At 43.3% G+C, this 72,089-nt stretch overlaps 2 protein-coding genes across 3 annotated transcripts in view; both read left to right on the plus strand.

Annotated features, from left to right (window-relative positions):
* The first annotated feature begins 309 nt into the window (after window positions 1-309).
* Window positions 310-44,814, plus strand: CUNH3orf33 (chromosome unknown C3orf33 homolog). 2 transcript variants are annotated; one of them, XM_077488112.1, is made up of 5 exons: window positions 310-508; window positions 13,816-13,875; window positions 16,027-16,180; window positions 25,771-25,931; window positions 40,455-44,814. In XM_077488112.1, the coding sequence occupies exons 1-5, from the start codon at window positions 431-433 to the stop codon at window positions 40,734-40,736; spliced, it is 735 nt and encodes a 244-aa protein (XP_077344238.1). In that variant the 5' UTR covers window positions 310-430; the 3' UTR covers window positions 40,737-44,814. The 2 variants fall into 2 exon arrangements, with proteins under 2 accessions (XP_077344238.1, XP_077344239.1); XM_077488113.1 differs by lacking the exon at window positions 310-508 and adding an exon at window positions 703-949.
* Window positions 44,815-67,806: 22,992 nt separating this feature from the next.
* Window positions 67,807-72,089, plus strand: part of PLCH1 (phospholipase C eta 1) — a 400,513-nt gene continuing 396,230 nt past the window's right edge. Inside the window, exon 1 of the mRNA XM_077488115.1 lies at window positions 67,807-67,986. The gene's annotated coding sequence lies outside the window, so the exon portion shown is untranslated. The remainder of the gene's footprint in view (window positions 67,987-72,089) is intronic.

Genomic DNA, 72,089 nt, shown 5'->3' on the forward strand with positions numbered 1-72,089 from the left:
CCAGTGATAATTTACCAATTCAATATACGTCAATTAAAAGAAAACAAATTCTTTCAGTAAGTGAATATGCATATACATACAATAATACATTCATAATCCTCTAAGAATTAAAACATGTTCCATAATTCTTCAAAATACAAATAAACATATGATATCAATGTCTGGTGTCTTTACTGATCATCTCCTGTGCTAAAAGAACATCTTCAGTGTGCTATGGGTTCTCTCCACTAGGGGCACTGCAATCATCCGTGGCGCTCCTCCCACTGCCCATTTGCAGGCAGAAGTTTCCGGAGCATGCGTGGTACGACCGAGAGCGCCGAGGGCGCGCTTTTCCTTCCTGGTCCATCTCTTCCTGTAGTGGCTGTACGTTCGCTGGCTCGGTGCTGCCACCTCCAGGAGACACCAAGGAAGGCAAGCGCGACATGTCAACATGGCTCCGGGTGACCCGGCGGATAACCTCATCTCTAAGGTGTCCCAGCTGGCGGATTCTCATTTATTTTTAGTCCGGGTATGGATTGTGATCCTCGCATGTTTGTAGCACACGTACATATACACACCGGCCATAGAGGTATACAGCCCGGGATATCTTATGTAGTGTAGTCTGGACAGGACACCTTGTGTGTGTGCGCACCCCCCCTCCCCCCATGTGATGGAATATTCCAGACTGTCCCGTCTGCCTAGAGATTCCTAGTAATAAAACCCAGTGCCATGTAGTAATAGATACCCGGATGTGAGGGGACAACTACAGGCATAACTGTTTGCATGTGGATAGAGCTAGTGTAGTACTGCTATCCACACTGATACTAAGTACAAATGCTCTGAAACTAAAAACCATAGCCCTGAGGTCATATATATACGGACTGGATGCCATTCGATGCAAAAAGCTTTCCTATGGAGCCGCTTTACATGTATGCCGGCCGGCCGCAGTGCGATTTTCAGCCCAGTTCAGGTGTGATTCCTAATATGATACTCTTTAACCACTTAAAGACCAGGCCTCTTTCTGAGATTTGTTGTTTACAAGTTAAAAACTGTTTTTTTTTTTACTAGAAAATTACTTAGAACCCCCAAACATTATACATTTTTTTCTAACAACCTAGAGAATAAAATGGCGGTCGTTGCAATACTTTCTGTCACACTGTATTTGCGCAGCGGTCTTACAAGCGAACTTTTTTGGGAAAAAATCGATAAAAAAAAAAAAGACAACATGTCACGCTTAAAAATTGTGCCCGCTCGTGGAATGGCGACAGACTTTGACCCTTAAAAATCTCAATAGGGGGCATTTAAAAAAATCTACAGGTTGTATGTATTGAGTTACAGAGAAAGTCTAGGGCTAGAATTATTGCTCTCGCTCCACCGATCGCGGCGATACCTCATATGTGTGGTTTGAACACCATTTGCATATGTGGGCGCTACTCACATATACGTTCGCTTCTGCATGCAAGCTCAGCGGGACGGGGTGCGTTTACATTTTTTTTTTCTTATTTATTTTACCTTTTATTTTTACAGTGATCTTAAAAGTGACATTTTTTTCTTTTTATTCCTATTAAAAGGAATGTAAATATCCCTTGTAATAGGAATAATAAAAAAAAAGCATGACAGGAACGCTTAAAGTGGTGTTCCACCCTAAAAAAAAAAAAGTGGCATTTTTTTTTTTTTTTTACTCACCTCTTAATGGCTGTTGCTAGGGGGTCCCTCGTAGTCTGCCTCCTTCAGTGCCTGGGCTCTTGATGTCACTTCCCCTGGGAGGTGGAAGGGCTCAGCTCTGCCCCCTCCCTCTTGTCAATCTGGGACACATGACAAGTCCCAGTTTGTTGCACGGCCAATCCAGCGCATACACAGTGGGTGCCCGGCTGTGAAGCCACAGCTACGTGCCCACAGTTACAATGCTGGCGCCGCCGATCGGAGAGGGAGACAAGCGGGGGTTCGTTCCCCCACGCATCGCTGTACACTGGGACAGGTAAGTGTCTGATTATTAAAAGTCAGCAGCTGCAGTATTTGTAGCTGCTGACTTTTAATTATTTTTTTTTTTTTAATGGGAACACCTCTTTAAATATGATATCTGGGGTCTAAAAGACCTCAGATCTAACATTTACACTAAAATGCAATAATAAAAAAAATAAAAATAAAAAATGTTGTCATTTGAAACAAAAAATAAAAAATGTCCCTTTAAGAGCTATGGACGAAAGTGATGTTTTGACGTCGCTTCCGCCCTGCAGTGTTATGGAGATGGGTGGAGGCCATCTTCCCCTCACTCATCTCCATGCTTAGCAGGAAGAAGGATCCGATCGCCTCCGCCGCTACCAACTGCTCCAGTAAGCTTTCGGAGACCACTATTATGGGGAAATCGAACCACCCGCTGAAGAAGAGGATACCGGGGATAATAAAGATATCTCTCTTCAAACAGCCAACGTATATCGGCGTGCGGCAGTCCACAAGTAGTTAACAAATCACACCTGAACAAAGTCGCATCGGATGGGGCTTGAAATTGCACCGCAAACCGGCCTGCACATATGTAAGCAGTTACTGATACTAAAAACAGGTATCGGTGAGTATTTGAGAAAAAGTGTCAGTGCTCGTCCTTTGTCTTATGCTGGTCATACACTATACGAAAAAAACCTCCAAAATTCGGTCATTTGGCCAGTTCGTTTGTTTTTTGGCCAGTTAATGGGCACGAAATCGATAATCGGGGGGCGTTTTTGAGCCGAAAAAGCGAAGGAAAAGTTTGGAAATTTTCTGCCAAATGAACGATAAATTGAAAGGTTAATGTGTTTCCCCTCCGAACGGTTTGCATTAGGTATATGTAAAAAGCCGAACAAAAAATTGATTCATTTATGTCCACTGAATGATTTATCGGTCATTACATGATGGCACTATCGTTTGCTCTCACTGTGGTTTTTTGAAAATGGGTTCAGCCGATTTTTCATACAGTGTATGACCAGCATTAGTGTGAGGTCCACACTAGTACGAATTGGATGAGGGTTTCTCCGCATAGCAGGAGATTGTGCCTGGCTCTCTTTCAAGCTGGTTCACACATCTCCGGTGTAAACTGCACAGGAGCCCTGTGTGTCTTTTCGTCCATTTCAGGTCTGAATTCAGCCAAACATTCGGGCTGAAATCCAACCTGAAATGGTGAATGGGGAAGCACTGGACTCCTGCTGTGAGCTGCAACGTGCACCCAGCCTAAAAAATTGGTATCGGTGCATCTCTAGTTATAACCCCTGGCTGTATATTTTTTCATCTGTATATCACTGGAGAGATTTCCTTTCACTTCCTGTCCCATAGCCAAAACAGGAAATCCCTGGAAATTAAGGGCATTTCTTGGGCCCCCCCCCCCAGAACTAGCGTCCCCATTAAAAGATTTCCCCTCTTACTTTTCTGGGGACAACCTGAAATTTTGGATTTTCTTTTACTTTCACTTTCAGTGATATTGTTAACCACTTCAATACCAGGCACTTTCCCCCGTTCCTGCCCAAGCCAATTTTCAGCTGAAGTTTGGCACCATTCCATGGGTGTGTGCAATTTTAAAGTGTGACATGGAAGGTATCTATTTACCTGGTGTAACATCATCTTTTATATTTTATCAATACATTTCATTAAAGTGCATTTTTTCCAAATAATTGCGTTTGAAAAATTGCTGCGCAAATACCATGTGACATAAAAATATGAAACACCGACCATTTTAGTCTCTAGAGCCTCTGCTTTTATATATATATATATATATATATATATATATATATATATATATAATAATGTTTGAGGGTTATAAGTAGGGGTGCAACGGATCAAAAAACTCACGGATCGGATTGTATCTCGGGATCAGAGTCACGGATCAGATCATTTTTCGGATCAGCAAATAATAATTGAATTTGCAAAGACCTGTGAAAATTCCACCACCATATAGTCCCCACTGTAATCTACATCTCCCCCGCTGTAATATTGGCTGGGTACGGCTGGGTATTGCTGAGTATAGCAGAAAATTGGCAGGGTATTGCAGATTATTGGCAGGGTATGGTATTGCAGAGTATTGGCAGGGTATTGAAAGAGTATGGAGGGATGGCTGTGACTGCACTTGTCACAGAGCAGCGCTGTGGGCTCTACAGATGCAGCCCACAGCGCTGCTGCCATCCAATCTCTCCCTTCCACTGTACACAGAGGGGAGAGAGGAACCGGCATCATCATGACTCCGGTTTGTTTACAATTGATCGCTCCGTCATTTGCACCAAGATGGCCGCCGCTTTCGAACTAGGCCGAAGCCGTGGCCTTTGCTAAGGCCGAGATCGCGGCGTGACGGTGACGATCTGTTGCACCCCTAGTTATAAGTAATTTTCTAGTGAAAAAATTATGATTTTTACATGTAGGAGAGAAATGTCAGAATTGTCCTGGGTGAAGAGTGTAAGAAGTGTAACTATAGGCAAAACATTTTTTTTTTTTTTTACTTTGGATAGAGTAAGGGAGTGTTATAACCTCCTTCAATTTTGGGTTGTGTTTTTTTGATTTTTTTGCCATCGGTGTTGAGATTGCAGAGATTTCACTTCACTTCCTGTCTTGTAGCCAAATCAGGAAGTGAGGAAATCCCTCCATTGTAAAGAGAATCCATTGAAGTCACAAGAACTAGTGCCTTCGCTGGAAGATTTCCCCTCTATTATTGTCATGGTGACAACCGAAAATTTGGATTTTCTTTTACTCTTGGTGGTAGGGGTCACCAGGATAAATAGAAATGATGGCTTCTCCCTAATGGGGACACAGACAGAAAAAAATATTGGGTGTTATAATTCCTCTTAACTCCATGTAAAAAGATAAAGGCTTTGGCTACAGTTGCCCTTTAAATGTGAACATACATGTTATACTATATACTTCTGTAAGCCCAGTATTAGTGTTGGAGAATGTACATGTCTATAAAAGGTAAAAGGTTGTAAAGGAAGAAGGTTTTTTTTCTCTTAATACATTATATGCATTAATATAAAAAGCCTTCTGTAAGCAGCAGCTCCAGCACCCCCTAATACTTATCTGAGCCCCATCTCTGTCCAGTGATGTCCACAAGTCCCTCGGCCATCCACATGTCCTCTCCCTCCTGATTGGCTGAGACACAGCAGCGGCGCCATTGGCTTCCACTGTTGTCAAAGTCCTTCTCCACTGCCAAGGGCTCCGGTAAGCGGCGGAGGGCACCGGATTGCGGCAGGAGGGGGGGGCCCTCTCCCGCCACTGATAAAGGGGATCTCGCGGCGATACCGCCGCAGAGACCACTTTTATCTTGTAGCCGACCACCGGATGAACATGAGGATATCAGGGTTATGGCAGCTGGCCGCTGCCATAACAATGATATCTATCCTCAAAGTAGGGACGTCGGCAAGTGGTTAAAAAAAAACACGAATTTACAATCACTTTAACCAGGGCTCGACAAACCCCACGCGCCAGGTCACCAATGCGACCAGAAATCGCAACCTGCCGCCTAAGCTGCCACCAGCCCACTCACTATTGATGCCCCAGACATGCAGCAGCATTAACACTGACGGCTGTCCTCCTCCCTCCTCCACACTCTGCGGCGCCGCTCTAAGTGTGTGAAACTGACAAGCAAGGGAGAGAGAAGGATCTGTCAGATTTCAGCTTGATGTCGGGGTGGGCGGGACCCGGCCGTGGTGGGCGGGACCCAGCAGCTATCAAACACCAGCTCAAATCTGACATATCCACCTCTCTGTCACTTGTCAGTTTCACACCCGGGCTGGGTCCCACCCATTCCAACATTAAGCTCAATTCTGACAGCTCCTCTGTTACATTACAGAGTGGCAAAAGAAAAATCTGCGCTAGAACTTATAAAGTGCCAGAATCATAATGTGACATAATATATCCTGGTTACAAAAAATTTATGAAAACTGCAAAATAGTGCAAAAATTAATATAAAGTTAGTTTAAAAAACATAAACAGTCCAAAAAAAAGGGGGAGAAAGACAGGATGACGAATTACAGTCCACTCCAGTGACTTCATAAAACACCCTTCAGGTATATAGCAGGTGCACCCAGAGAGAAGAGGTTCATCCACCACCAGATTCAGTGAGGCTTACCAGCTGCCAAGATCTCTTTTTAGGGAGATCGTACAAGCTTACAACTAGGACAATCACTCCTGGTCCCTTTAATAGGCTCTGCTGGTGTCTCCAACTCCTGTACCCCCTTCTTTAAAGCGTCTCCCGTTCCACCATAGTCATTTAGCGAGATAAAAGAGAAAGGCTCCCATAGCGTAACTCCATATAAAACCAATCTCTCTGAAAATTTCTCCTTCAACTTATCTGTCTCTGGCTGCAGCTCTATGTGTCAGGGTGAGGAGGAGCATCACCCATTTTCTAGTAGCTCGGTAGCTTGGGTTGCGGCAAGAATTTATTACCGTTATTATTATCATTTAATAATTAATAAGACTTTTGTCTTAATAGCACTGGATTTTTTGAGTACTTTTTGGACAGCGCTGTTTTTCAACATTTTTTTACATTACAGAGTGCTCCGTGTGAAACCTGCCAGTGCCACCGCCAATCAGTGCCACCTGCCAGTGTCAGTGCCACCACCAATCAGTGCCACCTGCTAGTGCCAACCAGTGCCACCGCCAATCAATACCACCTGCAACCACCAACCAGTGCCACCTGCCACCAACCAGTGCCACCTCCAATCAGTGCCACCTGCCAGTGACAATTAGTGCCACCTGCCAGTGCCAACCAGTGCCACCTGCCAGTGCCACCGTCACTGCCACCTGCCACTGCCAATCAGTGCCACCGCCAACCAGTGTCACCTGCCAGTGCCACCTGCCACCACCTGCCAGTGCCACCGCCAATCAGTGTCAACTAGTGCCACCGCCAACCAGTGCCACCTGCCAACACCAACCAGTGCCACCGCCAATCAGTGCCATCTGCCAATGACTAGTGCCACCGCAAACCAGTGCCACCTGCCATTCAGGGCCACCTGCCAGTGCCAAACCAGTGTCATCTGCCAATGCCAACCAGTGTCACCTGCCAATGCCATCTGGCAGTTCCACGTGCCTGCCACCACCAGCCAGTGCCACCTGCCACCGCCAATCAGTGCCACCTGCCACTACCAATCAGTGCCACCTGCCACTACCAATCAGTGCCAACTAGTGCCACCGCCAACCAGTGCCACCGCCAATCGGTGACAGGACAGATCTGATCATTGGAGGAGAGCTGGCTGAGTTCCCAGCAGAGCTAGAGAACTGACCACAATGTGTTCTCCTGCTTAGTGTGGTCAGTCTTTAATAGGAAAACAGAGGAACTGGCAGGGATTTCACACAAAGAAAACAATACAAAGAGAACACGATACTTTATCATGCATGTACATTGTACAGCAGACACTATTTTAGGAATATGAATTGTTGGGGTAACAAACGCTGTAAGATGTTATCTTAGTAAGGTTTTGTTCTGTCCTTGATTCTTGTTCACTGTATGCTACTCCTGAGCTTATATATACCTCCCAATTCTATGAAATGGGAATGAGGGACACCTATTAGCAAAAGTATGTAGGCATAGGATACACCCCCTGCCACCCCCCACTTATAGGAGAATTGTACAAAAATAGGGTTGGTTAAACCCACAAGTACTTTCTTTTTTTTTTTACCACTACTATTTGTTTATATTGGCTTTTGGAATTTACGAATGCAGCAATTTAGAAATTAGATGAAACACTTTTTGATAGATAAATAACGGAAAATTTATATCAAATACTTACCGTAATTTTCCTTTCCTGATAGGCTCCATGGCAGCATACGTGTGGGTAGCCCCGCCTCCACGATTACCCAATAGGACCCAACTCCCATAAATCTTTGCTCCTGGCCACTATCAGTGTTCCGTAACTAGCCGACTCCAGACATTTGGGAGGGAACTCCTGCTGCCATGGAGCCTATCAGGAAAGGAAAATTACGGTAAGTATTTGATATAAATTTTCCGTTTTCCTGAAAGGCTCCATGGCAGCATACGTGTGGGAAATAACTCGCCAAACACACCCGGGTGGGCAAAATGTCGAGCAAAGAACAAAAGTTTATTTAGCATTGTCAACCGACAAAACTTGCAAACCAAAATTAACAGAAGACAGAGCCGCTGGCTCTACACAGTAATGAGAAACAAAGGTATTAATAGAAGACCAAGAGGCCGCTCTGCAAATAACTTCAGGCGCCACATGTCGAGAAGCTGCCCACGAAGTTGAAATACTCCGTGTTGAATGAGCCGTTAATGCCTCAGGAGGAGCCAAGCCCTTTGCTCTGTACGCCCTCTGAATGATCTGAACGATCCAGGTAGAGATAGATCTAGCCGAAGCTCGCAATCCTTTATTCTTGCCATGAGGGAGAACAAAAAGAAATTTCGTTTGTCTAAAGGGAGCTGTGACTTCCAAATATTGTTTAAGCGCGTGTCCTACGTCCAGAGGATGAACATCCTGACTCTCTGAGTTTTTGAAAGTGGGAAGCACAACTTCCTGATTCTCATGGAAGACCGAGGTTACTTTGGGATGCGATCCCAACATGGGAATCAATACTGCCCTATCTGGAAAGAAAGTCAGAAAGGGTTCTTCCGAACCTAGATTCCTAATCTCAGAAACTCTCTTGGCTGAGGTTATAGCTACCAAGAAGATGGTCTTGAGAGTGAGATCCCTTATGGACAGAGGCTCCGTAGAATCCTTTCCAAGGTTTGAGAGAAAATCCAGCACTAAAGGGAGGTCCCATTTAGGAAACCTTGGTTTTCTTTGGGGTCTGAGCCTGGTAGCTCCCTTGAAGAATTGTTGTACCAGTGCATGGTTTGCCCAGGAAATACCCGTAAAGGCTGAAATAGCCGATACTTGGACTCTCAATGAACTGATAGCTAGAGGTAAATCAAGGCCTGTTTGAAGAAAGCTTAGTATGTCTTGTATTGTTGGAGAACTGCAAGAATTTTCTCTGGAGGACATATGGGCCGAAAACTTGGACCATATACGCTCATATACCCTATTAGTACTCCCGCGTCTGGAATTGAGAAGGGTTGGGATGACCTCTTCCGGACAACCAAGAGCTTCTAGCCTTTCCCTCTCAAAAACCATACCTTGAGGTTCAGACATGATGGGCATGGATGTAACCTTGTGCCTTGAGATAGCAAATCCGACCTGAGAGGCAGGGGAACTGGCTCTTGATAACTGAGGAGCAGCAGTAGAGGGAACCAAGGTCTGTTGGGCCAGAAAGGAATCACTGCGAGAATCTCCGCCTTCTCTGACCTGAGTCTCCGAAGGAATTGCAGGATCACCGGAACTGGAGGGAAGGCGTAAGCTGTCTGAAACTTCCAATGTTCTGTGAGGGCATCTATCCCATATGCCTGGGGATCCCTGAACCTTGAGTAATATTTCGGAAGCTTCCGATTGCACGGGGAAGCGAACAAGTCGACTTCCAGGGACAATCCTAAGGTCAGGAGCCAATCGAATACTTCCCGGTGTAGAGACCACTCGTTGTTGTCCAACTCGACACGCGATAGGAAGTCCGCCTGAACATTCTGCACCCCTGGGATGTAGACTGCAGAAAGGTTGGACAAATTCTTCTGAGCCCAATTCATTATTGGCTCCGTCTCCTGTAACAGGGACCAGCTGCGAGTTCCCCCTTGCTTCTTTACGTAAGCCACCGCGGTTGTGTTGTCCAACCTTAGCATGACCGAGGCATTCGCTGTCAGATGATGGAATGACCGAAGCGCCTGCAAGGCCGCTCTTAGCTCCAGAACATTGGAGACGACTCTCTGTGATGGAAACGTCCACCTGCCCTGAGCGACCTCCGAAAGGCAGTGAGCGCCCCATCCTCGGTTGCTGGCATCTGAAGTTACCGTGACCCATGAGATGGGAATGATTGAATGGTGGTTGCGCAGGTTCTTCCCCTGTAGCCACCAAAGAAGAGACGTCCTCATGGCTGGAGTGAGGAATATGCGCTGTGTCTGGCTGGATAAGTCCCACTGTTGTAGAAACCCCTTCTGAAAGGGACGAGTGTGCCACTGGGCCCACTTTACCATGAGAATGGTGGCTGACATTGTGCCAATCACCCTCAGACATTGGAGAGCCGAGAGATGGGATGCTGCAAGGGCTGCATGAATCCTGTCTCGTATGACTCCAACCTTCTCTTCTGGAAGGGCGATAGTACCTTCTGCTGTGTTGAACTGCGCCCCTAGGAAAACAAGAGACTGAGTTGGATCTAGGTGACTCTTTTCTAAGTTCAGAAGCCACCCGAACTCCTGTAGAGTGGAGATGACTAGGTCTTTGTGCTCCAAGAGCTGATCTTTGTTCTGGGATAGCAGAAGAAGGTCGTCGAGATAGTGATGGAGACGAACACCTTTGACTGTGAGAAAGGCCACAACTGCCAAAAGAACTTTGGAGAAGACCCGTGGGGACGTTGTTAACCCAAAGGGAAGACATGTAAATTGAAGATGTTGAATGCCTACTGCAAAGCGGAGGTATTGTTGAAACTCCTTTGCCACGGGAACATGGAAGTAAGCGTCCTTCAAATCGACTGATATCATCCAGTCCCCCAGATACACGGACTGCTGGATGGTAAGCAGAGATTCCATCTTGAACTTCTCTTTGCGAATGAAGGAATTGAGATGGGTCAAATCTATTACCGGCCTCCATGTGCCGTTTTTCTTTTGAACCAGAAACAAAGGGGAATACATGCCCTCTCCCCGTTCTTCTGGAACGGGAACGGCTGCGCCTTGATCCAGTAAAGAGTTCACGTAGGTCAATAGGACTTGTTTCTTCTCTTTTGATTCTGGAAGATTTGTGGGAATAAATCTTAGCTTTGGGGTGCTGATAAAACCCCACTTGTGACCTGAGGAAATTGTTTTTACAGTCCAAAAATCCTGAATTGAGGCCGCCCAAACATGCCTGAAGTGGAGAAGACGAGCCCCCACCTGACAAGTTTGAGCGGGCCCAATTTCAAAAGGATTTCGCGGAATCCTGCTTGCCGGACGAACCCCCTTTTGAGGTATTTTTGAAAGAAGATTGCCTGGATCTCCATGACCTTGAGAATTCTCGACCAGGTCTATAGCTCCGCGCCTCCCTGGCACGATCAGGGCCTTGTCTTCTAGGAAATGGACGCCTTTGATTTTGAAGACGTCTGTCCTGGGGAAGAAACCCAGATTTCCCACCTGTAGCCCGGGATATGGCAGTATCCAGCTTGTTACCAAACAAAGATGACCCCTCAAAGGGAATACGGCACCAGGCCTGTTTGGATGCTGGATCCGCCAGCCATGGACGGAGCCATAACGCACGGCGAGCTGAGACTGCTGCTAACATATCCCGAGATATCAGGCGGATAACATCAATAGATGCCTCCCCCAAAAAGGCAGACGCCATCCTGATTTCTTGAATAGGGGAGTCTTTTGCTGATTCAATAGAAATACCCCTCAGGAATTCCTCTACAGAATCAGCCCATGATTCTATGGCCTTGGATACCGCTGCCATTGCAAGCACTGGTTTGAAAGCCATTCCAGAAGTCAGATATATCCTCTTAAGGTCTGAATCGATCCGCCTTTCCAAAGGATCTTTAAAGGATACCGTATCCTCTAAGGGTAGGGTTACATATCTCACCAAACGCATGAGCGCTGCATCCACCAGTGGTGCTGACTCCAGGTGCTTCACATCCTCTTCTTTAAAGGGATATAATTTCAGGATTTTTGACTGCATGGAACCCTTTTTATCCACCTTGCTCCATTCCTCGGTAATAATGTCACCCAACTCTGAAAGGAAGGGAAAAAATTGTCACTCCTTATTGAGCTGTTTAAAGAACTTTCTCTGCTTTGGTGGGGAAGTAATAGGGTCTTCCCACTTCAGAGCCTCTCTCACTGCTTTGACCAATGAAGGCACCAGTCCATAGTCAAAACCTAAACTAGGATCCTCACAGTCAGATTCACTATCTGAGATGGGAGCAGATAGGCGGCTTGACTGAGAGGATTCCCATGTCTCCTGCAATGGGTTCTCTCCAGGTGGAGGAGCCAATAATTCTGACGGGGATTCACACAGCTGTAGAGCATCCCTCTCCTGCAGAGACTCCTTCACAACCCGTCTTACTATTGACTCCAAACGCTGGTCTGCACCATCCCTTTCATCTGCAGCTTTGGAGAAGCAATGATCGCATAAGGATACGTCCGAAGGAACAGGCATCCTGCACCCCCAGCATGATTTTTCCGTACGCTTGCTGGAGTGAGCAGCAGGGGGGTGAGAATAATTCTTATTATGCTGTTCAGATCTTGACCTATGCTGGCTAGATCTTGAGGAGGATTTATGGCGGTGTGATCTTGATGATCCACTGCGTCTAGAAGTGTTAGGTTGTGGATCAGACCCAGAAGGGCTGTAAGGGTAAAACAGACAGAGAGAGAAAAGGATATACAGTCAATCCTACCTATGCCAAACACTCTCTCCAATATATAAAAAGCATAAATACTAAAAGACCTACCTAACATGAGCGGGCTGGCCACTAGGAGGCAGTAAGGCGTCCATATTCACAATAAACCCACAGTTTAAGAAACACTGCAACCAAAGAGAAAAATAAAACACACATTTTTTTTTTTTTTTTTTTTATTTTTTTAAAAAGCATTTCCCCAGCCTAAGGGACACGCTCTTACCTTAAACCGCCGCGCTGACAGCCCCGGGAAGTCGCTGCGACCACTGCAAACATTCCCAGGGTTCTGACAGCTTCCAAAGCCTTTTAAATTTGGCGCCCGTGACGTCATCGCCGACGTCAGACGCGAGGCGCTCGCGCGCATGCGCGGGAACCAAGCCTCGGTCTCATACCGGGTTCGCACATGCGCAGAACGCCTGCATAACCCGGAAGTAGGAGAGAGGTTTGCTGGAACGCGGAAGCGAACGCAAACGGCATGGAGGAGACCGCAAGACAAACAAAAGAAATACACACAAATACAATGCTGCCATGGATAGATAAAAGGCTCACCACTCCACCAACGATCACCTGGCCGAACGGACTGGAACACACACGCCATACCTCCAGCAGATAATGGTCACCCATAACAACGGGACACAGACCGTGCGCACTCAGGTAGGAAATCCTTTCTTCAGCGCTACTCTGCAAATACTCTCCATACCCTGCTTAACAGTCAGAGCCTATCGGAGGAAAATTTCTCAGTCAATCAGCCAATCGATCGTCGTGAAGTTTTATTTCCAGGAAAGAAACCATCTGGTCCTACTGGGGAGGACAAAAAAGGAACACTGATAGTGGCCAGGAGCAAAGATTTATGGGAGTTGGGTCCTATTGGGTAATCGTGGAGGCGGGGCTACCCACACGTATGCTGCCATGGGGCCTTTCAGGAAAGTGCATTTTATATACAACTACATAGATCAGACCAAAACGAGGGACTTTGTTCCAAATCAGGGACAGTTGGGAGCTAGGAGCCCATACAGCCTGTTTAGGGGTTTTGCCATTATGTAGCCTTTTTAAAGGTGACAGTTATATTCCATTCATAAAGAGAAAAAAAAACTACAAATAATCCTATTTTCTAATTTAAGAATTAGGAATGATTCAGGTTTGGAGGGATATCCAATAAATAAAAGAAGGCAGGGCTGACATTGCTCAACAGGCTACCCTTTTAATTGACTGACTGTCATACCTGTCTTTTGTAATTACAGTGTATACTAAGACAATGGATGGTTCATACCTAAAAGTCCCTAGAGACTCACAAGTGGTTTCTTATAAATATAGTTGCTGACTTGATTTATGAAACAAAATATGTTTTGTCTACTATATATGCTGAAAAGAGCCTTTAAATAGGCCAAGTACACAACTGTAAGCATGTACCTATATGTTTTCTTTTAACAGAATATTAGTACGGGTTTGGCAGTTGCTGGAGTCATTTTGTGTGCAAAGAGCATAAAACTGGTAAGTGTTACAACTGGATACAGCCCGGTATGTTTATATATAGGTGTAAGGCTCAGTTCACATATATGAAAATTGGATGCGTTTTTAACATCATCCAATTCGCATAACATGTGGATGTGACCGGATTTTAATGGAGCCAGTTCGCACATGTGCGAGACGGCCGCAGTGCGGTTTTACAAAGGGCCCTGTGTGTTATTTAGTCTGGTTCAGGTGCGATTTCAGGTACAAGTACACCTGAACCGATGAACAGAACCACACCGGACTGCCGCACCGACACCGCATCTACATATGTGTGAACCCAGCCTTAATTTTGCAGTCTCACTAACGATTATAGTTTGCTAGACTTGAACTTATTCTCTACTAATTCATATACTGCCTGCGTCTCAGTTGCAAAAAAGGATCTTCAGACAAGTTAGAAAGCATTCAAGAGATGCTCAGACTGGTTACAAAGTTCAAGCCATGGATTGCCCTGTCACCACCTGGCTTGACAAATCTATGACTGAAAAATCAACAGGGTGGAAGATTATCAGCCAAAGACCCCTTTCACGCGGGCTGTCTGATCAGGTCTGCCTCACCTCTATGGAGTGGCAGATGTCAGCAGTGACATGTCTACTGATGCCCGCTGCAATCCGATCCGATCCTGTCCAGGAAATCCAGACGGATGGAAACCCTATTTTCCATTTGTCTATCGGATCAGATGCAAATCAAATGAAAATGGACAGGTGGCCGTTTTCATCCGATCTTCCCATAGAGGAGAGCAGGGCTCTGACAGGTCCATCTCAGCACAGTAAGTGGAGACGGGCCTGTCATCCGCCTGCTCAGTGGGGATCAACGGATCAATCCCCCGCTGAGCAAAGCGGAGTCTGATGCCAGGCCACCTATGTGAAAGGACCCGAACTGTGTCTCCATCCAATCAGATGCAGTGACTGGATGCTGCAGCTGCTTGAATACAATAAGTGGTGGGGATTCCTTTCCTCCATCCATGCAGTTTAGGAACTTGTCTTGCTTTGGCATCAAATTTTTTTTTTTAATTGAACATGCATATCAAACACCAGAGATCTACTTATAAAAAAAATTCACTGAATGAACGTCACAAGCATTTGTCCAACTGTAATGAATAGCGGCCTTTTTTATAAAATATGATAATTTCCTATGTTCACCAGCTCCATCTAGTGGCCATAAACTGGTATTTTCCTTAGTGAGGATGGCCACTGGATGGGCAAAAGCTTGGAATTTGTCCAGATATGTTTTTTTTAAACCGATCCCTCTAATATAGCCAACACATAGCCACACACCCTCTCCCCCTATTCCTCATCCCCATGCACATGTATGGCCGGATCTGTCATATACAAATGTTTAGTAAATTCTGGCTCATTCTTGAACAATTATAGCATATGCGTGCAAATGGGTTTATCATCATACTCGATTTTCCAGAAGTCTTTAAAGGGCCTGATTTGCCATCCTTACAGTAATCAAGGTCCAGTTAGGGGGAAAATTACAACCAAAGCACCCTAATATGGATAGTTAATAGCCAATATATTTAACATTTCATGCCATTGTATTAATATTTGTAGGCATGCACCGGTATATTGGCTGCTGAAAATAGGGTTTATAATCATTTTGCCGGAAAAAAAAAGTGCTGATAATGGCATGCTGCATCCCATTGACTTCATGCAAAATTGTTTCCCATTGACTTCAATGCAGAATCGCATCCTATTGACTTCAATGCAAAATGCCCCCTATTAACTGCAATGCAAAATCACGTCCCATTGACTTCAATGCAAAATCGCGTCCCATTGACTTCAATGCAAATACGCCCCCTTTGACTGCAATGCAAAATTGCCTCCTATTGACTTCAATGCAAAATCGCTCTTATTGACTTCAATGCAAAATCATGTCCAATTGACTTCAATGCAAAAACGCCCCCTGTTGACTCCAATCCAAAATTGCATCCCATTGACTTCAATGCAAAAATGGCAGCCACATTAATTACATTTAAAAAAAAGTTTTCAACCAAGTGCATCCTGAATTTTTGGTTTTGCCACTGGAATTTTTATTTTGGTGCACCACTAATTTGTTATCTTGTCCTAACATTTTTCCCACAACCAAATTAATTACCTACTTCTTTCCTGTCATTTTTAATACTAACAGGTAACCAAGTTTACAAACGCTAAGGCCATCCCAGATAATTTCATAAAGAAAAATGTGAAGCTCCGTGGTAAAGTCATTAGTGTGAAGGAACAGGCAATAGAAATTGAACACATTCCTATTAGAGTTCCCATTTTGACATCTCTTCTCAAAAAATGTAAGTAACCTCAATTTAATATTATTTGAACCTCTTTTCATGTCATACACTGGGAGTGTAGAGTGTTATCTATGAATGAATGAATGAATGCAATACTTATATAGCGCACAATGCGAACTGAATCGCCTCTAGGCGCTGTGGCGAGCCCTGATCATCTGCTAAAAGAGGAAGGTCTTGAGTTTTTTCCTAAAAGCCAGGTGATTTTCTTCCAGGCGGATGTTGATTGGTAGAGCATTCCATAGCCGAGGCCCTTGGACAGCGAATCTCCGATCACCCTTGGATTTATACTGGGCTTTGGGCACGAGGAGGAGGTTTTTGTTGGCTGATCGAAGACTGCGGTTTGGTGTGTAATGATTTATTTTCTCCATTAGGTATTGCGGAGCTTCTCTATGCACGCATTTGTGGGTGAGGCAAAGGGTCTTGAACGTGATCCGATTTTTTACGGTTAGCCAATGTAAGCTCCTCAGTGAAGGAGAAATGGATTCCCAGGGTTTTTTTCCTGTTATCAGCCTTGCCGCCGTGTTTTGGATCAGTTGTAATCGCGCAAGTTGATATTGTGGTAATCCTATGTAAAGCGAGTTTGCGTAGTCCAGTCGTGAATTAATGATTGTTCCAACTACCACTGCTTTGTCATTCTTTGGGATAAAAGGGATGAGTCTGCGAAGCATTCGCAGCAGATGGTGAGATCGACTGACTACAGATCCTATTTGCGCATCCATTGACATTTGTGCATCTAATATAATCCCGAGACTCTTGGCTTTGGTCTTTGGGGAGATAGTCTGCCCAAAGACGGTTGGTGGAGACCAGGAGGTTTTGGTTGCGGGCTTATGATTTGGGTGTAAGATAAGAAGCTCTGTCTTTGATTGGTTCAGCTGGAGGGAGTTGGTGGTCATCCAGTCCTCTATTGATTTGAGGCAGTTTTCAAGTTGTTGTTGGTGATCTTTTTTTCCATTGATCCGGAAATAAAGTTGCGTGTCGTCAGCGTAAGAGTGGAAGCAGAGATCTGAGCATCTGATGATTTGAAGGAGTGGGCGAATGTAAATGTTGAAGAGAACGGGTGACAACGGAGAGCCTTGAGGGACTCCGCAGGTGACTGCCCGAGTTTTGGAGAGGAATTTTCCTAGTTTCACTGTCTGTGACCGATTTCCTAGGAAGGACGCGAACCATTGGAGATCTATGTCTTGGACTCCGGCTACTTCTGTGAGGCGGACGAGTAGAGTATTGTGATCTACTGTATCAAACGCTGCACTTAGGTCTAGCAGTACGAGGAGACACGGCTCTCCGTCATCTGCTGCTTCGAGGGCGTCATCCCAAATCTTGAGGAGAGCCGTTTCTGTTCCATGACCCGGGCTGAAGCCTGATTGCAGCGGGTCCAGGAGTTTGTGAGTATCCAGGTGAAGTTGTAGCTGATGTACTACAGCTTTCTCCATGATCTTAGAAATGGTGTGGAGGCTTGTAATCGGCCTACGGTTGTTTGGATCCTGAGGGTCCAGGTTTGGTTTCTTGAGTAGAGGTTTGACGATGCCTTGTTTGAGGATGCTGGGAACAATCCCTTCGTGGAATGATCGGTTTATGAGGTGGGTTATGGTTGGAGCCACGATGTCAGAGCATTCTTTCAGTAGTTTTGTGGGGATGATGTCAATAGGTGAGGTACTGTCACGCAGTTTATTAATGATGTTTTTTGCGGCGTCTACGGTAATTGGGGATAGTGAAAATTTTGGCGGTTGCGGTATGTTGGTGCGGACATCCTCTTTATGTATTTGCTGGCTGAGGTTGGATGTTTTCTTCTGACAAATTGTTTCCCTGATGGTTTTGACTTTATCGATGAAAAAATCCGACAGTTTGTCACAGTAATCCTGGGATTCGCTTTCTGGGGGTTCTAGGCACACCGGATTCATTGATTGATTAACCAGTTTAAACAGTTCCTGTGGTTGGTTTGCGGCCGTTGAGATTGTATATGAGAAGTGGTCCTTTTTGGCTTTGAAGATTGCTTTCCGATAATTCTCTGTCAGACCTTTGTAGTTAAATAGGTTTTCCTCGGTGGGATTTCTTCTCCATGTTCTTTCCGCTCTTCTGCGTTCTTGCTTTAGTACGGAGAGGGAGCTATTAAACCATCCAGCATTTTTCTTCCTGTTGAGAGCCCTGCATTTTGGTGCTACCGAGTCTGCTGATTGCAGTAATGCCTTGTTCAGGGAGTTGAGTGTTTCCTCCGTAGAGTGGTTTAAGGTTATTGTAGATATTTTTTTGGACAGAGTGGTTTTGAAGGCTTCGGAGTACAGTTTTTTATGCGATCTGGTCCAGTGCGTTGTTACAGGTTTCCGTTTTGCGTTGGTCATGTTGGTAGTGATTTTGAATTTGATGGCGTGGTGATCCGTCCATGGCAGAGTTATGTTGTCGAGTATGTTGACGTCGATGTTCTGTTTGAAAATGAGGTCCAGGGTGTGTCCTGACCCATGCGTGGGAGTCTTTATCAGTTGCTGTAGACCCAGTTCTTCTAGTTGATTGATGCAGGCAGTTGCGATGGGGTCTTTAGGCTCGTTTGCCCAAAGGTTGAAATCTCCGAGTGCCAGGAAATTTTTGAATTTTAGGGTGTGCATTGCAAAGGATTCCGTGAGGGGTGAAAGAAGATTGGACTTTGGTCCCGGTGGTCTGTAGCACAGTAGAATATGAGTGGTGTCATGGGGTGTTGTTTGAAAATGTAGCGTCAGGGTTTCCATAAAAGACACTGGGTTCTGAGATGATGGTTTAGTGAGATCCAGGTGACCTTTAAAGATCACTGCTAGGCCTCCTCCTTTTTTCCCTATCCGGTGTTCGGTTAGGATCCTGTAGTTTTCCGGCACCAATTCGGTGAGGATGGTGTTGCAGTCATCCTCACCGAATTGGTATATCATTATATCCATTATATCCAGTACTAACAATATAAACAAATATAAACAATATAACAAAGATAGGAGGAGCCCCTATACCTCCATGTAGTGACAAGACTGTCTAATTCAGTGATCCTCAACCAGGGTTCCTCCAGAGGTCTCTAGGGGTTCCTTCAGCATTGGGCCATTTCTGCCTCTCAGATAAGTTCCCACAGACACCATTGATCTTTTCAGCTATCTATAAGGGGGTAATTCTTCCCAATGACCACACATGTAAGGACCTTTCTTACCACTGACCATCACACTAATGTATCATGAGTTATAGATTTCTCATTTTTAGCAGGGGTTCCCTGAGACCAGAGAACTATTTCAAGGGTTTCTCTGTGTTGAGAAAGGCTGCTCTAATTAGTCTGTTTACACAAGCCACCAACATAGAAGGTAGTGCTGGGCTTTTTTTTTCTTGAAAGCCAACATTCTTTTTAAACTGATTATTATGGATGCACCCAGTAATGAATGTGTATTTATATAACCAAAAAAAAGAAATAGAACATAAGTTGTTATATTACAACAGACCCCATATAACATCTGGAGTACCTGAGGACCCTTAGGAACTGGAGAAAGAGAGCACTCCATCCACCCTAAGAAGCCAATTAAATACACTGTATTGCCAAAATTATTGGGATGCCTGCCTTTACACGCACATGAACTTTAATGGCATCCCAGTCTTAGTCCGTAGGGTTCAATATTGAGTTGGCCCACCCTTTGCAGCTATAATAGTTTCAGCTCTTCTGGTAAGACTGTCCGCAAGGTTTAGGAGTGTGTCTGTGGAAATGTTTGACCATTCTTCCAGAAGCGCATTTGTGAGGTCAGGCACTGATGTTGGACGAGAAGGCCTGGCTCGCACTCTTCACTCTAATTCATCCCAAAAGGTGTTCTATGGGGTTGAGATCAGGACTCTGCGCAGGCCAGTCAAGTTCCTCCACCTCAAACTCGCTCATCCATATCTTTATGGACCTTGCTTTGTGCACTGTCATGTTGGAACAGGAAGGGGCCATCTCCAAACTGTTCTCACAAAGTTGGGAGAATGAAATTGTCCAAAATGTCTCAGTAGTACATCTAAAAAGTTCCCTTCACTGGAACTAAGGGGCCAACACAAACCCTGAAAAAAAAACAACCCCACACCATATTCTCCCCTCCCACAAATGATTTGGACCAGTACACAAAGCAAGATCCATAAAGACTTGGATGGGCGAGTTTGGGGTGGAGGAACTTGACTGGCCTGCACAGAGTCCTGACCTCAACCCCCCATAGAACACCTTTGGGATGAATTAGAGTACAGATTGCGAGCCAGGCCTCGTCCACATCAGTGCCTGACCTTTACAAATGTGCTTCTGGAAGAATGGTCAAACACTCCCATAGACACACTCCTAAACCTTGTGGACAGCCTTCCCGGAAGAGTTGAAGCTGTTATAGCTGCAAAGGGTGGGCCAACTTAATATTTAACCCTACGGAGTGAGACTGGGATGGCATTAAAGTTCATGTGGGCGTAAAGGCAGAAGTCTCCATACTTTTGGTAATATAGTGCATCTCTGCTGTCTCTCTCACCTATATTAATGTTCAAAGATGTTTTCACATCTCACCTACTACTTTTCCTTCTTCTTCCATGGGTCTGTTTTTAAAGCTCCACCCAACCCTAAAGACACAGCCATGATCTTTTGGGTTGTAAATATGGTCATCATAAATCTCTGTGATTGGATGAGTTTCATGTTTATGTAGCTTCAAATATGTGTCTTCAATTTACAGGTTATAGCCGGTAATGATATAGCATCAATCATACAGAACATATACAGACTTAAACCTACATAATCCCTGTAACATAAAGGTGGCAGCCTTTACACACACACACAGCGTATAATTACAGTCTTTACATCAGATCATTGAAAAAAAGTGGTTAGGTGAAAATGTGTGTACAATTAATTGCAATTCTGTTTGGCAGAATTGTTTTGTTTTGCACTAAAGTGAAAAAAGAAAAATTACCGGTTAAAAGTGAAAAAAATACAATTGATCAAATGACCAAGAAAGAGCATAGTGAAAATACAATATATTCAATATCAAAGCAAAGTATAGTGTATTTCCAGCTAACATAATTTTAAGTTGCAGGATTAACCTAAAGTTTAAGTTTAGTAAAATAAAAAAAAAAAAGCAAAAGGGAGTGAGAAATGCCATTTGTGCTGGTGGCTGCTCTTAGTTTAAATCTTCTATCCTCTACCACCCCTAACCCCCCAACTCCTGCATGTGCAGCTCAGTTTACAATTGTGTTTTTTTTTTTACTACTACTAATGGCGTTTTTAGCAGGACTACATCGTTGTGGTGGACAGATAGGACACTTTTTTGGGACCACTGACATTTATAGAACGATCAATGCTATAACAATGCACTGATTACTATATAAATGACACTGGCCTTTCTAACTGTGGGGGGAGTTTACTAACTGGAGGAGGAGAGTGATCGCTCTTCCTGATCACTAGCAACAGACGATCACTCTTTACTCCCCTGTGAGAATAGGGATCTGTTTTCTTACATTGACAGATCCCCATTCTGGCTTTGTGGAGCGATTGAGGGTGGCCAGCGGACATCGCAGCCGCTGGCCACACGCATCGGCTCCCACGCTGTGAAAAAAGCAGGCTTACACCTATGGCGATTTGCGGGAATGAGCCAACCTGCTGCAGTATAATGACAGCAGCTAGTCGGCAAGGGGTTAAGATTTGGTAGAAACAAAGAAGAAATGAATGGGACCTTATATGAGGTGTGTGCAGCAACAGATAAGCAGTCAATGTAAAAACCCAATGTTTATTGCTTAGTTATGATTACATAACATGTAAAAAATAATTCATAGATTCCTGTCCATATTGACATGTAACAAACGTATGTAAAACTGGCAACAACAACAAATTGATACTTTGTATAATAAATATATAGACCATAGCATCAAGATAGTACATTGTAGGATAAATATGTAACAGACATCCTAGATGACACAGACTACCTTAGGGACAGAGTATAAAGATAAAATATGTATATATAAAACTGGTTGAACCATCTAATGAAGATGAGATGCATCAAATTATCCCTACGCGTTTTGTGGATTTATTGCACTCTTCAGGGGCAAATACAATAAATATGTGAAAAGACACAAATATAAAAAATAATAGAAAATATTATTGTATAAAAAAAAAAAAGTTTCTCAGGCACCCTTGCTAGATTGTTTTATACAATAATATTTTCTATTATTATTTATTATATTTGTGTCCACGCATGCACCAAATTCAGGTAATTCTAAAATGTGGCACTTGTACATTGTGTCCCACTGAATGTGGCAAATGTAAAAGCGGAGCTAATTAAAGTGGACCTTTAGTCATTTTTTTTTTTTTTTCATTTTCCATCTATTAAATCCTCTGCCCTTGTTGTTTTAACTTTGGATAGTAAAACATTTTTTTTTCTGCCAGTAAATACCTTATACAGCCCACTTCCTGTTTCTTGTCTGGTCATTATCCTAGGCTTATGACATCATGCACAGCTCTCTCTATCACTCTCGTGAGAGTTTGCCTGGAAGGAGGGGGGGGGGGGTGATTCATAAGAGGGCCAATGAGAGCTGCAGAGCTGGAGGAGTGCCTCTTTGTGTCTGTAAACCCAGGAAGTGAACAGGCAGCCGCTTCAGCTGCCCACAGTTAAAATGGCTGCAGCCAGACTTAGTGGAGGGAGATTTCCGCAGCATATTTGGCAACTACAGAATCACAGTATATATAAAATAATGTGCAAAGTGGTTGGAGGGAAGCTTCGGAATGGCAAAGATGGTTTTTATTACAAATTATGTGAGCAGACTGCAGTTCCTCTACAAGACCAACTCTATTTTGCTGTAGAGAGAGAAAACCTGGCTCAGGCAGATGCATCTCTCATGCATTCTAAAAGTAGTGTAGCATGAGCCAAATTCAAGTACATGTTCTGGAAAGGTATATGAATTAGAATTCTTCACCACTTTTAGAAAGCATGAGGGACACTTTTGCAAAATCTGCCTGCGCCAGTCTTTGTGAATTCCAGGGATTGTCGGGAATGCAATAAAACTATAACGACACATTTCTTGTAGTATTTTCCTTACCTGTGCCTAATTCAGGTAAGTAAATGCGCCAGTGTCAATAACATTACAGGTGTTTATTATTAGCCCCACTTTATGAACCTGTTGCTATGCTGGTGACAGATTCTTAAAGAATTACTACCAGTTCTCAGATTAGGAAAATGGCAGCAATTAAAACTAACTCTGAGCTATCAAGCAGAGGTACACCAGTACTTACAGTGGTGCATGTCTGAGCTTTGAAGCTGTCATGTATGTGACAGCTTTCCGCACAATACTGTAACTCCAGCCCCGTTCAGCTGTTAGTGGAGACATTCTGAAAGCTGAATATACACAAAGGGGGTCGTGGATACTGGTGATATCATTACCCGAATACAGCAATGCCTATATTTGAGAATTGACTTGTCACTGGGTAGGTTGGTCCTGATGAGGAACTGTGAGACTAAGTCCCCATCCGGTCTTCCTGGCTGTTTAGTGACAGCACAAGGCAGTGGGCAGTATTGAAAGCCACTGTTGGACTGAATAGCAGCTATGAATTTGCCCACTGCCGTGTGCTGTTAATCAGAAGCAAAGTGGGCCTAATGGGGAACTAGTCTCAATCCTTAGTACTAAACTCCTCAGCCATACACCTGTTATTGTGACGAGCAGTGACCGGGGAGGAAGGAGGGAAGTGCACTGAGGAAGAAGTGTACAGTATGGACACACCAACCTCATGTACCTGTCTCTGAAAGGGTGTTGGGTGCAAACACCAACAATTTTGGAGCTGTGCCCTGACATAATTCTAAACGGTATGTCTACGACACCCTTTATGAATTTCCCAGATTATATTTTGTTATATGTAGAATACTATCATTACAAGTATTTTACAGTTAAGTTCCTTTTTTCAAGTTTTTATATATTTGTCTTCACGTTTGCTGGACAGCTTGGTCTGCATGTAAAAGTGTCAGTTGCAGGAGTTGGGGCATACACAAGGGTGTGTACAATAGTCAGCATGAATTCATATGGCTTTTCTAAAATAAAAAATAGAAAAACAGTTTCGAACATGTTGGCTAGAATTGGCCTTTATTTGGTTTGTTGCTATATAAAAAATATAAAACGACACGTCTACAAGGTGACAACGCTGCAGTGATGCCACTGCAAAATCTCACACCTAAAGATGGTCAGAAAATTGAATAGGATGAGGATATGTCCAAAGTTTCAGATTCTCTCAAAGTCCTAATTGATGAACGTCTGTTTTAACACTAGAAACTTTGTCATTGTTGTAGAAAACATCTAAAATTTAAATGATACCCTGGTGTTCTAGCTTGATCGTAATTAACAGGTGCTTTGACAGATGCAGTATGTTCATGCCACAAACTCTGTCTTCAGTGTATTAATCTGGTGCTCGAAGGCTTCCTGCAGAGCCATCTCTTCTCCAAAATAATTGGATGCTTACAAGTGTAATTAACCATTCTAACTGCTCAGGCTGCACGTCTAGATATTTCATGGCTGAACTTGGAAATTACTCAATTTAGTGTTAATCTGGATTGTTAGACATAACTGGATTCTTTTTCTCATTTTGAAATTACAATTCTTCTAGGCATAGTAATGTCATAGTTTGAAATTTGTATAACTAGCTAAGTCAGACTAATGAGAGCTGAGTTCTGATTGATCACCATAGGTGATCAGGATGTGATTTCCAGGATGTGTGCCCCCTGGGATACTTTTATCATTTGTAAACTCGAGACCAAACATCTTTTGGACTTATAGTTACACCCTTGTTTCACACAATGACCATTTTTCACTCTCCACTCCTCTTCCTTCTCCCCCACTTTCCTTTATTCAAGCCCTTGTTTGTCACTTTTCGTATTTTTATATTTGGACGTGGTTTTTGCAGGTGTGATTGGTAGGGTGTAGGTCCTTGGGTCTGCCCTGAAAGTCTTGGGAGGGGGTGGACATAGCCTTCTGGCTTGGTTCGCCCTCTCTCATGGGATCTCCTTTTAGGGGGAGCCCCACCAAGTACTTGGGTGGGTCTGTTATGGCATACACTCCAGAGAAAGAGGTCCATCTGGTGTCGGCCAGATGGACCAAGTGTAAAGTACCCTAGCCCCCTTCTGCAGCCTACCTCCCCAGGGGATCAGGGTAAGGCCCTCTGATTTTAGAGGGCTTGTGTACACACGTTGCACTTTTTTTCACTCTTTATGTGTGTGCACATTTCTTTGGCACCAGGTGAAATTTTTGTGTGTTTCACATGCCATGGGCTTTCAAAAAAGTTACACCCCTCCTGTGATATACATTAAATGAAGTCTATTCTACATGTGAAAAATGCCAATTTCTTACGTTTTTTTTTTTTGTAATTTGTAATAAAGAAATGTGACAAACAAAAGACAACCCATTCTATATGGAATTTTTTTAGGTATCATTTTATGTGGCTGGTTTTGCAGTCTACAGTACTGGTTCTTAAAACATTGGTTTAAAAAAAATATCCAAACCCATTGTAGTTTCCCTTCAAAATATGTAGTTGGTTCATCCAGTGAAACATTAATGCTATCTTAACCTTTGACTTTCTTGCATATCTAACTTTCTCTGTTACTTACTCTTGTTGAATTTTCCAGGGCAAGGTCATGGCAGCCTACTGGTCAGACTTGCTGGAGTGGAATTAACTCCAAGTGGCAAGCATTGGTTGCTGACTAATCTCCAGCCTTCACAAAAGCTCTGGTTTCAGCTTCTAAACCGAGAAGACTCCACGCTTGATTGTTTCATCTTTATCAACAGGGTAAGAACTTGCTTGTCTCATCAAAAAGTTTTTTATTTTTTTTACCATTTTAGCAAAAAAAAAAAATGTTGTATCAACAATCAAATCTTTTGTCGAAATCAAGAAAAAGGATCTGGGCTGCTCTGTACAAATTCATTGCACAGAACAGGTAAGTAAAAAAACAAAAAAAAAACTGAACCTTTAATGTCACTTTAAAGCGACTACTCGGTCACTTGTGAAAAAATTAACATTCCAATAAACAGCTATTCACCTGTCCCTGGACCCAGCGATGTTTTCATCTGTGTCGGTTTCTTCACTAGTCTCTGCTTCCCGACACCAGTTTATTAACTGTGTGCAGCTGGCTGTGACTGCTTGCATCTTCAGAGCTGGCTGCCCATTGCGCATGCGATAGCCGCCCTGTGCTTTGTGTATGGTCCTGCATCCTTCTGGGGAAGCGGGGAGCCGTCCCTGCCAGGACAACACAGTGATTATTGCCAGCGGCTATAACTGCTGGCAAAAATCGCATGTAAAAATCTGACATCCTTTCACAGCCAGATGAGCTGTTATTTCACTGATAGCAACCTTCTTGACCGCCTACAGTCTGGCTTCTGCCCACAACATTCCACTGAAGCTGCTCTACTAAAACTCACTAATGACCTACTAACTGCTAAAACCAAAGGCCATTACTCCATACTCCTACTCTTAGCCTTTGTACACACGGTCGGAGTATCCGTCGGAATGTGTCCTATCGGACCGTGTCGTCGGATAATCTGACTATGTGTGGTATGCATTGGACTGATTCCGTCGGAATATCCGTCGGACCCAATTTTCCAACTTGGAAATATTTTCCGACCAACTGGTTCGATCGGACATACTCCGATCATGTGTAGAGAATTTTGATCGGACCAAGTGCCACGCATGCTCAGATCAAATTCCTACATCAAAGCTATTGGCTACTAGCCTGAACGTAGTCCCATCGTAACGAAATTACGTCATCACGTTCTGCATGATCGGATTTTTCGACAACTTTGTCCGACTGTGTGTATGCAACAGTTTCGGACAAGATCCGACGGACAGAATCCGATGGATTTGGTTGTCGAAATGTCCGACCGTGTGTACAAGGGCTAAGACCTTTCTGCTGCTTTTGCACTGTTGACCATTCACTCCTCCTCATTAAACGTCACTTCCCTGACCTCCACGACTCTGTTCTTTCCTGGTTCAAGTCCTACCTGTCTCAGCATACCTTCAGTGTTACTTATGATACTATCTCCTCCGCTTTTCGTCCTCTTTTGGTTGGGATACTCCAAGGCTCTTTCCTTGGCCCTCTCCTATTCTCTCTCTACACGTCTTCCTTGGGCCAGCTGATAATGTCCCATGACTACCAATACCACCTCTACATTGTCGACACCCAGATCTATCACTCCACTTTCCTGCCCCTCCCTTGATCTCCTTAGGTATTACAAATTACCGAGTGACATCATATACCATTTCCTCTAACTCTATCTGTCTAAAACCGAACTTGTAATATTTCCTTCTACCCGATCATCCCTTCATGGCTGACAATTGAGATCAACAGAACAATTATTGGTCCCTCCACTCATGTCAAGGTGCTGGATGTAATCTTAGACTCGGACCTCTCTTTGGAGCCCCATATCCAGTTACTTGCTAAATCTTGCCAGCTTAATCTCCATTTAATTTCCAGAATTCATCCCCTTCTTATCTAATGACACCACAAGAGAACTTATTCACTCCCTGGATATTTTTTGCCTTTACTACTGCAACTCTCTTCTTGCTGGTCTACCTTTAAACTTGCTATCCTCTTTCAGTCTATCGTGAATGCTGCTGATAGATCTACACACCTTACTAACCAATCCATGGCTGCTGCCCCTCTCTGCCAATCCTTTCACTGCCTTCCACTAGCCCAATATATAAAATTCTAACCTCAACATACAAAGCCATTCATAACATGTCCCTGGTACATTTCCAATTCCATCTCAAGATATCGGCCAAATCATCCACTCTGCTCCTCCCAAGATATCTTGCTCTCTAACTCCTTTGTTACCTACTCCCATGCTTGCCTCCAGGGCTTCTCCGCAACCTCTCTCATCCTCGGGAACACCCTACCCCAGCATGTCCAGTTAGCTCCTACCCTGTCCACCTTTATACTATCCTTGAAAACTCATTTATTCAGTGAAGCCTACCCCACTTCCACCTAAAAACTGTACTTTGGCCACCTTCATCAGGTCATCCCCTGCAGCTTTTACCTTTTGTAGCACCTCCCCCTCCCTTTATAGTTTAAGCTCCATGATCATGGCCCTCCTATTCCTTCTGTATCGAATTGTATTGTAATTGTACTGTCCCCACTTTATATTGTAAAGCGCTGCACAAACTGTTGTGCTATGTAAAGCGTGTATTATAATAATAATAACAATAATAATAATAATAATATAGCCATTATGTATGGACTATGGAGAGTATCTTGTTTTGTTTTAGTTTTTTTTTTTTGTTCTGATTCTTGCGATCACATTAATTTTTTTAGAATGTCAGAATAAATACATTATTAATAAAACAAATACATTACAGCAAAACCTTGGATTGCGAGCATAATTCCTTCCAAAAGCATGCTTGTAATACAAAGCACTTCTATAACCAAGCAAATTTCCCCAGAAGAAATAATGGAAACTCAAATGATTTGTTCCACAACCATTTATTCATAAGTCCTTCAGTTTTTTTCATATAAAAAAGATTATAGCACGGTGATAGATTGTGTAACCATAAAATGTCCATTCACAAATGGCAGCCTACATATAGGGGATTAGAAGCAAAATCCAGCAGAAGCTACAGAGTATAAAAGAGAAGAGAGGTGTAGCAATATGGTTACATTTAATGAAGGTAAAACATTTGGCAACTTACATGGTTGCTGATTAAAAGAGGCACATCTAAGTATGCAGGCATCTTGGGTAAAGCTGTCCACACAGACCGTCAGTCACACTACCGGCTCTCACCTATGTCAGTCGGCAATCGTGACCGGGAAGATTACTCTGCAGTAGAGCGATCTGAAAGCGAGGCTTGAAGCGTTTGTGGAGTGCAGTGTGGAAGGAACGACATCAATGAAGGTGTGGAGGGTGGTCTATGTGGACAGCTTTACCCCGGATGTCTGCACTGCATACTTAGATGTGCCTCTTTTAATCATAAACCATGTGAATTTCTAAATGTTGTACCTTCATTAAATGTAACTGAATTGCTACACTTAGAGGTGCCTCTCTTCTCTTTTATACTCAGATGTGACATGACGCTACTTGTATATCAAGACATCACTTGAATATCGAGTCAAAATTTTTTTTTTTAATTTTGCTGGTCTTGCAAAACACTCTCAAACCAAGGTTTAACTATATGTGGAATCCTGGCATTAAAGTGTTACTAAACCCACAATAGTAAAATTAGTCTGTATATGCAGTAAAACATGCTGGTTATAATCACTGTGGAGCCTAAGGGGTTAATCCTCTGCATTGTGTAAAAAGGCTGTTTGATCCTGAATGCACAGATCTTCCTCTTCTTGCATTGTCCCCAAAACATCTCTGTGTAAGACAGAGATAGTGGAGTAACTCTGCACATGCTCAGTCTGGTGTGTATTGCTAGAGAGATGGAAGGATGCATGTGATCAGTACAACAGTACTGTCCACATAGTACTGCATCCTCATAGGACAGTGAGCAGTATGAAAACTCCTCCTACAAGTTTTAACCAGACATTGATAGAAGTCACAAGACTGCTGATGAGAAAAGTTATTTAGCAGTTTATATTTACTAAAATGATTGCATTTCCTTGTTCGGTGTACTGTGGGAGACCAGATACAGTATAGTGAATGCAGGGTCCCGGGTTTAGTAACACTTTAAGAATTTGACATGCAGGTCATGTACAATGATATTAAGGGGTTGATTTACTAATGGCAAATAGGCTATCCACTTTGCAAGGAATATTTTTACCTTAGCATAGTCATTTTGGTGAAAATTCACTTTGCATAAAATACCCAATCACATGCAAGGAGAAAAAATAAATAAAAAAAAAGCTTTTTTACTTGAACATGATTGGATGCTGGAAATTAGCAGAGCTTCACCTCATTCCCTAATCTAAGGAAAAATGCCTATTTGCCTTTGGTAAATTAACCTCAGTGGTTAAGCAGAACAAATTAGGCCATAATAAACCCCTCCTATGTTTTGTGTTTCCACATAGAACACGTCTGTTTATTATGTTTATTAACACATATCACAACATTTCTCAAGCTCTTCTGAAACATAACCAGAGTTGCTTGTTGTGTAATATGAGTTTTTACTGAATACTTTGGCACAATATATATCAACTGTTAAAGGGAGAAAGGGTTTTCACAGTCCACGTTAGAATATGCATGCTTTGGAAAAGTCAATTAGGTCAGATTAGGGCTTCACAAATTTTCTTTGAGTCTAGGAGCCAGCTAAAGAAGTTAGGAGCCCGTTTAACCGCTTTCTGACTGCCCACGTTGTTTAACAGCGGCAGAATGGCTCCCCTGCACAAATCGATGTAGCTGTATGGCGGCCACTTTAAGTGGTATAGGGGGTGGGCGCGTGCCCGCCATGGTACTGAGGAGCCAATGTGCATGCCTGGCTGCAGGGATGTCCCCGGGCACACGCGATCGCTCCTAAACACAAATCAACCTTCCCCTAGGCAGTCCCATCCCCCCACAGTTAGAACACAGTGAGGGAACACATAGCCCCCTAGTGTTAACCCCTTCCCTGCCAGTGACATTTATACAGTAATCAGTGTCTCTTTATAGCTCTGATTGCTGTATAATGTCAGTGGTCCCAAAAAAGTGTCCGATCTGTCAGTCGCAATGTCGCTGTCCCAATAAAAATCGCAGATCGTCGCCATTACTAGTAAAAAAAAATAATAATAATAAAAATGCTATAACTTTGCACAAACCGATCAATATACGCTTATTGGGATTTTGGTAAAAAATGTAGAAGATTACATATCGGCCTAAACTGAGGAGAAAATTCGTTTAACCACTTGTTTACTGGTCATTTAAACCCCCTCCTGTCCAGACCAGTTTTCAACGCTGATGCACTTTGAATGACAATTGCGCAGTCATGCTACGCTGTACCCAAATTAAATTTTTATAATTTTTTCCCCCCACAAATAGAGCTTTCTTTTGGTGGCATTTGATCAATTCTGTGTTTTTTATTTTTTGTTAAAATATTTTTTTAAATATTCAAAATTATTATTGTTAAAAAGAATTTTTCTCCTTCATTGATGTACGCTGATGAGGCGGCACTGATGGGCACCGATAGGTGACAGTGATGGGCACTGATGGTTGGCAATAATGGGCACTGATCAGATACACTGATAGGCAGCACTGCTAAGTGGCACTGATTGGCACCACTTGTGAGGATTGATAGATGGCACTTGTGGGCATTGATAGGTGGCATTCATGGGCATGGATAGGAGGCACTGGTGGACACTGGTAGGTGGCAATGGCAGGGGGTACTGGTGGGCACAGATGAGGCATAATTGCATCTTCTGCTTCGGGACCAATGTCCCTTACAAATAAGCCCGTAATCGTGTTTTTTTTTTTTTCTTTTTCTCCTCACTCTGTCAGCCACAATGAGTCATTAAACGGACCTGGAGCCCATCCCTTTGTACCCTAGACGGCACATCGAATGAGAGCATGCGGACATAAGCCATGTAGCCTATCCACATTGTATCCATTCCTTGGAATGTTTGTGGTTGATTACCCAGCCCTAAAGCCATACAAGCTGAAGCCGTCAGCGTCTTATGTGCATGCGCAATGTCATCCCTAGGAGGGCTTGTGTTTGTGTTACGGTGTTAGGCTAATGTGCTGTCCGCAATATCCCTGCACAGAAAACAAAAGAAGTTATACAAGTACAAGGCGCCATGGACCTTGTATACCAAGAACTGGAGCCGGAGGCTGGACAAGAGGTTCCAGTTGGCTCTGGGCAGTTTTGTGGAGGAATAATAAGATAACCAGAGGCTGAAAAAGTGGGAAGGAAAGAATTTCTAACAGCTTCCAATTTACTGTTGGGGCAAAACACTCTTTTTTCTTTTTATTCCTCACCTCGGTCACTGCTGCAGCTTCTTTGCAGAGGCACTCCACCACAACGCAGGAAGCCCGGGGGGTTAACTAATTTCAAGTCATGACCACTGCATCCTTGGTAACCATTGGCTGAGGGGAAGTGGGAGGCAGTGCAGCCCCGCCTCCTGCTACCGCCTCAGCTAATGGGTAGCTAAAGTACTCTTTTAAGCCCCTCCCTCTTGACTTCACTAGGAATCTCCTGAGTCCCAGTCCTGTCAGCTAGCTTGCTATGTGGGTGGGCAGGGATTACACATTTAACCACTTAAAGTGGGGTGCCCCTTAAAAAAAAAAATAATTAAAAAGTCAGCAGCTACAAATACTGCAGCTGCTGACTTTTAATAATGGGACACTTACCTGTCCTGGGGTCCAGCGATGCGGGGGAACAAAGGCCCCCCCTCCCTCGTTCTCTGCTCGTGGTGCCGTCATTCGTACTGTGGGCACCCGGCTGTGGCTTCACAGCCAGGCACCCACTGCGCATGCGCGAGCAGCTCAGGACGCTGCGATATGCCGCACAGTCATCTGGGACACGTGACAGGTCCCAGATGACTGTGCGCTGCGAGGGGAAGTGATGTCACCAGCCTGGGCAAGGAAGAAGGCAGACTACGAGGGACCCCCTAGCAACAGGTATTTAGAGGTAACATTTTATTTTTTTTCAATTTTTTTTTTTATTTTTAAAGAATTTTAAGCACTTTTTTTATTTTTTGGTGGCAACACCACTTTAAATACAGGGCGCTTTTACCCTCTTCCTGCCCAGGCTAATTTTCAGCTTTCAGTGACAATGACAATTGTGCAGTCATGCAATAATCGCATGAAATTTTTTGCTTTTTTTTCACACAAATAGAGCTTTTTTTTGATGATATTTAATCACCACTGGGTTTTTTATTTTGCTAAACAAACAAAAACAATTTTAGAAAAAAAAAAAAATTATTTCCGTTTCTGTTATACAATTTAGCAAATAAGTAATTTTTCACTCCTTCACTGATGTGCACTGGTGAGGTCGCACTGATGGGCTGCACGATTAATCGTTAAGAATTGAAATCGCAATTCTACTCCCCTCCCAATTTAAAAAAGCATTTCCTGATTCTATGTAACAAGTGCAGAAAGCTCTCTGCTGATTTCTGACAGCTAACAAAAAAATAGGCAGCCTACCAAGTTTATCTTAATATCGCTGATAACTATAAACATTGTAACATTTTGTTCTTAGATCAAAGGAATGACCTTGGTCTGTAAATTAGGTCAGTTTAACCACTTAACCGCTTATGAACCGCCCACCGTCATTATACAGGGGCATTTTGAAGAGGAGTTTCGTTGTTATGGCAGCAGCTAGCTGCCACAACCCCGGTATCCTCTTCTTCAGCGGGCAGTCCGCTTTCAGATAAAAGTGGTCCCTGCGGTGGATCACTTTTGTCAGGGCAGGAGAGGGGCCCCTCTCCCGCCACGCTCTCTGGTGCCTGTCGCCGCTTACTGGAGCCACTGGCAGCGTCGGAGGCAATAGCGTCCTCTCCCCTCTGTGGTATGGAGCTGAGTGAGGGGAAGATGGGCCCCCATCTGGCTCTATACCAAAAACGTCACTTCCGCCCATAGCACTTAAAGGGACATTTTTTTTTTCAAACAACATTAATTTTTTTTTTATTGCATTTTAGTGTAAATATGAGATCTGAGGTCTTTTTGACCCCAGATCTCACATTTAAGATGTCCTATCATGTTTTTTTTTTCTATTACAAGGAATGTTTACATTCCTTGTAATAGGAATAAAATTGACACATTTTTTTTTTTAAAAGAACAGTGTAAAAATAAAAAAAGAGTAAAATTAAATAATAAGAATTTTTTTTTTTAACGCACCCCGTCCCGCTGAGCTTGCGCGCAGAAGCGAGCGCATACGTGAGTAGCGCCCGCATATGAAAACAATATTGAAACCACACATGTGAGGTACAGTATCACCACGATCCTTAGAGTGAGAGCAAAAATTCTAGCCTTAGACCTCCCCTGTAACTCAAAACATGCAACCTGTATAATTTTTTAAACGTCGCATATGGAGATTTTTAAGGATAAAAGGCACAATTTTGAAGCGTAACATGTTTGGTATCAATTTACTCAGCGTAACATTATCTTTCACAAAATAAAAAACAATTTGGCTAACTTTACTGTTTACTTATTTTTTTAAAAGTGTATTTTTTCCAAAAAAAGTGTGCTTGTAATACCGCTGTGCAAATACGATGTAACAGGAAGTATTGCAACAACCGCCATCTTATTCTCTAGGGTGTTAGAAAAAAATATATACTGTATAATGTTTGGGGTTCTAAGTAATTTTCAAGCAAAAAAAAATAATGATTTTAACTTGTAAACAACAAGTTTGAAAAATAGGCCCGTTCAAACTTGATTGGTTAAAGAGGAACTGCAGTCTGCTCACATAATTTGTAATAAAAACATCTTTGTTATTGTGAAGCTTCCCTCCAACCACTTTGTATATTATTTTATATATACTGTGATTCTGTACTTGTCAAACATGCTGAAAATTTGCCCAACCATAATATATATATATATATATATATATATATATATATAGTTTTAAGCAGAGACCCTAGAGAATAAGAAGGTGGTTGTTGCAATATTTTATGTCACACTGTATTTGTGCAGTGGTCTTTCAAATGCAGTTTTTGGGGAAAAAATACACTTTAATGAATTCAAAAAAATCTAAACAGTAAAGTTAGCCCAATATTTTTTGTATAATACGAAAGACGATGTTACACCATGAGACTCGTGATCTTTATTCTAAGCAAAAATTATTGTGATTCTCATTTTAGCCAGAATCATGCAGCTCTAGGCTGGACTAATGAGGCAGCACTGATAGGCGGCACTGATTGAGCTGCAGTGATAATCAGGGCACTGATTATCTGTGTACATGTCCCCTGTCACACTTGCCAGTTACCAGCTCTGCTTTCCTAAGTCTGTGACAGCACGTGAAAAAAGTGCCGTTAATTGGACACAGCTGATCACATGGTAAAGGGCCGCTATGATTGGCCCTTTACCACAATCTGTGATCAGCTGTGTCCTAAAGACACAGCAAACACAGTGTGCCAGATGCGCGTCCCAGGGGTCGTGGTTCTGGGAGGACATCCATGGATGCCCTCCCAGAACAACAAAGCCACGCTGTAGCTGTCTATCGGTTATAGCGCAGTAATGAAGTAGACGACTGACGATAGCCCAATCCCCAGGATGCAAATACTAGTCTCCATGGTGACCTGGTGGCTGGGATTTGTCGAGCCGTGAGTTCGATATTTGACTTGGTGCTGCTGCTGAAGTGTCATGCTGTGATCCTAACATGATTGATTGCACGTGTGCATGTACAGCTTTGAATTTACAGAATTAGGTTGGCCATAAAGGGGTAAGTGTCTTTCATCTGCCTATCTTCAAAAACAACCAGTAATTGGTATGCACAGATGTGTTGAATCAGGATGGGAGCAGTCCTAATATGGCTACTCTTACAATGGTCACCACAAGCTGTTTCATTCTCAACTTAATGAATAAGAAAATTGCCACCAAATGCTTTGATTGTAACTTTATTGGGTTTCCTACATGTATCTACAAGATTATATGTATTAAAAGAGAAGTGGGGGAATAAAAAATACAAACTCACCTAGGTGGATGCAGCATCGGTCACTCGCTGCCGTTAAGACCGAAAACTGAGAAATCAAAAATTGCTGATTGCTCAGTTCTCGGTCTTCAGACTGCAGGGAGCTGGTGATTGTCAGTCACTGGCTCTCTGCTGTGCCCCTCCAGCGCTCACTGGATCACTGGGCTGTGGAGGGGATGGGAACGGCTTGCTCATCTCCCAGTGGTTTGCTGAGAGACTGAGTCAGCTGCTGGTCCAGGCATCTGGGTGGATCCGGACATTAAAGTTGTGATCAATCCAGAGCCTGGGCCGACTGAGTGATGACAGCTGCCTTTAGCCCTGAAAACAGGTCACAGGAATGCACTACTTCTTCTTGGCCCTACTTCTCCTTTAACAGTGAGCTTATGTTAAAGGAAGGGGGGATAGATAAATGACAATAAACTGTATGTGTATATATGGGTAAATTTGAATATACGTAGTTATATAGTTGGTAAGGTTGAATAAAGACAACAGTCCATCCAGTTCAACCTGTGTAGGTGTTTGTGTGTGCATGTAGAAAATTATTTCCCATATCCCTGTATATTGTTTTTGCTAAGATGCACGTCCAAGAGCCTTTTAAAACTATCCATACTTCCTGACAACACCGATTGTGGAAGAGAGTTCCACATCCTTACAGCTCCGACAGTGAAAAACCACTTACGCAGCTACACAATATGTTGTGTTTTGTACAACTTTACAAAAAGTGTTAAAAAAAAAAAAAAGTAATGTCATGGAAGAAACTTTAAAAAATGGTAGTTTTGTATATTAAATTTGTATGTGTTTGTATGCACATTCCTTAGCATACCTCCTAAATGTTCCTTATTTTGGAACCTCTGTCCCTCCTTCCTCAGTTATCCCTGTTTTTGATCTGATGTAAGGCTGTCTATTAAAAATGTATTATTTAGTTATTAAATATGTTTTACTGCACTAGTGTTTTATCTAATCTTACCTTTTATGTTTTAATTTTTTTGTTTTTTTTAAAAAAACTGAAGTGATATAAAAATATAAACCAGTCATTTTGTGTATGATAATCCTTAAGGTCCATGTTGAAGGAGTCCTTTGTATAATTCTAGCTATAATGTGTGCCTCCTGTAATATGGAGGGCCCAAGATCACCAACAAGCCACTTGTAAAAGTTGATAGTCCTTATTGGTCTCTCAAAACAGGCAAACACAAATAGCTTTCACCAAAAGTAAAGCAAACAGTTCACAGTCCTGGTATAAATAAAACCATGCAACACAGTTCTCCACCAGTCTCTCAGCCCCACACTAGGTTTTTGGGCTCCCACTTGTTTCAGGATACAGGATAAGCCACAGGATCTCAGCAAATCCTCAATCTCCAGAGGATCCATCCATGTTCACAGTTGAGAACCGATCCACACTACCTCACAGACACCTTCTGTGTCCTTCCTGCTACTTTTCAAGGCTCCCTTGCATGTGGCATAACCTCTTCAGGACCAGAGTCCCTGTAATTAGGGTTTGGAGGTTCTTTTGCCACCCAAAAGTCTCTCAGAACCTCCAAAATTCTGGGTCCCTGAAAACGTAACTAAACAATCCAGAGAGTACAGAAAGTCAGTCCTCTTTGCTCTGACAGGATGATCTGCATGGGTGAAAACCCTTGAGTGCTAACAATGTCTGTTGAGCTCTACCTTAAAGGTACCACAACCCAAATAGTGGGGACATATGCCTGGCATCATGTTCAATATATAGTGTGTGTGTGTGTGTGTGTGTGTGTGTGTGTGTGTATGTATGTATGTATGTATGTATGTGTATATATGTATATATATATATATATATATATATATATATATATATATATATATATATATATATATATATATATATATATATATATACACACACACACACACACACACAGTGTATATATGTGAGAGTGTACATGTGTGTATTTTTTTTGTATATGAGAAAAGGTTGAAGGGATTTTCTATTTACTGAGTACACAGAGTAACATAAGAGGATAATCAGATCAGTGTAAGCACAGAAGAAACCTGTATTACCGGATTTTCTTGAGCAACTTCAACTAGCCAATTTTTTAACTTTCATTTTCAGCATGTGTTCAGTTAAATAGGGCCAGTCATGACTGAGCCTTTGCAAGAATCCAAGTATTTAGTCATAAATTATAACACTGCTGATTCCTGTAAATTGACCAAATTAGCACGTGTCTCGACAAACTTTGATTGAAGAATTAAAGGCCAATCAGCTTTCAGAATACAATAGTCAGCAATGGGAGATTCTTCCATTCACACTGTTTAGCATGGATGGGAGAATCTATGGAAATCTTTACACGTATGGCCAACTTTACACACACTGTTTTCCATCTCCACAATAACAGTATAAAACACATATCCCTGCATTCCCTTTTTTTGAAGGGATTTGTTCCCTAAAACTGTTATGCACACTGATGGCAAAAATACATCGTTCATGGGTAAAGCAGTCACATTTATAATTAAAGAGGAGCTTCAGTCTCCCCAAAAAATGGTCAGCAGCTACAAGTGGTAAATGTTAAAGGGGGGGGGAGGAGGCAAGCAAGGGGAATTTCCAATTTTGAGTGAAGTTTTGCTTTAACCACTTAAACCCCAGACCATTTGGCTGGCCAAAGACCAGACCACTTTTTGAGATTCGGCACTGCGTCGCTTTAACTGACAATTGCGCGGCCGTGCAATGTGGCTCTCAAACAAAATTGATGTCCATTTTTCCCACAAATAGAGCTTTCTTTTGGTGGTATTTGATCACCTCTGCAGTTTTTATTTTTTGCGCTATAAACAAAAAAAGAGCACCAATTTTGAAAAAAACACATTATTTTTAACTTTTTGCTATAATAAATATCCCCCAAAAATATATAAAAAAAAAATTTTTTCCTCAGTTTAGACCGATACGTATTCTTCTACATATTTTTGGTAAAAAAAAAATCACAATAAACATTTATTTATTGGTTTGCACAAAAGTTATAACATCTACAAAATAGGGGATAGATTTTTGGCATTTTTATTATTATTATTTTTTTTTTTTTTTTTTACTAGTAATGGTAAACAGCGATTTTTATTGTGACTGCGACATTATGGTGGACACATCAGACAATTGTGACACATTTTTGGGACCATTGCCATTAATACAGCGATCAGTGCATTAATTACTGTAAAAATGTCACTGGCAGTGAAGGGGATAACACTAGGGGGCAGGGGAGGGGTTAATATGTATCCTATTGTGTGTTCTACCTGAAGGGGGGATGGGATTGTGCAGTAAAACTAGCAGATCGCTGTCCATACTCTGTATGGACAGTGATCTGTCAGTTTCCTGTGTGAGTTTACACACAGCTCCCAGTTCTCCATGTGCCCCGAGCGATCGTGGGAGCCCTGCGACGATTGAGACCGCTGGGAACTCGCATCAGCTTGGGGAGTGAGCAAGGGCGCGTGCACGCCCCCCTAGTGGCCGTTTATGTTACCAACGTAACATAACGGCGATTCGCACAGCCAAGCCATGCTGCCGCAGTACAACTGCGGCGGCTGGTCGGCCTTCGGTTAAAGAGGAACTTTACTCTCCCTAGCCGCCCCCCCTTTTTTTGTTTTTAACTCCGTTACCTTGTTGCAGGTCCTGCACATTTAAGTTACTCACCCGCCCAGCGGATTCAGCATTGTCCTGCTACAATACGCTGCTTCTCTACACGCCCCTCGGTCTCTCGTGGCCATCTTCTGTGACGTCATCGGTAAGCTGATGGCCTGGCCCAAAAATTAAAAAAATACAATATGTTTTCACTGAGTGCTTGGTGGAGACCAAGCCTGTCCATTAAATAAAGTAATATTTTTCTTATTTAGCAGATCATTAGGGCCATTTGGTGCCCTTTCAGTTCTCAGTTATTGTTTCACGTCACTTTTTGTTCGTTAATCTTATAATTCTTCATATTTTCACTAAACCTGCAGATTGCTCTAAAAGAGATCCTCGGGCAAAGTTTCCTTCACCTGACATGCACATTCATTGGCTGTCACGCACTGTTGGTTATCTTTTATTCATCCTTGCATCAGTCAAGATTAATAGAGAATTAAAAGACTAGTCAGCATGGTAGATCTCTTATGACAGTGATGCCAGTCTCTTGAAATAAACTGATAACATTTCAACAGTTTTGGAAGGGAATCCGAAAGCTTATAATGCATCTTTAGGACATTACCCTCAGAGAAATAATTTTTCTGGTCCTACAGACAGGCCATTGGAACCTGCGCAAAGGTTACAGGCAATGGCCAATGTATCTGGACTAACATGATAATTGTCTCATCTGTCATTTGAATAGAGTGCTCATTCCTATTGATTTTTTGATAATGTATGTATTACTGTCAGGGTTATGGCTCCTGTAGGTCTTTTTTTCCTTTAGCTTTTACACTGCATAAGATATTGGTAATTTATGAGAGATTAATAGTGGAAATGACCTTTGCATGGACATACAGACTATTGATTATACTGTATTATTAATGTTCTATGTACTTTTTTACTGTATTTTGTATTTGTTTTACAGAGCTGCAATGTGACTAAGTGTTAGAATCATAGTTATAACACCCCTTAAGAGTCCTCCGTATCTGTGTCCTTCATTTCTTTGCCCAGGATATTATGTCCAGATAAGGGCTAATGGATAGAACACACAAAACTGGCAAACATTTGTTAACTTATATTAATGTTTTTGAACTTTTAAATGAAAGTGGAACAAACACAAGCGTTATCGTTTTCTATAACATACCATTGTTATGTCTTTGCTTACTCAGGGAAGGTTCTTTAATGAATGTCTGAACGTCTTTCTGCTTAAAGAAGGACTGGGAAGAGTTGCTCATATTCCCAACATACACGCAGAGCATGGCCACCACTGGACATTTTACAAACAACTATTACAAGCAGAAGTTCGTGCACAGAAGACAAGAAAGGGCATCTGGGAACAGGAAAAAAAACTTAACATTTTAAAAAATAAAATTTTCAATCTTAGTATTTTCCAGAAGACAAAGCAACTCATTAATTCGCTGGTCACACATTGGAAACAATTCAAGAAATGAGATTACATTTAAAGCTGAACTCCAGGAAAATGAAAAGCCTTGTCTGTCTGCACTGCAAAGCCTAACTGCTCATTTAGTTAGTATGATAAGACTAGCTGTCCTCTGCTTCCCCAGCAAAATATGTTTCCCTCCACCTCGGCAGGGTCTCCTGGTGTCCTCAGATCTAGTGCAGGGCTATGATCTTGACCATGTCAGAGGACCTTGGGTTGCCAGAATGCAGGGGGAAAGAAGCTGTAGGGATCAGTCTAGCAGCCCAAAAATCCTGTGGGAGTGGAGGTACATAAATTGCTGTACCTGGTCCCCTAGGCATACACCTTTTGTAGTGCAGGCCCCAATGCAAGGGAGGACTTTAGTTTTCCTAAAGCTTAGCATTAAGGGTTGTTTATATGTACATCAAATGTACATGTTTGTTGCTTTAGCTGATGTAGCTTGGGCCCGGTGCATCAGGAATGATCGCCATAAAGACAACTGCCTCACTCTACGTCTTCTTGTCAGGATGAAGAAGGTCAGGAAATAACAGCCGGATCAGGTTTCAGGGCAGCTGGTAACAATACTGCATGCTGATTTTATAGCTTATTTATATGTGTATTTATTTTTGGTAGTTGAAAACACTTGTTTGGTGTTTATTTTTATTGGAATTATTGCAGCCACCCTGTCTGTATAGATGTCTCCAACATAAACATAACAGATTAGCTGCGCAGCAGACACCATAATCTAAATATTAATTTTCCCATGCCCACTTACTACCATAGCTCCTAAAGTCCCGTGGTGTACTATGAGAAAAAATATAGATTTCTTTACTGTGAATCTGTGCCTTGTTTTTGGCTGCCTGGGGTAAAGAGAAATCTCTGGAAGCACCAGGTATTATACATTATAATCTCTGGAACCACCAGGTATTAATACCCCCAGGTATTGCACATTATAGCTCTAATGCTTGGCTGTTGCCCGCTCAAGCACCCAGTGCTTGCACATGGGGGTAAAGAAGAAACCTCTAGCCTTGGGGACAGCAATCCACTGCCTCGCACCATATGGCCGGTGTGAATGAGCCCTTGGTCATTTAAATGCGTATTATGTGTGTAACCTGATACCCTGCAATTCAGATCTATTATGAAAACAAACTATTCCGGCTATTTAGAGCAATGAGTTTTGGCCTTTTTGAGACCAGAGCTCTGTAAATTCTTCCAAAACCTTTGATGCCCTAACAGTAAAGAATAACATTTATAGTCATGCAATCATAGTATGTGAATGCAGAACCTGTATTAACATGCTGGAAAGCGCTGTATAGGGCTCTGTGTCACTATGGACAGGATAAGGCTTGTGAAGGGGGTTAGGGGACTTTGCAAACTTGTTGGCCCTGGGGACACTGTTGGATACTGAGGTTGAAGGTGTTATGGAGACTCTGCAGTAGGCTGGTGGGGCACTGTGAGAGCTTGAGGGGCATTGTGGAGGCTGAGGGCACTGTGGGCCAATATGGGTGGTTGAGGGGCACTGTGGAAGGTTAAGGAATCTTCAGCTGCCTGGGATAGGGGAGGGCACGGTCAGGCAGTGACCTATGGCATAGTAATTGATAACCACTGGTTTTAGAGCGTAGAAGAATATAAGTCCTCACCGACTTTGCCCTCACTGCTTGCTGGCTACAAGTGGTAAATATGAAATGTTTATAAGCAGTGTTTCATATATATCTGACTAAATATTAAAGGAAAACATATTTTTTAACTAACTTTAACTGAAGATAAAAAAAAAGTGCAAAACACTATACATTCCCTTTAACAACTAGTCTGACTCTTGAGCCAAGCTTTTGCACCAATGGACATAATGGTCCACTAGCACTAAGGTATAATGGGGTGTGTTATCTTGAAGCAATGGATACCTCTCTCTACTTCAATAAAAGTGCTTGAACATGCTCTTTGAAATTGTTTAATTATTTGTATAACAGTATTCCTTTAAAGTCAATTTCTGTACATTGTTGCATTTGCTGCCTTGGGGGTTAGTGTAAGTCAGGAATAGGCAACCCCCGGCACGCAAAGCCTCTTTTTGCCAGCACGCGACTCCCTTCCCAACAGCAGAGCAGTGCAGGGAAGTGCCAGTGAGACACTAATGCATTCAAATTTTACAATTCCCAATGCCGCACCTGCACTAAGGGGGAGACACTGTGCCCTCAGTGCAGGTAAACAATGGGAAAACATTGATTGGTTATCTAACTTTGTTGTAGCTGCGATCGCCTTGCGATGATGAAGAGATTGGGTGCAGTTCTGCTAAGGGGGCAGTCCCTGTTTCCAGGAGGAGGAGGACTGTGATTGGCCAAAGCCAATCACAGTCCTACTAGCCCCGCCCACTATCTGGAGGAAGATGACTCACTTGGTTGCCACTACCAATCTCAAAGAAGGGATTTCACTGTGAAAACCACAAATCAGGTGACAGTTTGTGGGATTACTGTGTGTGTGTGTGTGTATGTGTCACTTACTACTGACCCCTCAACACTGCATCATCTACTACTACCTACCTCTACATCACCTACTCCCAACCTCTGAACTCTGCGTCACTTACACCTGACTCCTGAACTTTGCGTCACTTACTACTGAACCTCTGCACTGTGTCCCTTTAAGCCACAGCCAATATTCAGCGCAATGAAAATCACATCCAAGTTTGCTAAGGCAATCAGCGCCGCACTTTTTCTCAGCTGCAGGGGTTCGATCTTGCGCACAGGCCCACTGCTTTCAGAAAATGCCCCTGACCTGAGCTCATCATTGCGTATCCATTCCAGATGCTTGTATGTGACATCACATACAAGCACGTGGGCTGGATGCGAGAGATGGATGAGCAGGATGAGTGTGCCAGGGCAGGTAGATGTGTCTCATCTCTGCTTCCTTGCACCACTCTGCATATCCCACATATAGAGAAGAGGGTACAGCGGTGGAGCAGAAGAGCAGGAGGGTACAATGGTGGGGCGGATGTGCAGGGGGTACAGTAGTGGAAGAGATGAGAAGGAGGGTTTTGCGCTGGGACAGAAGAGCAAGGGGGTTACAGTGATGGGGGCAAATGAGCAGGGGGTTACAGTGGTAGGACAGAGGAGCAGGGGGTTCATTGATGGAGCAGGGGGGTCAGGGGCAGGGGAGAAAGTAGGTACATTGGTGAGGCAGATGAGAATGGGTGTTACAGTGGTAGGAGCGATGAGAAGGGGGTTCAGCAGTGGGGCAGATGTTCAAGGGGGTACAGTGGTTGGGCAGACGTGCAGGAGGTACAGTGGTGGGAGAGATGACAAGGGGGTTCAGCAGTGAAACAGAAAAATACAGTACAGTGATAGGGCAGATGAACAGGGTGCTACAGTGGTAAGAAAGATGAGCAGGGGGGTTGTGCCAGATGAGAAGGGGGTTACAGTGGTGGATAATATAAGCGGGGGGATTCAGTGTTGGCAGATGTGAAAGGGAGGTGCATTAGTGGGCCAGATGAGCAGAGGGTTACAGTGGTGGGGCAGAAGAGCAGGGGGTTACAGAGGTGGGGACGATTTGCAGGGGTGTACAGTGCCAGGGTAGAGGAGAAAGGAGGTACATAGCAGGGGGAACAGTGGTGGGGCAGATGACAAAAGGGGGTTACAGTGGTGGAGCAGATGGGTTCAGTGTTAGGACTAGTGAGAAGGTGGTTCAGCGGTGAGACAGAAGAGCATGGGGGTACAGCATAGGAGCAGATGTGCAGGGATTGGTGGGGCAGATGAGAAAGGGGGTACATTGTTGGGGCAGATGTGCAGGGTAGTACAGTGAGGGGACAGATGAGCAGGGGGTATAGTGATCTGAGGTGTGAAGGTGCAGGAATTGGGGCTGATCTGGGGACTGGAGGTGTGAGAGTGCAGGATGTTAATCGGTCACTATTACTCAAGTCATTTACAGCATTTACTTTATAAAAAATCCTTTTTGTGATTGAGAGTGTGAAGTTGACATTTTTTTGTTATAAAATTGGCACGCTCAATTTCTTTGAAAACATTTTTCGGCACACTGCGCTCAAAAGGTTGCCTACCCCTGATGTAAGTGATGTATTTTTAATATATGTAATATTATAAATAAAACATGTTCTGATTCACTAACAGTATGCATTTTTAATTTAGAGACATGTGGTAAACGTGAACCCCTGTCCATCATCCCACAGATAATAGCATGTCTAATGTGTTTATTTTATGTTTCATCAGACATTTAGATCACTTGGGAAATCCTTTAAAATGTTCCTGGAAAGCCATCAGAGACAGCCAGATGCTGTAGGATTGTCTATACAGTTCATTGTTCCCCACCAGCTTACTAGATGCTCATTCATTGCAGAAACATCTTTTGTCTAGACTTTAGCAGGAACAAAGAGGTGTGAATTTGTACATCCCATCAATCAGAACATTTATATTTATTTCATTATTTCAGAGTAAACAAAAGATAAGGCTACTGATTATTCAATCATACTGTGAGGAAAGCACAAGTGTATGTAAATGCAGATATCTGTGTATCTTCAAAACATACTAATTGCAACAAATAGGACATGAACTGCTATATCGGGTAGTGTATTGTATGGCTGATGTATACCTTTGTTTGATGATTTAATATATCTAAAGGCTAAACTTAGGAGCAGATTTTATTTAAAGTGGAGTTCCACTTAAAAAAAAAAAAAAAAAAATCAGCAGCTACAAATACTGCAGCTGCTGACTTTTAATAATCAGACACTTACCTGTCCCAGGGTCCAGCGATGCGGGGGAACAAAGCCCTGCTTGTCTCCCCCCTTCACAGCCAGGCACTCACTGCGCATGCGTGAGCCGCACTGTGACTGGCCCCGGCAATCAGCTGGGACCTGTGACATGTCCCCAGATGATTGCCAAGGGGGGGGTGAACTGACTTCCAGAGCCCTGGGAGGAAGTGGAAGCTGGTATCCTCTAAAAAGAGGGTTTTCCGCTCTCCCTCCCCCAAAAGAAGTGACATGGCAAATGTGGCATGTCAGGGGGTCATCTTCCCTTAAAGCAGAAGTTCCATTTTTGGGTGGAACTCCGCTTTAATAAACAAAAAAGTGACCGCTTTAAATTTTTGTAGTTTTGGGAATTTAAAAAAGCAGAGAAGGGATTCCATATGCATGTTAACATAGTAGGTATTTACATGTGTAAAATGCTAGAACAAAAAAAAGATACATTTGATATTCATTGATGGTGCTTGAAATTTGCCAACGTATGTTGACCACTAAAACAAAAACAGATGAATATGACCATGATTAGTGATGCTTAGAATGTTCTTCTAACCAATATAAAGTGGAGTTCCACCCACATTTTTCACTCCTCACAAAGCAGCACTAATGTGCATCCTTAAAATGAATTGGCAATTTATTTTTATTCTTTCTGTTCATTTACCTGATTTATGCCTATATCTAATTTCACTTCCTCCTTTAGGGGTCATGGCGCCGTACGCCATTTCTAGTTTTGCATTGGCTCCTGGGAGATCTTGGTCAGCTTGGCATGGCACTACTTCCGTAACATTTCACATTGGCGTCTATAGAAAATATTGGTCATGCCTGGCTGACAAAGATTGCACTGCACTGCTCATGCGTGAGATCGGCAGGTGCATGCTGGGTAGCCAGCATGCACAGAATCCAGGAAGAAAGACACTGTGGCTTCAGATGCCCACACTGGAGATGGTCATGCTGTGCAGGAACTTCACAAGGTAAGAAAACAATGCTGCACAAATAGAAAACTGGGCAGTTTACTGCATACCTTGTTACATTGCAGGAAGCATGAGTATTCTAGAGGCGTTTTTATCTTAAAATTCATATTTCGGCCATAACTCTGCTTTAGAGTTATGCCGATATACGTTGGCAAAGTGGCATGGGTGCGCAAAACAATGTACCGTATATACTCGAGTATAGGCCGACCCGAGTATAAGCCGAGGCCTCCAATTTACCCCCAAAAAACTGGAAAACTTATTGACTCGTGTATAAGCCGAGGGTGAGACATGGCTGTCCATCCCTGTGTGTCCGTCCATCCCTGTGTGTGTGTCCGTCCATCCATCCCTGTGTGTGTGTCCATCCATCCATCCATCCCTGTGTGTGTATCCATCCATCCATCCATCCCTGTGTGTGTGTGTGTGTGTGTGTGTGTATCCATCCATCCATCCATCCCTGTGTGTGTGTGTGTGTGTGTGTGTGTGTGTGTGTGTGTGTGTATCCATCCATCCATCCATCCATCCCTGTGTGTGTGTGTGTGTGTGTGTGTGTGTGTGTGTGTGTGTGTGTGTGTATCCATCCATCCATCCATCCCTGTGTGTGTGTGTGTGTGTGTGTGTGTGTGTGTGTGTGTGTGTGTGTGTCCGTGCAGCCTTGTGTGTGTGTCCAGCCTACCTGTGTCCCAAGCCTCCGTCCCGAGCCGCCGTCGTCCCGAGCCTCCTCCGTCCCGTGCCGTGCCTCCTCCGTCCCGTGCCTCCTCCGTCCCGTGCCGTGCCTCCTCCGTCCCGTGTCTCCTCCGTCCCGTGCCGTGCCTCCTCCGTCCCGTGCCTCCTCCGTCCCGTGCCGATGGATCGCCGCTCTTCTCGGCGGCCATTCTACAATTCAAAATTCCGCCTCCGCCTGTGATAGGCGGAACACTCAATTTCCCAGCAGCCTGTGTTCCGCCTATCACGGACATCCTCTCATACTCGTCCGTAGTATGAGAATGAGCGGATGTCCGTGATAGGCGGAACACTGACTGCTGGGAAATTCAGTGTTCCGCCTATCACAGGCGGAGGCGGAGAAGGAGGCGCGGCTTTTGAAAATTAATGTCCGCCGTCTGTCTGCTCGATACGCTGATCGAGCAGTCAGACAGCGGCGACTCGAGTATAAGCCGAGGGGGCACTTTCAGCCTCAAAAAAGAGGCTGAAAATCTCGGCTTATACTCGAGTATATACGGTACCCGTACATCCCTGCATCATTGGCGTACTCAATGTCTGCCGGTGGCCCCCGATTGTGACACGGAGAGGCAGAACGGGGAGAGGTAAACAAGGCATTTCCCTGTTCTGCCTAGTAACATGACAGGGATCTACTGCTCCTCCCTACAGTTAGGCTGGATTCACACCTATGCATTTTTTGTGCTTTTCGCAGATTTGCACTACAGTCCACTTAACATGGTTTCCTATGGAACACGTTCTGTACTGCAAATCTGCAAAATGCAAAAAGTACTAAGAATGCATAGGTGTGAATCCATCCTTAGAATACACTTTATCCCTTGATTGCCCCCTAGTGTTTAACCCCTTCCCTGCCAGTGACATTTACACAGTAATTAATGCATTTTTATAGCACTAATCTCTGTATTAATGTCAATGGTGCCAGAAGTGTCCAATCTGTCAGCCGCAATGTTGCAGTCACGAAAAAAAACACAGATCACCGCCTTTACTAACAAAAAAAAGTATAATAAAAATGCCATAAATGTATCCCCTATTTTTTAGATGCGATAAGTTTTGCGCAAATCAGTCAATATACGCTTATTGCTTTTTGTTTTGTTTTTTTAAGCAAAAATATGTAGAAGAATACATATCGGCCTAAACTGAGGAAAAAATTTTTTGTTTTTTTTGGGGGGGGTATTTATTATAGCAAAAAAGTAAAAACATTGTTTTTTTTTCCCCAAAATGTTCACTCTTTATTTGTTTATAGCACAAAAAAATAAAAATCGCAGAGTTGATCAAATACCACCGAAAGAAAGCTCTATTTGTGGGAAAATAAATACATAAATTTTGTTAGGGTACAATGTTACAAGACCATGCAATTGTCAGATAAACGGACACAGCGCTGTATCGTAAAAAAGGGCTTGGTCAGGAAGGGGTTAAATCCTTGCCGGGCTGAAGTGGTTGAAGAGTTCTTGTCTGCACTTGAAGGGTAACTAAAATAACACATATATAAAGAAAAAAATACAGTAAATTACTGTACAGTATATACAATTGCTACAGAAGCCACGTTGCAATTTAATGTTATTTAAAATGACCTTTTTCGATCTGCAGCCACTGTGATTTTCTGTCAAATTCAATGCAATTTAACAACCCGAAGGCCTTCTGTGTATTCTCCCCAGAAATGTCATTTTCTGCTTATGTGATTGGCTCACTGATTTCCCTATTTTAGGTTAGATGCTCCCTTATGGGTAACTACTTTGAAAGTGATGCAGATACTGCAATTTTCCTTATTAGAACACTGCAAGTGCATCAGCTAATTAGATTGAACACAGTGGGGTTGATTTACTAATGGCTGTGCACTTTGCACTCATTTTCCCCAGAGCTTAGTGATTGTGGTGAAGCTTCCCTTTGTAAAGAATACCAAGCCAGGGGCAAGGAATATAAGAAAAAAAGAAAAAGACAGCATTTTTGCTTACACATGATTGAATGATGGAAATCTGCAGGGCTTTACCACATTCACTAAGCTCTGGGGAAAATGAGTGCAACTGCTCTTGCAAAGTGCACAGCCTGTTTGCCTTTAGTACATCAATTGCAGAAACTCCCATTCAGGAACCAGACTTCCAAGGAAATAGTAGAACATACAGCTTTTTCTTAAAGCAGTATTAACCTCCCTGGCGGTATGATTAGTTCTGGTTTTAGGTGCTAAAAGCGGTACAATTATTTTTCATGGAAATTTAGCGTTTTATATTGTAGTCCTGTAATTCTTAGTAATAACTCACTTAAATCTGTCCAAACCAGAGTCTAGCAGACATCTCGGGTATGATAAAATTTATAATATAATAAAGAATAATAAAAATTATTCAATAATGTAATCAAATCCAAAAACAATTAAATTTGCTCATTTGCAGAATTGTCACGGTCATTAGATTTAGTGTTTGATGACGAATTTCCCCACAAATCGCTATCGCTCAATTCTGCAAGTGTTTATAATTTATTATCGCTGTTTTCTAGTTGGTCTAAAATCACTTTTGACATAAAGGGACACTTTTGGTTGCTATGGGCAATCTCCAAATTCCAGGCAGAAAAAACAGTATTTATAATATAAAAGTGCATGCAGGGCACTGCACAGACCACTAGGGACAAAGGGGGTGTGTGATTCTTTTATACAGTACTGTAAGATTCCAGTACTGTGTGTGTTTTTACTTTTTTGAATTTGGCGCCGATCTCCGCTCCTATGCACCGTAACGTCGCAGGGAACGGAGCTCGGCGGCATTCGGGCACTGTGTGAATCGAGCGGAGGACAGCTCGATCACACAGCGCGGAGGACATCGCTGGATCCAGGGGACAAGGCAAGTAACCTCTCCCTGTATCCAGCGATGCGATCCCGAGTCTGGCTCGGGGTTACCGCTTATGGTACTAAAATCCCAACCCGAGCCAGACTTGGGATTACCGCTAGGGAGGTTAAACCCCAAACCAAAAACATAATAAATTGCAGCTTACTAATCCTTAGATGTGGTGACTACATTAGTTTTCTTTTCTTAGGCTTTTTTTATCTCTGTTTTTCACCTGGTGATCTGGCCACACCTCCTGTATTAGAGAGCCTCCGCTATGGATGAAGGAGCACAGCAGACAGTAGCAATTTTAATCTAGGAGAGGGGAGTGTTAGATGTAACATATATGTTGCAGCGCTAAAGCAGTGATCATAAATCCTAAAGAAAAGAAAATATGAATTTGTGAAGACTTTAGAGTCCAAAGTGTGTGCCTTGGCGACAAACACCACATATGGAATTGATTGACAGTCGTTCTAATCTATTTCTGTAATCACCATGTGAATCGTCACCAATAGGCAAAATGCAATCTTGCCAGATTGGAATGACTACAGAGTTCAATTCACCTGTTGTAAACACTTATGCTGCGTACACACGATCGGAATTCTTGTCAGAAAAAGCTCTGATGGTTTTCCCTGACTAAATTCCAAAGGAATTCCGCTCAAGTTGTCTTGCATACACACGGTCACACCAAATTCCGACCGTCAAGAACGCGGTGTGGTAAAACACATATGACGGGACTAGAAAAAGGATGTTCAGTACCCAGTAGCCAATAGCTTCCATCTTGTAGTTGAATCTGAGTATGCGTGAGTTTTTGCATGTTGGAATTGCATACACGTGATCGGAATTTCTAATAGAAAATTTGAGAACATGCTATCAAATTTTTGCTGGAGGGAATTCGGCCAGATAAATTCCGATGGAGCATACACACGGTCGCATTTTCTGAGGAAAAGCTCTCATCTGTCTTTTGCTGGCCAAAATTCAGATCGTGTGTACGCGGCATTAGCGTGCAATCCAGTTTGAATCACTTGGTTGCACTATGGTACTAAAAGAAAAAATTATAATGAATCAGATGGTTATAAATAACATTTCATGACTACAGAGTCTATCGGACTCTCGGAGAGTATAAATATTATACAAATGCCAAAAAATAAATATTTAATCAAAAATGAAGGGAAAAACTTGTTGAATGCAATCACAAAACGCGTTGGCTCATCTGGGGCATCCATGTCATTTGATCCCGCACGCCTATTTACAGATGCATTCAACTAGGTAAGTGACCCCATGCATGATCAGATAATAAGATAATGATGGGTACTCATGGTTAAAAATGGCCAAATCCATGGGGCAAGCATCATTGTTGAATAAAGATGGCCACCCAAAATGCAAGTGACAAAATTAAAATGGCCGCCCGAATGCAATCACAAAACATGTAATCACAAAACGATGACTCTATATTACATGCAGAAAGCTGAAAACAGATCACTAAAACAAATCACTGGATAGCTACAGAGAGAAGGGGAATACAAATGGTTTCATGCATTTGATATGAACGGATTAATATCCCACTATATATTCATACCAAATGAACTGTAGGGTTTTAGTTTGTAAATCCATCGGGTTTCTAATTAAGAAACTCCTCCCCTCCAAGGTGCCTCATATTTATCTATTGCAATAAAGAGGATACCTTTAGGTTGCATTCACACCTGAGCGTTTTCAGCTCTTAAAATGCCTGAAAAACGCCCCACAAGCAAAATCCCATTTATTTAAATGGCCCCTGTTCACATCTGATCATTTTGTAGCCTGCAGCTCAAAAAAGTGCATGAGCTTCTTTTGGGCAGATTTGTTTTTCAGTTTTTTTACATTGGTGACCTTTTGACCTGTGCAAAATTGCGGTAAAAACGTGCAAATTTCTGCCTGAAAACGAAACACGTGTGAATCCAACCTTAGGGTCTCTATTGTGACGGCACATATAGTGCTTCGAAACACTGTGGGGGATTGGGCTTCCTCCAGGCCCACCTGCCCCTCATCTATCTATTGAGTGCATGTGCTTCCATTGTGGAGATGCTTATAAATTCAGTAGCGTTAGGACTGCAAGCAATACACGGGGTGCTGTGAAGAGGCCTTCCATCTTACGCATGCGTTTGCAAATACGTGCTAACTAAACGCCGTTTTTAAAACAGACTGTTGGACAGGTAAATTTGGTCGGTTGACTGGTTGGTGAGTTGAGCTATGGAATGTTCTTTTTTTTGTCTTTAATGCGTTTGCCCTTCCATGTGCGCCTTGCTGTAAAGGCCAGTTATAGGTGGGGGCAGGGGCAGGGCTGGTGCAAGGATTTTTGACACCCTAGGCGTAACCTAATTTTGCCGCCCCCATTGGCTCCACCCCCTTTGCCTGCCCTTTAACAGAAGGTGTCACTATACAGGAAGCATCGGCTCTGCTTCCTCTAGCGCTGGCTCCAGTGCTGCGCTGTGCCTCTAATTACACTACCGATCGGACTGAGTTAGTTACATGCTGCAGCCTGCAGAGCAGGCAGACACGGAGGGAAACGAGCAACCGGGCACCCCAAGGCAGCAGTGCACCCTAGGCAGCTGCTTAGTTTGCCTAGTCGTAGCACCGGTCCTGGGCAGGGGCCATTTGTTTGTTACTGGTAAACTGTGTTTCTTCAGACCTTTTCTTATGTTTTTAATATGTTCATTAACCCTCACCGAAAAAGACTGTATAGTCCTGCTTACATAATGTTTGCCGCAGAGACAGGAAACAACATTTTTAGGGGCACAGGTGATGAAGGAATAGTGTTAGATGTGCTAGCAGATTTAGCTACACTAACAAATCGAAGCCAACCTTCAACTCACACTGCAGTTACAGCAAACATTTTTGTTCTTTTGGGATAAAGGTTTTAAATGATGAAATAAAAGCTGATCGTTGTCAGCACTCCTGTCAGAGGCAGATGTTTTTTCTCAAAACTCTAACTGATACATTTGCAAGAGAACTTGTTCCGTTGAAAAGCAACAGACTTAGGGCTGGTTCACACTGCAGGCGAGGCGAGGCGTCTCCGACTTGCCTCGCCGCGACCTGCGGCGACCTCAGCGGCGACTTGCAGATGACTTCTGTATAGAAGTCAATGCAAGTCGCCCCGAGGTCGCCCAAAAGTAGTACAGGAACCTTTTTTCTGAGTCGGAGTGACTCGAGTCGCTCCTCTCAGAACGGTTCCATTGTACAGAACGGGGGCGACTTGCGGGAGCGAGGCGAGGCGAGTCGTGTCGCCTCGCATCGCCCGCTGTGTGAACCGGCCCTTACTGGCTGAATCACCGGGTGAAAATAAAAGAGAGCCTAAAAAATAAAACAAATACAGCCATACCATCTAAGAATTGGTAAGCAGTGATATAATAAATGTTTTATTTTGGGTTTAATGCCACTTTAAGAACAGAAACAGGTAGGACTTTGCCACCAAGCTTGTTAAACTCTTGCAATGTACATGAATCACCCAGAGGCAGGGCCGGTGTTCTGGCATATAGAGTCCTGCCATCATATAATGTCCGCCCCGTACTGCGCATGTGCAGCGCTTGCGCAGTACAGAGCAGAAGAAGCTTCGTAAAATCTCCGAAGATGAACGGCGCCTGCGCCGTGAGTCGAGGTAGTAGCCCCACCATCCGAGCGGACATAGGGCTGGCAAAATTAGAGGGCCCCTCGCTCGCCACGCTTCAGGCACGGCCTCGCTGCGCTTGCCTCTTTTTATTCCAACTCTATGTCCACTTGGATGGTGGGGCTAGAACCTGGACTCACGACGCAGGCGCCATTCATCTTCGGGTATTTTCAGAATCTGGGTGTGCTGTGTACTGCAGTACACAGAGGACACTATCCGATGCGGGACTCTATATGACAGGACACCGGCCCTACCATGGGATCCGGCGGGACCATCGGTCCAGAGCGGCACTTTCAGTGGGGGAGTGGAAAAATTGCCGACTGCCAGCCAGCCCGTTTCTCCCACTCCACTGCTTATCCCACTGTGAGGCGCCCAGTGCCGAGGTAACAGGAGCGTGCGGGCAGAACGGGGAACCAGTCAGTGGGCAGGCAGATCAGCGGCTGAGTGAGCGGGCAGGCCAGTCTGCAGGTGAGCAGCCATGCTGCCCAATCAGAGGGCCGGCAGATAAGGGAGCAGAGAGATGACATTATCTCTCACCGCCTGCCCTGCATTACTGGCCAATCAGAGGGCCGGCGGACGGGGGAGCAGAGAGATGACATCATCTCTCACCGCCCACCCTGCATCACTGCAGTTTTGCCCTCACTGTGCAGATTATATCATCTCGCTGCTGCCTGCCTTCACTCTGGGACACAGCAAGTGACAATCCGCAATGTGTGGCAGGTGACGTGGCAAGTGGCAATCTGCAATGTGTGGCAGGTGACGTGGCAAGTGACAATCCGCAATGTGTGGCAGGTGACGTGGCAATCTGCAATGTGTGGCAGGTGACGTGGCAAGTGACAATCCGCAATGTGTGGCAGGTGATGTGGCAAGTGACAATCTGCAATGTGTGGCAGGTGACGTGGCAAGTGGCAATCCGCAATGTGTGGCAGGTGACGTGGCAAGTGACAATGCACGGCAGGTGATGTGGCAAGTGACAATCCTCAATGTGTGGCAGGTGACGTGGCAAGTGACAATGCACAATGTGTGGCAGGTGACGTGGCAAGTTACAATCCTCAATGTGTGGCAGGTGACGTGGCAAGTGACAATGCACAATGTGTGGCAGGTGACGTGGCAAGTGACAATCCTCAATGTGTGGCAGGTGAAGCACAGTAGCCCATTATGCTTTACCTTTGCAGGGAAACAAAGAAGAAGTAAAACCCATCAGGGTTTACTTCCTCTTTAAAGTAATCATATCGCCGTTAGCAGTGGCATGCTCAGTGCGCCTGCACGCCGCTGTCTACAGCGCATGCGCCGTAGACAGCGGTGCCTGTCTTTTTGCAAATATCTCCTAAACCGTGTTGGTTTAGGAGATATTTCTTGGACAGTAAGCCTTATTCTAGGCTTACCTGTAGGTGAAAGTGGTCTGTAAGGGTTTACAACCACTTTAAAGGTAGTATACTGTAAATGTAATGTAATAAACAATATTAGGTCTAAGGTAATAGCCCTACGATGACTGACAATGAACTGATTTATTGGCGCTTCTAGTAAGTCTGACATGTTATTGGGTTTCTCTGAGAAACATGAACAGAAGAGGCTAATTGGGGGTGTCACGGAAAGTCTAGTCAGTTCTACTATCATATACTTTATTTTATGTGGCTATCTGCTTTTACTTGGAATCATATGAGTTACAGGTTTTTTGGTGTCGGCTCTTAGATTTATTTTGGAGAGCACTGTATTCATATCATCTTCCTTTTGTTGTAGGGTTTCTATTCACTGCTCTCCAGCTTGGGCTTTACAGTTTCTGTAGGATAAAGTTTCTGCTCAAATTGTCACATTGCTCTGAAGCTTGGACAATCCCTGCTGAGTCCATTGAGAAAGGCAAGCTGTTTCTATGGCTTCATCTCAGGCTACTAGATCTAGATAAAACATGGAAACACAAGAAGCTAGCGGCTCACTCTTTGCATCAGGCTCACATATCCTAGATCTATAAAACACCCCTTTTGTTGTCAGTCTTTAGCTTTTTAAAGCTTTTTTTAGTAAATGTTTCTACATAGAATGGGATCTTTCTTTCCGCTACGTGAAGTTTGGGGGTTCATTTTGAGATGGATTATTGGTACAGAGCAAAAAATAAGACATTTTCAAATCTTCCAGTATGCTGGAAATCTACTTGGCCCCAGTAACACAATTTAGGTCTTATAAAAAATGTTAATTTTGTCAATTAAAACATTTTAGTTGACTAAATGAATACTATTTTAGTCTACTAAAATACGACTAAAACTAAAACAATTGAGATGACTAAAATACGACTAAAACTAAAATGGCATTTTAGTCAAAAGACTAAGACTAAAACGAAATTGAAATTTGACTTCAAAATTAACACTGGTCTGTAGTGCATGTTCATACCTCAATACCTTAACCACTTGTCGCCCACCATATAGCAGAATGACGTCGGCAAAGTGGTTTCAATATCCTGACTGTCATATGATGTCCTCAGGCTATTAAGCCGCTGCACGCCCCCGGGGGCGCGCATTGCGGCGATCGTTGTTGCGGTGTGTCAGTCTGACACCCCGCAACACCGATCTAGGTAAAGAGTCTCTGACAGAGACTCTTTACCATGTGATCAGGCGTGTCCAATCACGGCTGATCATGATGTAAATAGGAAGAGCCGCTGATTGGCTTTTCCTCACTCGTGTCTAACAGACACGAGTAGAGGAGAGCCGATCGGCGGCTCTCCTGATGGGGGGGGGGTCTGTGCTGATTGTTTATCAGCAACCCCCCCCCCCTCAGATCCCTCTCAGGACCACCATCATGCCGCCCTGGACCACCAGGATGGCCATCCACACTGGACCACCAGGTATGCCCCCTCAGACCCCCAGGGAAATGCACACCTGTACCCAGGAAGCTGTCAATCAATGCCCAGTCAGCTGCCAATCAGTGCCCACTGACAATGCCTACCACTGCCAGTGCCACGAGGGATGCCCACCAGTGCCTCATATCAGTGCAACGTATCAATGCCCATCAGTGCGCCTATCAGTGCCGCTCATAAGTACCCATCTTTTCAGTCTTTCAGTGCCCACCAGTGCTGCCTATCAATGCCCATCAGTGCTGCATATCAGTGCCACCCATCAGTCCGCCTACCAGTGCCCATCATTGGTGTCTGTCAGTGCCATCTCATTGGTGCCACCTCATGGGTGCTGCCTTATCAGTGCCCATCAGTGGTGCCTTATCAGTGCCCATCAGTAAAAGAGAAAACGTACTTTATTTACAACATTTTATAGCGGAAACAAAAGCAAAGCTTTAATTTAATTTTTTTGAACATTTTCAGTCTTTTTTTATTTGTTTAGCAAAAAATAAAAACCGCAGATGTGATCAAATACCACCAAAAGAAAGCTCTTTTTGTGGGAACAAAATGATAAAAATTAATTTGGGTACAGTGTAGCATGAGCTCGCAACTGTCATTCAAAGTGTGACAGCACTGAAAGCTCAAGATTGTCCTGGGCAGGAAGGCGTATTGAAGTGGTTAACCACTTAAGGACCAGGCCTCTTTTTCAGATTTGGTGTTTACGTGTTTAAAACAGTTTTTTTTGCTAGAAAATTACTTAGAACCCCCAAACATTTTATATTGTTTTTTTTCTAACACCCTAGAGAATAAAATGGCGGTCATTGAAATACTTTTTTTCACACCGTATTTGCGCAGCGGTCTTACAAGCGCACTTTTTTTTGAAAAAATTCACTTTTTTAAATAAAAAAATAAGACAATACAATAATAAGACAATACAGACAGTAAAATTAGCCCAATTTCTTTTTTATATTGTGAAAGATAATGGTACGCGGAGTAAATTGATACCCAACATGTCACGCTTCAAAATTGCGCCCGCTCGTGGAATGGCGTCAAACTTTTAGCCTCAAAAATCTCCATAAGCGACATTTAAAAAATTCTACAGGTTGCATTTTTTGCGTTACAGAGGAGATCTAGGGCTAGAATTATTGCTCTCACTCTACCGATCGCGGTGATACCTCACTTGTGTGGTTTGACCACCGTTTTCATATGCAGGCGCTACTCACGTATGCGCTCGCTTCTGTGCGCAAGCTCGTCGTGACGGGGTGTTTTTAAAAAACTTTTTTTTTCTTATTTATTTTAATTGATTTTATTTATTTTTACACTGTTTAAAAAAAAAAAAAATTGATCACTTTTATTCCTATTACAAGGAATGTAAACATCCCTTGTAATAGAAAAAAACATGACAGGTCCTCTTAAATATGAGATCTGGGGTCAAAAAGTCCTCCGATCTCATATTTGGGCTAAAATGCAAAAGAAAAAAGAAAAAATTACATTTAAAAAAAATATACCTTTAAGAGGTATGGGCGGAAGTGACGTTTTGACGTCGCTTCCGCCCTCCTATGGTATAGAGACGAGTGGGGGCCATCTTAAGGCCCGTACACACGGTCGGACTTTTTGACAACAAACATGCAAATTAGCTGTTTTGGAGCAACATCCGACTGTGTGTACGCTCCATCGGACAAACTTTTTCTGTTTTCATCGGACTTTTTTTGGCTCTGCGAACGGACAAACTTTTTGACAACAGAAGTCCGATGGAGCAAAGTCCTACCGTGTGTACGCAAAAGCATCGGACTTTTGTACAAGGTACAAACACGCATGCTCAGAACCATTGCAAACGATCAGACTACAATACAGAAGTTGACCAAAGGTGGCGCTGGAGTCATTGAACGTCCTCTTTTGAAGCGGCGTCAGTACGTTGTGACGTCATTACGTTCGTGTTTGTTGTCAAAAAGTCCGACCGTGTGTATGCAATACAAACTTGTGGACAACACACTTTGTACAAAAGTCCACAGAAAAGTTTGTACAAGTCCGACCGTGTGTATGGGGCTTTAGCCTCACTCGTCTCTATGCCCAGCTAGGAAAAGGACCCGATCGCCTCCGCCACTACCGACGGCTCCGGTAAGCAGCGGAATGTGCGGGAGGGCGGCGGGAGGGGAGGTGGCACCTCTCCCGCCGCCAATAGCGGTGATCTCGCGGCGAATCCGCTGCGGAGACCACCGTTATCGTACAGCCGACCGCCGCCTGAAGAGATGGATATCTCTGTTGTGGCAGCAGCTGCTGCCGTTACCGAGATATCCCTCTTCAAAAATAGGACGTACATCGGCGTGCAGCGGTCGGCAAGTGGTTAAACAATATATGAGATTTTTCACTCCAGCAGTATATAATGAGTTTGGAAATTGTAGAGAAATGTTAACTAATGCATTACAATTTAATTACACCTATTAGATTTTAGATGACTAAAATGAGCTTTAGTCGACTAAAATGTACTGGAGATTTAGGCGACTAAATACAACTAAAACTAAAATGATTGCAGAAGACTAAAATTAAAGTGCCATTTTAGTCCTAAGACGAAAGCCCCATACACACTATTAGATTTTCTGCTGATTTTTTCCTTCAGATTTACCAAAACCATATAATACGAGGTCAAACCTTAGGGGTTTCAATTTGTATGCAATCATGCAGGCCCTTGTACTACATGGTTTTGGTAAATCTGAAGACAAAAATCAGCATAAAATCTGATAGTGTGTATGGTGCTTAAAGCGGAGGTCCACCCTAAAGTGGACCTTCCGCTCATTGGAATCCTCCCCCCCTCCGGGCCACAAAAAACGGTGGAACTCCCGGCGGACTCCCGCTTTAAGACTAAAACTTAATCAAAATTTGCTGCCAAAATTAACACTGCTTATAAAACAAAGGCACCCTCCACATCAGAAGAATGAGAAAATGTATCTGTATTTCCTTAAGCACCCTTTTCATTCTAGATGTAATGTGCCAACACATCATCTCGCCAATAAGTACCTAAATGATGTATGCAAATTCTTTGACTATCCACTTCAGCCCTAGAAGATTTGGCTGCTGAATGACCGGGCCATTTCATTGCGATTGCGATACTGCGTGGCTTTAACTGACAATTGCGTGGTTGTGTGACCCTGCACACAAACAAAATTGACGTCCTTTTTTTCCCACAAATAGAGCTTTCTTTTGGTGGTATTTGATCACCTCTGCGGTTTTTATTTTTTGCGTTATAAACAGAAAAAGAGTGACAATTTTGAAAAAAACTCAATATTTTGTACTTTTTGCTAAAATATCCCCATTTTTTTTTTTTTTAAACCAAATTTTTTCTCAGTTTAGGCAGATATGTATTCTTCTACATATTTTTGGTTAAAAAAATTAGCAATAAGCGTATATTGATTGGTTTGCACAGAAGTTATAGCATCTACAAAACAGGGGATAGATTTATAGCATTTTTATTTTTGCATTTTTTTACTAGTATTGGTGGCGATCTGAGACTTTTATCAGGACTGCGACATTATGGCGGACACATCAGACACTTTTGACACATTTTTGGGACCATTGACATTTATACAGCGATCAGTGGTATAAAAATGCACTGATTATTGTAAAAATGTCACTGGCAGGGGATGATCAAAGGGTTAACTGTGTTCCCTATGTGTGTTTCTAACTGTAGGGGGAGGGGATTGATCTAGAGGAATTAATGGCTTGTGGTTCCTAGCTAATAGGAACTTACGATCTGTCATGCCTCACAGAACAGAACACTTATCCCTGGTCTGCCTCTCATGCCTGCGATCGCTCGTTGCCAGCGGTCATCGTGACCATCGCCCACGAGCATCGCACCCCCACTGTGCAACGTGCGCCTGCTATCCCGATCCTGCGAGCCGACGTATAGCTACGATGGCTCGCGGGATCATGGCGGCTAGTCGACAAGGGGATAAAGGGTTAGTTCACTTTTACAGCAAAAATGTAAAGGTGAATTACAGTATCTCACAAAAAATGAGTACCTCACATTTTTGTAAATATTTTATTCTATCTTTTCATGTGACAACACTGAAGAAATTACACTTTGCTACAATGTAAATAGTGACTGTACAGCTTGTATAACAGTGTAAATTTGCTGCCCCCTCAAAATAACTCAACACACAGCCATTAATGTCTAAACCGCTGGCAACAAAAGTGAGTACACCCCTAAGTGAAAATGTCCAAATTGGGCCCAAATTGTCAATATTTTGTGTGGCCACCATTATTTTCCAGCACTGCCTTAACCTTCTTGGGTATGGAGTTCTCCAGAGCTTCACAGGTTGCCAGTGGAGTCCTCTTCCACTCCTCCATGATGACATCACGGAGCTGGTGGATGTTAGAGACCTTGCGCTCCTCCATCTTCTGTTTGAGGATGCCCCACAGATGCAGATAAGGCACCAAGTGAGTTTATTTACCACCTTAATCAGCCACAGAACCTGTGTAATAAATATGTGTTCGGATTTAAAGGGATGAGGTGGCAACCCTACCCAAGATGTCAGCACCCTCACATCTGCTGTGGCAGTCCCGAGATTTTAAATCCCTGCTCATCTCCATCAGCGCGTCCAGGATGGACCAGATGGATTCTGATTGGTCAGTAGCTTCCCTCCCCTTGGATTTCTTTGTCTTTGAAAAATTTTGCAATAGTCAACCAATTTGCATTTGCACAGCCCCATCAGACATCCTACAAGTTCATCCTCCCTTGAGAAATGACAGGTAGGTACACAGCTTTAACCAGTTTCACTATCGCCCTGTAGCTGGGTGTCCCCTGGGTATCCACCAGGTCCTAGGCTCCTGCTTAGTTTGCCCTGTGGATAATCTGGTAATAGTACAAGCAAAACTTTCTGCGCATTGTTACTAAGAAGAATAGAAAGACTTTAATTGAGCTCCTATGCACATTCTTGTATTGGGGGATCATTTGAAACCTCTTCAGTAAGCACACACATTTTATAAAGACTCCCCAACATTGGTCAGCATGCCAATAAATGTTGCTTCGTTTGTCCAACTCCGGGATATGAATGCAGTTGCACCCCTTTGACATCTTTAATTCTTCCACTAAAACAGACAACCACTACAAACCACATATAGCACATTGCACTAGGGACATTTAGGTTGGGTCTCTAATCCCTGGAATACAAAGATCGGGGGAGGAAATGCCAAACCAGAGCTTGGAGAATAAGTTACATATAAATTGATTAGTTTGTATTTTTAAAGATAAGCCTGTGGTTGTTCTGCAGTTGAGTCCCAGCGTGTTTTGGTAGGCTGCCATGACAGACTGTAAATTGTGGTCCGATAAGAGTTATTGAGACACAAGCTACCCAAGTGTGGCTAGAGGACACAGAGAGCTGCAGACCCTATTTAGGCTACTTTCTGGTTAAAAATTAACATGTGAACACTCTTCCCCCAGTAACAGTTTGATGTCATTCAAGGCCTATTGTTGTGCTAATGACCAGAGACAGGCTTGTCATTGGTGGGGGGTTTGTAGTGGGAGGTAAATCTGGAGATTAGGGCTCCTTGTAGACTTTAAACAGACAAATACAAGTAGAGTAGATGCTGGACAGCTGCAAGACCAGGCGGTGGACTTTCAAATTCTCATCCACGTTAGCTCTGTTAGCATTTTTTTGTCATAATCATATTTCCCTCTTCTAAAAATACAATTTTAAAAATGGAAGCTGCGGATGAATTGCAGGTACAATACTCTGTTTAAAGTTGCATATAAGTGACGTACAATAATGTGACTAAACTGATATTTAATTCTCCACTATATGATGCAGCACTATGCACATATTCATTGATCTTTACTATTGAACAAAACAGTATAAGTATAGAAAATAAAATGAATGCATTCAACTTTCCTGTATTGTAATCAGACATCTGGTGTTTTACTTTATATATTCATTCTTTTGTATCCCCCTTCAATTGTTATTTGGCTGCACCTTTAGAAGTATCTGAAAAGAAAAAATATTGCTCCCAACGGTCCCGGATTTGGAGCAATGTCCCTCTGTCCCTCATTTCTCCCTCATTTTGGTCTGATCTATATAGTTGTATATAAAATGCACTTATTAGCTATCAAAAAGTTTTTACAACACTAAACCTTTCATCTGATTTCTAAATTGCTGCATTTGTAAATTCCAAAAGCCAATATAAAGGAATAGTAGTGGTAAAAAAAGCAATTTTTTTTTGTAGAATTCTCCTTTAAGGGGGCGTGGCAATGGGTGTGTCCTATGCCTGCATACTTCTGCTGATACCAATAAAGGAATATATAGAAGAGCGCCAATTCAGTAAAAAGTGCATTTATTTTATACAATTAATAAAAGTCTCACTTACATCCATAATTATTATTGTCCTCCGTTTGATAGTCAAATCACTGTTCCCTTTCGCTGGTGCTGTTACTGGATGAATCCTCCTCCACAGCGCGCTAGGGGAAGCTCTGCTGTGTTCTGTGATGCACAGAGACTCAGACTGGCTCGTAGACAGCGTGTGAAGTCAGCCGGGGGGGGGGGGGTACCCAAAAGCACAACGCGTTTCTGAGCTTGCGCAAGCCTCGTTCGGGCATGCGCGCTCCTTTCTCAAGTGCAGGTATAGGCAATGCTGCAGTGGACTGCTCTTAAATAGGAGAGTGAATAGATAATGACAGACAAGATAGCAATTAACCCTATAATCGATGCAAGCTGGTTGAGAGGGTTATACTAATGAATCATTATTTTATTTTAATGAACAATACAGACTGAACTGAAAAGGACACACCAGTATCTTTTAAAGCGCTAGTATCTTGTGTTGTTTTTTTATCATATACTTCTGCTGATAGGTGTCCCTCATTCCCATCTCAAAAAGTTGGGAGGCATGTTGCACAATACAATTTATTCTTCTTTTCGAAATCTAGTACCACCATATAATGTAGTGAAATATCACCTTTAGTCCCTGACACCATAGACTTGGTTTAATGCCCTTATCACAGCAGTCATACAAGCTCTAGCATATTTGAGCCGGTTAGAAGACAAGCTATCATTATGCTATGGCTGGAAACTGGGAAAAATGCACACAGGCATGGTGGAGGTATACATCCCTTATGCGTCTAGTGTCCATAGGGAAAATGTAACCCTGTCCACACGCTCTGAATGCTAACCAAATTGTTACCATTGGTAACTAGGGATGAGCTTCGAGTTAGTTTCGACTCGAACATCAGGTGTTCGCCCGTTCACCTAACAGTGGATTTTATGGGGCATTCGCAGCAAATTCGAGCGCCCCATAATGCACTGCAAGACCGCAGTGCATTGCTGTATGATGATTGGCCAAAGCATACACCTGACCTGCGTGATTTGGCCAATCACTGCACGCTCCTCGGTGAGAGCCATAATTGGCCAAAGGCAGGGTGTCATTCGCCAATCATGGTTTAGGGGGACTAAGTCAAACGATCCCCACACTATAAAAGGCTGCTTACACAGCGCCCTTATAGTGTGTTATAGTGGATGGAGATAGAGAGATTGAGCTAGATTAGGCAGGCAGGTTAGTTGGTTAGTGGCAGTGTATGTGATATATACAGTATCTCACAAAAGTGAGTACACCCCTCACATTTTTGAAAATATTTTATTCTATCTTTTCATGTGACAACACTGAAGAAATGACACTTTGCTACAATGTAAAGTAGTGAGTGCACAGCTTGTCTAACAGTGTAAATTTGCTGTCCCCTCAAAATAACTCAACACACAGCCATAAATGTCTAAACCGCTGGCAACAAAAGTGAGTACACCCCTATGTGAAAATGTCCATATTGGGCCCAATTAGCCATTTTCCCTCCCCAGTGTCATGTGACTTGTTAGTCTTACAAGGTCTCAGGTGTGAATGGGGAGTAGGAGTGTTAAATTAGGGTGTTATCGCTCTCACTCTCTCATACTGGTCAGTGGAAGTTCAACATGGCACCTCATGGCAAAGAACTCTGAGGATCTGAAAAAATAATTGTTGCTCTACATAAAGATGGCCTAGGCTATAAGAAGATTGCCAAGGCCCTGAAACTGAGCTGCAGCACGATAGCCAAGACCATATAGCAGTTAAACAGGACAGGTTCCACTCAGAACAGGCCTCGCCATGGTCGGCCAAAGAAGTTGAGTGCACATGCTCAGAGTCATATCCAGAGGTTGTCTTTGGGAAAGAGAGGTATGAGTGCTGCCAGCATTGCTGCAGAGGTTGAAGGGGTGGGGGGGTTAGCCTGTCAGTGCTCAGACCATGCGCCGCACACTGCATCAAATTGGTCTGCATGGCTATCAACCCAGAAGGAAACCTCTTGTAAAGATGATGCACAAGAAAGCCTGCAAACAGTTTACTGAAGACAAGCAGACTAAGGACATGGATTACTGGAACCATGTCCTGTGGTCTAATGAGACCAAGAAAATTATATGTTTCAGATGGTGTCAAGCGTGTGTGGCGGCAACCAGGTGAGGAGTACAAAGACAAGTGTTTCTTGCCTACAGTCAAACATGGTGGTGGGAGTGCCATGGTCTGGGGCTGCATGAGTGCTGCTGGCACTGGGGAGCTACAGTTCATTGAGGGAACCATGACTGCCAACATGTACTGTGACATACTGAAGCTGAGAATGATCCCCTCCCTTCAGAGACGGGGCTGCAGGGCAGTATTCCAACATGATAACGACCCCAAACACACCTCCAAGATGACCAATGCCTTACTAAAGAAGCTGAGGGTAAAGGGGATGGATTGGCCAAGCATGTCTCCAGACCTAAACCCTATTGAGCGTCTGTGGGGCATTTTCAAAATGAAGGTGGAGAAGTGCAAGGTCTCTAACATCCACCAGCTCTATGATGTCATCATGGAGGAGTGGAAGAGGACTCCAGTGGCATCCTGTGAAGCTCTAGTGAACGCTCTGGTGAACGCCATGCCCAAGAAGGTTAAGGCAGCTCTGGAAAATAATGGTGGCCACACAAAATATTGACACTTTGGGCCCAATTTGGACATTTTCACTTCGGGGTGTACTCACCTATGTTGCCAGTGGTTTAGACATTAATGGCTGTGTGTTGAGTTACTTTGAGGTGACAGCAAATTTACACTGTTATACAAGCTGTACACTCACTACTTTACATTGTAGCAAAGTGTAATTTCTTCAGTGTTGTCACATGAAAACATAGAATAAAATATTTACAAAAATGTGATGGGTGTACTCACTTTTGTGAGATACTGTGTGTATGTATATGTATATATATATATATATATATATATATACACTCTGCATTCAGTGTAGCTTATATATACATCTAATATAATTTTCTTGACACTTTTTTATGTGATAGGGTGCCAGGTCTTTCTTCAACCCTCCCCATTTACATTACAGTCTTGGGAGCAGAATGTGATAACACAATTACATAGACTCTGCATCAGCCATTCTCATCTAGGGTTCCTCCAGAGGTTGCTAGGGGTTCCTTGAGCTGTAGCTGATTGACCTCCCATGTGATGTCTTCATAGTTTGAGGTCCATCTCCACTTTGCAGATCCAGAAGCACAGGGGGCAATGATTTTTATAGCTGGTCAAAAACTATACGATCATTGTGCAATCTCCTTTATGATGGCCACATTTGCGATGATTTTTTTCCATCCAATCATTGTGTGATTCAATCAAAATGAGTGACTCCACAAACAATCAAATGGCCACACCTTCAATTCCGTTCAATATAGACTCAATTTAGTTAGGATTTGGTCAAACTGATTGGATTGGCCAGGAAGGACATATCTTGATCGTTTGCATTGATTGGCAGCAATGAGATACTTAGCTCATGCATTTGATCATAAGTTATCTATTGCAGGGATGAAGTTGATAACTTATGATCATAAGTTATACATGTGACTTATGACCACCAATGTAAGAGGCATTCCTCCCACTGATCACCAATGTAAGAGGCATTCCTCCCACTGACCACCAATGTAAGAGGAATTCCTCCCACTGACCACCAATGTAAGAGGAATTCCTCCCACTGACCACCAATGTAAGAGGCATTCCTCCCACTGATCACCAATGTAAGAGGCATTCCTCCCACTGATCACCAATGTAAGAGGCATTCCTCCCACTGATCACCAATGTAAGAGGCATTCCTCCCACTGATCACCAATGTAAGAGGCATTCCTCCCACTGATCACCAATGTAAGAGGCATTCCTCCCACTGACCACCAATGTAAGAGGCATTCCTCCCACTGACCACCAATGTAAGAGGCATTCCTCCCACTGACCACCAATGTAAGAGGCATTCCTCCCACTGACCACCAATGTAAGAGGAATTCCTCCCACTGACCACCAATGTAAGAGGCATTCCTCCCACTGATCACCAATGTAAGAGGCATTCCTCCCACTGACCACCAATGTAAGAGGCATTCCTCCCACTGATCACCAATGTAAGAGGCATTCCTCCCACTGATCACCAATGTAAGAGGCATTCCTCCCACTGACCACCAATGTAAGAGGCATTCCTCCCACTGATCACCAATGTAAGAGGCATTCTTCCCACTGACCACCAATGTAAGCCCCTGTACACACAGTCGGAGGATTCGACAACCAAATCCGTCAGATTTTGTCCGTCGGATCTTGTCCGAAACTGTTGCATACACACGGTCGGACAAAGTTGTCGAAAAATCCGATCTTTCAGAACGTGATGACGTAATTTCGTTACGATGGGACTACATTCAGGCTAGTAGCCAATAGCTTTGATGTAGGAATTTGATCTGAGCATGCGTGGCACTTTGTCTGATCAAAATTCTCTACACATGATCGGAGTATGTCCGATTGGACCAGTTTGTCGGAAAATATTTCCAACAAGTTGGAAAATTGGGTCCGACGGATATTCCGACAGAATCAGTCCGATGCAGACCACACACAGTCGGATTATCCGACAACACGGTCCGATAGGACACATTCCGACGGATTCTCTGACCGTGTGTACAAGGGCTAAGAGGAATTCCTCCCACTGATCACCAATGTAAGAGGAATTCCTCCCACTGACCACCAATGTAGGGGACCTTTCCCCAATGACTCCCAAAGAATGAATTTTATAAAGGTTCCTCTGGGGTGAAACTGTTGAGAACATCTGCTGTTGCCATAAGAAGTCCTGATCCATCATAATATATATAAATATAAGCTGTATCCAAGTATGTCCCTTTGTATTCTTGGATTGAGCTTTGTATTGAACTATACAGATTGCAGTGACAGCACAGAGGTGACAGCACCCACCGCCTCTGCCTCCAGTGCCATGGACAATGATTGGGTGTCACAAACCTTTCTTTTTTTTTTTTCTTCTTTCAAGAAAAGTACCTGTTGCTTGTCCCCTCCCAGGTGCGGTAAAACCCGGACTGTCAGCCCGGATAGTGCCAGGTGCATGGTAAGAGAGTAGAGCGGACCCGCTCCCAGGCGGCCGGAATCCGACTCCAGGTCTTCCCTGTACTCCGCGCTGGCTCGCTGTTTGAACTGCAGAGTGACTAGTGGCGGCAGCAGTGGCCGTGGAGATGTGATCGTCTGTCCAGGGGAACTTTACCGGAGCCGGGCTCCATCATACACGTGCGATCGGGTAAGTGATCTGTGTTCAATGATTGTATACTGTACCCTGCAGTCACCTTGCACGCGTCACCTCTCCCAGGATTGTCCATTATCATGATGTGATCTGATGGAGTCAGCAATGAGATCTGATCGTATACCGGTGTGATTGTTCAGTGTATGACACTAGCATACCCGGCACTCCGATTGAATGCATGTCCTATGGATTGTGTGTGCTGATGAAGCATCCTGCTGTAGATGTGAGTGAAGAACTATTCCCAGATGGGCTCATTCACATATAAAGTGCAGTATTCCATGTGATCCAGGAAAAAATAATCATAATTAAAAAAAATAATTGTATGTATTATATATATATATATATATATATATATACACACACACACACACACACACACACACACACACACACACACACACACACACACACACACACACACACACACACACACACAGCTGTCACTCCAACGATAGGCTGATGCTTGTTCCAGGACTTGCTGATCACTTGTGACATAAGCCCTTGTTTTGTATACAATGTATAACACAAACAAACAATATTGCTTTGCTTTGTTACACTGTATGATCTAATGTCTAAGCTGTACTGTTTATCTTAGTGATGTCTCTGGAAACTGTTTCTTCCTTCTGCTTTTAGCTAAACTTGCTTTGGATGAACATGTCCAGTTTGCTGTGTCAGTAATGCCCCTGTGATGGCTGTCCTTTGTCTCCCCCCTCGGTGTCCCTTGTCTCCCCCCTCGGTGTCCCTTGTCTCCCCCCTCGGTGTCCCTTGTCTCCCCCCTCGGTGTCCCTTGTCTCCCCCCTCAGTGTCCCTTGTCTCCCCCCTCAGTGTCCCTTGTCTCCATCAGATGTCACATTTCTGCTGCTTTCAGGTAGTTCCCGGAGCCCAGCCTATACAAAGAGCATCAGATTACTGAGATCTGGTGTGGAAGGAACAAGGGTGCACTGTATGGCTACATAATACATTATTAAACAATGGCTGACAAGGGTCAGGGATTCCAATTAAACGTCCCTTATGTTTTATTTACGGTGCTGTGGCTTTGAGCATTAATCACAAGCTCCAGGCTTAGGCTTGAAGGTTTGGGCCAAGTAGTCACCTCATTGGAAGTTCATGCTGCTAGCTTGATCCTGGCAGATCTTAATAACATATGTGTCTGCTGGCTTTGATGGCTTGCCTTGCACTGTGCCCTATAATAAAACACACTAGTTAACAAGAGCTTGGGAGGAGGGTAGGCACAGCAAACATTTGATGCTGGAGAGATTCACAACAAGCAATGTTTTCAGGGAGGAACAAAAGATTTTATAAGAATTGAATGAAGCCTTCAGGAACGTCATTGTTAAAGTGTCTGTCACTTGAAAAATGCCCAAACCAAATTGTCACAGGCAAACCTTTTTTTTTTTTTTCACTTTCTTCCTTCGTTAGGTAGAAATGGTGATCACGTGTAGAAACCGTTTTTATTTTACAACCCTGGGAGAGATGACTTCCCTTGGCTGAACACAAATTACAGGGAAGCTATACTATACAAAGCTGCTTGAGCCGTGTCCTGTAGATCTTGGCATCAGATATCGTATAATTGATCAATCCAGACTGTACTCTTATCACATAAGTGGTTGTCTGGAATGAAACTATGGGGCTGATTTACTAAAACTGGAGAGTGCAAAATCTGGTGCAACTGTGCATGGTAGCCAATCAGCTTCTAACTTTAGCTTGTTCAATTAAGCTTTGGCAAAAAAAAAAAAAAAAAACCTGGAAGCTGATTGGTTTCTATGCAGAGCTGCACCAGGTTTTACAGGCTTCAGTTTTAGTAAATCCGCCGCTATGGCTCAGAAAACCTACACAAGTTTATATAGTAAAGCAGTACAAGCAGCAGTAGTGGTGTATAAAGTGCAGCAACTTGCAGCATCCAACCATATATTACCAGTTTTGGTTGCAGTAACGGATGTCTTCTTGTGGGCACCGACACTGAGCTGTGCTCAAAAATGAGCCTGGCCTTGTAGGTTTAATTTGTCCGCTTTAATCTATGGAAAATACAAAGTTGCCCATATTTAGCGTTGCTTGAACAAATCCCAAAAGGCTGGAAAGCAGCAAGAAAGCCAAACCCAAATCTGAAGAGCTTTGAAGTCAATGTTAATGGACTTTGTTTGGCTGTTAGGCAGCATGGTAGACTGCCACAGCCCTGTATGCAGGGCCGTCTTTAAGGCAGGGCAGAAAGGGCAGCTGCCCTGGGCCCTATCATTGTTGTGAGGCCCAAAGCAGCTGTCTCATACTTGCCAACTATCCCAGTTTAAATTCCCTTGAAGTTTTATTCCCATGCTGTGTCCTGATATCTCAGTGTGAAGTTCTGTTACTAATGCTGCCCTGCTCTACCCTATTGCTGTGTATAGATGGCTCACCTGCAGACCCTGTGTTTACATGTAAATAACCTGCATTGATATGTACATCGCAGCAGCATTATGTAAATAGCTGCAGACTGGCAGCATTAATATGTTAATAGAGGCGGCATTCAGCATTCATATGTATATCATGCTCCCCTGAGGTCATAACCACCATCACTTCTGCTGAATGCTGCCCATTGGGGAGGTAAAGGTGCATGCTGGAAAGTCCTACCTACAACTCTGGTTATTCCACCTAATATCAGATTGTTCTGCAAAGGTAAGAAAATTCAAGATGGAACCCTTTTTTAAAATAACATGGTGCCGCAGCACTGTGAATTTTAGGGCATTTGAATGCACACATCTCAGCCGATGTGCGAGGGTGTCATTAACAATTAATGGAACTGCTGTATATCTGCTAAAGGGCAGCAAGTTTCTGTGGTGTAAGGAAAGCATTTTGCATGCATTCCCAACACACACAAATGTGAACGTAGGCTAAATGTCTGTTACAGTGGTGGTCAGTGGGACTCTTATTATTATATTGGGGCTTGGCGTGCAATCCTTTCATTCACACATTGATGGTCAGTGTAAATCCCGCCTTACATTGGTGGTTACTGTGAATGCTCCTATTACATTAGTGGTCAGTGTAAATCCCCATTACATTGGTGGCCAGTGTAGAAACTCCTCTTTATATTGGTAATCGGTGAAAAAAAGTCCAAACTTTTACGGTCAGGTTTGAATCCTCCCTTGGTGGTCCATGTAGAAGACCGCTTTAAATTGGTGGTGAGTGTAAATCCCTCCTTACATTGGTGACCAGTGTAGAAATCCCCTTTTATGGGTTGTTGATGTAAAATCTGCATTACATTGGTTGTCAGTGTAAATTCTTTATTACATTGGTGATCAGAGCACATTTCCCTTTACATTGGTGGTAAGTACAAAATTTCCCTTACACTGGTGGTCAGTGTAACCCCCCCCCCCACATTGGTGAATGGTGCAGAAGTGTCAACCTTACATGGAGGTCATTGTATACTCCTCCTTACACTGGCGGTTGGTGTAAATGCTCCTATTGCATTGGTGTCAGTGTAGAAATCCCTGTTTATATTAGTGGGTGGCGTAAAATCCCCCTTTACATGGCGATCAGTGCAAATTCCCCCTCACATTGGTGGTCAGTGTAAATCCCCCCTCACATTGTTGGTCATTGTAAATTCTCCAGTACATTGGTGGCCAGTGTAGTATCCCCCCACTATATACTTGCCAAAGATTTCCAGTTTTGCTCTACATGTTTCAGAATTTACCGCAGCATACTGCCTCCTAACTAATCCCAACTCCTCCTCCACTGCCACTGATCCCATTAACAGCCCAGCATTGCCACTGATCCCAGGAGTACTAGGAACCCTAGGGTTTTTTTGCCTATTGATAGGTCTCCTCACCTCCCCAGTCCATGGTGTGCAGGCAGTGAGGACATGATGTGCTATAAACTTTAGTAACCAGTGAGCAGTAATGATGTACACAATCCTCTTGCAACCAATCATTGAGCAGTAAAGATATTCAGTAACTTCTAGCAACCAATCAGCGAGCAGTAATAGTGTGCGGTAACCTCGAGCAATCAATCAACAAGCAAAAATCATGTGCTGTAACCTATAGCAAATAATCAGTCAGCCATAATGTGAGCTGTAACCTCTAGCAGCTAGTCAGTGAGTGGTAGTGATACACTGTAACCTCTGGCAACCA

Source organism: Lithobates pipiens, unplaced genomic scaffold (genome assembly GCF_037356315.1).
Source record: "Lithobates pipiens isolate NorthernLeopardFrog02 unplaced genomic scaffold, aLitPip1_a1.2 Scaffold_18, whole genome shotgun sequence".
In the NCBI taxonomy this organism is placed as follows: Eukaryota; Metazoa; Chordata; class Amphibia; order Anura; family Ranidae; genus Lithobates; species Lithobates pipiens.

Coding starts and splice junctions, on each gene's coding strand:
- CUNH3orf33 (XM_077488112.1), top strand. CDS start 431: ATGGCTCCGGGTGACCCGGCGGATAACCTCATCTCTAAGGTGTCCCAG. Junction 509..13,815: donor CTCATTTATTTTTAGTCCGG/GTATGGATTGTG, acceptor TTCTTTTAACAG/AATATTAGTACGGGTTTGGC. Junction 13,876..16,026: donor GTGCAAAGAGCATAAAACTG/GTAAGTGTTACA, acceptor TAATACTAACAG/GTAACCAAGTTTACAAACGC.